This window comes from Hydra vulgaris, chromosome 03 (genome assembly GCF_038396675.1).
Source record: "Hydra vulgaris chromosome 03, alternate assembly HydraT2T_AEP".
Classification (NCBI taxonomy): Eukaryota; Metazoa; Cnidaria; class Hydrozoa; order Anthoathecata; family Hydridae; genus Hydra; species Hydra vulgaris.
In genome coordinates this window covers 20,793,015-20,865,103 of record NC_088922.1, presented here as the reverse complement: position 1 = coordinate 20,865,103, position 72,089 = coordinate 20,793,015, and the positions used below count along the sequence as shown (strand labels likewise).

Here is a 72,089-nt window from a genome sequence, read left to right as displayed (position 1 = left end):
ACTATATAATAATTTTTACTTACTTTGCTTGGTTAATTCAAAGAAAAATTTAAGTATTGAACTTGAATGTAAGAAATTTATATAGCTAATATAATACTTGGAATTCCAAGTATAAAACTTTAGCCGTGTGTTTTAATGATGTATTTTTGACATATGAACTATTGGTATCTAGGAAAAGTAGGCTTATTGGGGAACCAAGTTACTTTACTTTTGATATAAGATGCTTAAAGAACGAAATAATTAATGCCTTATCAATCTATTTTCATAAAGTTAAAAATTTTTTTGCCTATTGTGCACCCCTTTTAATCTTGCGCCTGGGTAAAAAGTACCCAGTGACTTCCCCATTGCAGCTGCTATGCATATATATATATATATATATATATATATATATATATATATATATATATATATATATATATATATTATATATATATATCATATATATATATATATATATATATATATATATATTATATTATATATTATATATATATATATATATATATATATATATATATATATATATATCAGGGGTGTACCCTCATGGTCATCCGGTGGCACAGGATAACTCGTTTTCTCAAAGGGCAACTGAAATTAAAAAAAGCTTGTCAGTAGCCCGGCAGGCACGGTGATTGAATACTTATTAAAACTTGGGATTTTATTATGCGCCTGCGTTAGCTGCAAATATATAAATATCATTAATTTGATTAAATGTGTTAAGCTTTCATTATACAGTGCTTACCAATTTGCCCGTTAGCTTTTGTTTTTTAGTTATTGGTAAACTTGATCTTGTAACATAAAGCAAAACCGATCACAAATAAACTTGATTGAATATTGTAATTAGTAGAATTTGAAGTAGTAAAATTGCTTTACTGGGTTCAACAAAGCTTTGTTTTTAACGAAATTAACACATTTTATTCATTTATATTTTAGAAGAACTAAAATTTTTGTAAGATTTTGGTAAGTTGTTAACAATACTCCTTCTTTTTATCTTTTCAAAAAAAATAGTCCCTATTACCAGTCATTTTTTTATAAGAAAATATAATGTTTTTGAATAGGGTAGGTTTCACAAAAAAAACTCCGTAAAATATGGCGAGCAATCACCAACAAAAACTATCCAGAGTATGTACAATATGTGGAAACCTTTTAGGAAAAGATAATTTAAAAACTGACAGTAACATAAATCGAATTTATAAAGCTTTTAGAATAAATGTATCAGAAGATTCTCAGTGTAGTCATCCTGAGAAAATGTGCATGAAGTGTTATACTTCTCTAAGAAACATCGAAAATAGAGGCAGTAAAGTTTTCAAAGCTTCAAAAATTTGGCTAAAATGTCCAACTGTCGAATACAAATGTGTTTTTGGTATTTCCAGGTCGAAAACCTCTATCTAATGTTGGGCGACCAGGAAAGGTTAAAAAATGGACAAAATTTCATATAAAATCATTTCTTGATTGACTGCCTATACAAGAAGATAGAGATATTTTAACAGAACTAAACTATGAACTAAATCCACATATAGTTTTATGCCTTTTTAAGATTTGTGGGGAAGTTATGAATCAGCCTGTCATGCTAAAGAACTGTCAACACTCATTCTGTAGCTTGTGCATTTTATCAAATGTTAAAGATAAATTAGAAAATGATTCAAATTGTCCATTATGTAAAACTAACATCACAATTAACAGCCTATCATATTCTGTCCATATATCTGAAATTATAAAACATTTATCTATTATATGCAAGATTTGTGACAAAAAAGTATTTATAAAAGACAGAAATTTTGAAAATCACGACTGCAGAAAAATATCAAATAACACCATTACGACCAATTAGTTAGTATATACAGATTTTACCAAATCACTGACACAAGTGAAATCCCACGAAAATTCATTGAAGCTGTTTTACATATCATTGACAAAAAGTTGAATCAGTTCAAAACATCTACAATAGAATTTTCATTAGGTAGGCCTAGGGTAAGAAATATGCTTTAACTTTATAGCAAGTTAAATAGTGTTTACTCTTCTATTACGCTAGATATAATTGTAATTATTAGAATTGTAGTAGTATTTAAACTTTATTATATCATTTTAATGCAGTCTATATTTTAAACAAGAGTTAATCAGTTTGATTTAGTTTTTTTAATATTAAATATAACTTATAAAAAAATATTTAAAATATTATTTTATTTTCTATTTGAAGTAATGTTTTGTTTGATTTACAGTCACTTTGTTTTGTTTCTGCTCCCAAAGCTTATAAAGATAGCGCAAACTGTAGTAATAGCTCTCTAAGTAAAAGACAGAAATATTTCCTGAGAAATAGTTCTCAGGACTCTAGAATATGTCAAACAGCTGTAATGTTAAAGTCATATGTTAATGATGAAGCAAATAAAATTTTAAATAAAGCCAATATTGGAAGAATGGATTTAAATGCAGAAGAAATGGTTGCTTTAAAAGCTGATATGGGTATTCCTTGGAATAAATTGAAAACTATGGCTAGGTAAATATAAATATGGAACTTAAAATACTTTTTTAATTTCGTTTTTTATTTGAGAACTTGTAGTTCATTTTTACAATTGTTTATAATTGCAAAATTTATTGCTTGTATATTAATATTGTAGGTGGTTAAATTCGAAAAATATTAAAACTGCTTCAAACAACAAACAAAGAGTTGTTGCAAAGGAATGGGCTGGAAATGATTTAGTTATTTTAGATGGACCATTTACATTTCAAAATGAAAATAATAATCTGTTTTTGAAATTAAACTAGCTCCTTGGGCATATATCAATGACCTACCACAAAATATATATTTAAACAACTTTATAATGTATTCTACACAATAGAGTGCTCATATATAGCACTATATATGTATTCTACATATATAGGGCTATATATATACCTCATTTTTCCTAATTCCGAGGGTTATATATATATATATATATATATATATATATATATATATATATATATATATATATATATTTATATATATATATATATATATATATATACAAATTTAAATGTTAATATTTCAAGGTTTAACTTACTTAAACATGGTGGGATTATAAAGGATGAAATACATATAAAAATTGGTGGTGATCATGGAGGTGGTTCTTTTAAAATGAGTTACCAACTCAAAATCAAATAGTTTTGTGTTTAGTACTTTTGAAGCAAAAGACTATTGTGTCAACCTGAAATTTGGACTGTCTAGATATACACAGCAAGTTGATGAGATGCAAAAAATGGTTTGGAAGTAAGTTAATATATCACAGCAGTCACGGTTAATATTTGTTCTGAACAATAAAATATAATTTTTCAGAACAATTCAAATTACTTTTTTTTTCTTTAGTTTTCACACATGTTTGGGTGGGTACTTTGTAATTAGTTTTAGGATGTTATTAATGTATCAAAGCTGTAAAATATTTATTCTCCACAAAGTCTTGGATAAAAAATCTTTTTTGTTTAAAAATCACCATCGTCATATTTTTATGTTTGGAGATTACGATTTTCTGTGCAGTGTATATGGAATCACAGGAGCTAGTGGTAAGTTTTTTTTATACTATGAAATAAATAAATAATTATCCTAACAAATCTATATCTGCAAGTGAATAATTATTTTTTTAATCAGTTGTACAACACATTATTTATTCCTTTTTTTCTTCATTTCACAGGTCGGCACTGCTGCCTCTGATATAACAAAGGAAGAGATCAAAATGACTCTTGAAAATCGAAAACATAATGTTTCACATAGTACACTTTATTCTTTAAGAGATAACTTTGAGTCTTTTCAGAGTTATGGAGGAGTTTTAAAGATTGCGAAGCTTTTCAACGATGTTATTGATCAATCTTTGTTTAATATTCCTCTGGATCAAGTAAATTAGTTCTTTTTATTTAAATAATGGTGTTATACTATAAAATTATTACAATTGTTTTTATTAACTTTAACAGGTTGCAGTGCCTGCATTACATATATCTACTTGAAATTTTTTATTATGTTAGAAGACAAGTGTCATTTAATTGATATAAAACTTGCTGGAGAACTTGCATTAAGTAATAAAACTATTGATAAATCAGAATTTGACAAGTTTATTTCCATGCATGGCCAATCAAGTCTTTTGAATAGCGTTATTACAGATTGTCTTGAAGAAATTGCTCTTTTGCAAGACACAGTTGGAATACAAGTTTTGCGTGATCCAGAAAGAGCAGAAGATATTTTGAAAACATGTAAACCAAGAGTTCTATATTATTAATTGAGAACAAACGAAAAGGTATTGTTTTTCAGTAAAAAATATTAATCATTAAATTTACTATTAATCAAAATTTATAGATAAAACTTGCTTTAAAACTATAATATAATTAAAAGATTAAATATCTGTAAATTTTGTGTACCTAAATTAATTATTATTAGTCAATAGAACTACAAAGATATTATTAGTCAATAGAACTACAAATACATTATTTATACATATTATTAGTCAATAGAACTACAAAGTTTACACAAATGTAACGAACTAGATAAAGTGTCAGGACCATGCATTCAAAAACTAGATGAAATATTGAAAGAAAATAAAGTTTAAAGGCAAGCCTTATCATAGGAAATGTTTTGTAGGAAACCATGTTCACAAAATTCTTAAGGTAGTTGTTTTAATACTATATATATATATATATATATATATATATACATATATATATATATATATATTATATTATATATATATATATATATATTATATATATATATATATATATATATATATATATATATATATATATATATATATATATATATATATATATATATGAAGACCTCAGTGGAAAAACTGGCGTTGTCACATTTAAAAAGTATTGAGAAAGTATTTATTGATCATTAATAAAAGTCTTTATTTAAAGCAAATGAAGCTAAGCAATTTAAAAAAATTTATATTATAATTATTTTATTTAAAATTTATTCAAAAACAAAACATTTTGTAATTTTTTATACAAAAATTTTTTTTTCTTTTTTAAATAAAGACATTTATTAATGATCAACAAATACTTTCTCAATACTTTTTAAATGTGACAACGCCGGTTTTTCCACTGAGGTCTTCATATATATATATATATATATATATATATATATATATATATATATATATATATATATATATATATATATATATATATATATATATATATATATATATATATATATATATATATATATATATATATATATATATATATATATATATATATTATATTATATATATATATATATATAATATATATATATATATATAGAGAGAGAGAGAGAGAGAGAGAGAGAGAGAGATAGATAGATAGATAGATAGATAGATAGACAGGTATATATATATATATATATATATATATATATATATATATATATATATATATATATATATATATATATATATATATATAAATAGATATATATATATATATATATGCATATATTTGTATATAAATTTTATTATATATATTCAAAAAATGTATTGCATAAAATATTATATTTAAAGCTCAATGTTTATAATGCCTTGATTTATGAATTAATTAATTGATTTGACTTTTTTTGATATTTTTTTATTTATAGTATCAACCATTGCTTGACTTAAAATGCAATTCGATTCCACAGCTAGTTGTAGAACTTGGATTTATAGATTACCGGTGTTCACTTACTATCTATCGATGTGAGCCAGAAATTTAAAAAGTTATTTTCATATTATTCTAGGTGTCATAATATTATGAATAGTTCACACTATTTCAAAGATAATGATATTCAGGAGCTTAGTAAATATTTAACTAACTTTTTCGATTTTACTCTTGTAAATTTTTCTCTTGATTGTAAATTATAATACCTAAACTACCCCTTGTTATTTTTACAGTATGATATTATCGAGTATTATTTTTCTTTCTGTATTGTATAATGGAAAATCTCGTCAATTTTTAGATTTAGCAATCAAAAAACTCATGGAATTTTATAGATTTACATGGCCAGATGCTTCTGTGACACCTAAAATGCATTTGCTTGAAAACCATGTATATCAGTTTATTGAAAAATGGAGATTAGGAATCGGTGTGTTTTGTGAACATGGTGGTGAAAGTTTATACGCCAAATTCAACAGTCTTAATAGATTATTCTAGCATATGAAGGGTTGTAGTCGGCTAGAAAGCACTGTTAAAGAACATTTTTTAAGAAATCACTCTAAAGCAAAAGATATAAAGCCAATTGTAAAAAAAAGAAAAATGAGTTAATAAAATTTTACAAATATTTTTGTAAAAGAATTTTAAAATTAGTTGAAAATTTATTATAAATTTTAAAAGTTTAAAAGAAAAAGAAAATCCTAATTTAAGTTTCATTTTCAAATTGACCTTATTGATTTTAACCCTTGAGCATAAATAAGCTAACCTTACGTTTTTTTCAGTCAAAAAAATAAAATAATTTTTGCCTAACGTTATATAAATTCTCGAATCTCGAATTAAAAAAATGACTGGTGAAAATGATTAACATAAAATTTTTCCTTACAGTATCGACAATAAGAATATGTTTTAATTTTTATCCAAAAAATTTTCAGTCGCAAGATATTCTTTAAATAATTAAGGGGATGCTGTTTTTTTTTTCATGTAAAAACTTAATTATTTTAAGCAAAAAAATGTCTCACTTTACGACTTATTATTATTATTCTTTTTAATTTAATAAAGCTTATCAATTATATAATTTAAAAGCTTATTTCATTTTTTTGATTGCGAAGACTAAATAGACATTTAGAAAGGAAATCAATCACTAAAGTTTTTAGTTTTTACGGAAAAACTGCTCCGCCATTTTTTATATAGTGTAACTTAGTGAAAATAGTGAGCGCATGCTCACAATAACATCCTATGCTTAAATCACCGTGCAGGATGACCAGACAGTTTGTTACTTATAAAAGTGTGTTTATTAATAAAACTATATCTTGATCTATTAAAATTTTATTCCTTGCAATTATTTAAAAGAAATCTTTAAAAAGTATTTAAAGTAGTTCAAGGGTTAAATTAAGCAATCGCGAGATGAAAAATCTGGAAAAATATCTGGTCTTCAAAATTTCAGTTTATGCAAAACCATGTAATTTGCTTTTTAAGTGTCGAATCAACTTAAATTTGTTAGCAAAAAAGTTATAAAAAGTAAAACAATAAACTTATGACTACAAAAGTAATAACACTCTAGTAACTAACTGTATTATAAAAGTAATAACACTAAAATAGTGTGATTACTTTTAAAACGCACTTATAACTTTTTTTTGTTCAATCAACATAAGTAATCCCAAATTTTAATTGATGTAGGAAAGCATCTAGAAAAATAGAGTGGATATTCAAATAACATTTAAAACTTATTAAAGAACTTAAACAATTTTATAAAATTTTAGTAAAAAGTAAAAAGTAAAAATTGTAAAAAGTTTAGCATTATGAAAAACGTTACTAATAGTCCGCAAAAACGCGCGTTAACTTTAAAATCAACTAATAAAAACTTTTTATTAGTAAATTTTAAAAATAATGTGCTTTTTTTTGGAATGTTTTTCATAATGCTAAACTTTTTATAAAGTATATTTTTATAAAGTTGTTTAAGTGTATTTGTAAAAGTTCCTGAATCTTTTAATAATATTTAAATATTCATTTTATTTTTTCTAGATGCTTATCTACTTTGATTAAAGTTTGGAGTTACAAATGTTGTTTGAACCAAGAATGAACTTAAAAAGTTATAAGTGCCTTATGAAAGTAATAACACTATTATAGTTTTATTACTTTTATAATGCAGTTAGTGACTAGAGTGTTATTACTTTTGTAGTCGTAAGTTTGTTGTTTTGTTTTGTTTTTTAAAGCTTTTTCGAGAGCACACTTTTAATAATTTGTTATAATTCCTAAATAAAAATTTCAAAAACTTTCAAAAATAGTTTTACCCGAAACAAAAAAAAACAAAAACTTTTACATCGGATTACTGATTACCATAGTAGACAACTTAAACAAGAAATAAAAGCTCTTTCAGTTGCCTGCAGTGCGTCTGGGAAAAAATCAGAGGCTACACCGCTATATATATATATATATATATATATATATATATATATATATATATATATATATATATATATATATATATATATATATATATATATATATATATATATAGAATCCTTAGACGTTGTCCGAAAGTTTTTTCCATATTTTGTTGACAAAAAGTAAAAATTAAAATGCAAGACCGGATTTTTTTTTTTTAATAATGATAGACTGCCTGCCCCAACCAAACCCTCAGTCGATGTAGCAGCACTCCCTTGCGGGTCAGGCTATTTGTCAGTCGATGTAGCAGCACTTCCTTGCGAGTCAGGCTAATTGTCAGTCGATGTAGCAGCACAAAATAAAAATAAAAACATTGTTTATATTGTTAAAAACATTCAGAATGTTTTAAAAACATTCAGAATGTTTTAAAAACATTCAGAATGCTTTTAAAAACATTCTGGTCAATTAAATTTGCGTTTTTGTGGTTTTTTTATATAACAATTAATTTGTAATTAAATTAATGGTTTTGACTTTCGTCCAACACGAAAATGTTGGACGAAAGTCAAAAGTAATTAAAAGTGACGTATGTGTTGGCGTAAGAATCACTTTTTTCCTTCCGCTCTTCCCAAAGCCAACAAACTATAGATCTATAGATACATATATATATATATATATATATATATATTTATATATATATTTATATATATGTATCTATAGATCTGCAGTTTGTTGGCTTTGGGAAGAGCGGAAGGAAAAAAGTGATTCTTACGATAACACATACGTCACTTTTAATTACTTTTGACTTTCGTCCAACATTTTCGTGTTGGACGAAAGTCAAAACCATTAACTTAATTACAAATTAATTGTTATATAAAAAAAACACAAAAACGCAAATTTAATTGACCAGAATGTTTTTAAAACATTCTGAATGTTTTTAAAAATATAAACAATGTTTTTATTTTTATTTTTTTTAATAAAATGTTTTTATTTTTATTTTTTTTAATAAAATGTTTTTATTTTTATTTTTTTTACTGTAAATCATGCGCGGAGTGTTGCTACATCGACTATCTTATAGCCTGACTCGCAAGGGAGTGTTGCTACATCGACTATCTTATAGCCTGACTCGCAAGGGAGTGCTGCTACATCGACTGAAAAATAGCCTGACTCGCAAAGGAGTGCTGCTACATCGACTGACAAATAGCCTGACTTGAAAGGGAGTGCTGCTACATCGACTGACAAATAGCCTGACCCGCAAGGGAGTGCTGCTACATCGACTGAGGGTTTGGTTGGGGCAGGCAGTCTATCATTATTGAAAAAAAAAAATTCCGGTCTTGCATTTTAATTTTTATTTTTTGTCAACAAAATATGGAAAAAACTTTCGGACAACATCTAAGGGTTCATATATACATATATATATATATATATATATATATATATTTATATAACACAGAGATGTTGTCAGACAGTTTTTTCGATATTGTGTTGAAAAAAAGTAAAAATTAAAATGCAAGACCGGAATTTGTTTTTTTTAATAATGATAGACTGCCTGCCCCAACCAAACCCTCAGTCGATGTAGCAGCACTCCCTTGCGGGTCAGGCTATTTGTCAGTCGATGTAGCAGCACTCCCTTGCGAGTCAGGCTATTTGTCAGTCGATGTAGCAGCACTCCCTTGCGAGTCAGGCTATTTGTCAGTCGATGTAGCAGCACTCCCTTGCGAGTCAGGCTATAAGATAGTCGATGTAGCAACACTCCGCGCATGATTTACAGTAAAAAAAATAAAAATAAAAACATTTTATTAAAAAAAATAAAAATAAAAACATTTTATTAAAAAAAATAAAAATAAAAACATTGTTTATATTGTTAAAAACATTCAAAATGTTATAAAAACATTCAAAATGTTTTTAAAAACATTCTGGTCAATTAAATTTGCGTTTTTGTGGTTTTTTTATATAACGATTAATTTGTAATTAAGTTAATGGTTTTGACTTTCGTCCAACACGGAAATGTTGGACGAAAGTCAAAAGTAATTAAAAGTGACGTATGTGTTGGCGTAAGAATCACTTTTTTCCTTCCGCTCTTCCCAAAGCCAACAAACTATAGAACTATATATATATATATATATATATATATATATATATATATATATATATATATATATATATATATATATATATATATATAGCTTGATGGCTTTCCGAAGAGCCATAGGAAAAAAATAAAAATTACGCCAATTTTACGTTTTTTTTAATAATGATAGACTGCCGCCCCAACACCTCCGTGTAGGACTGTGCAACACTCCGCGCCTGAATTACAGTAAAAAAAATAAAAATAAAAACATTTTATTAAAAAAAATAAAAACATTTTATTAAAAAAAATAAAAACATTTTATTAAAAAAAATAAAAACATTTTATTAAAAAAATAAAAATAAAAACATTGTTTATATTGTTAAAAACATTCAGAATGTTTTAACATTCTGGTCAATTAAATTTGCGTTTTTGTGTTTTTTTTACTATAAATTAGGCGCGGAGTGTTGCTACGTCGATTATTTAATAGCCTGACTCGCTAGGGAGTGCTGCTACATCGACTTACAAATAGCCTGACTCGCAAAGGAGTGCTGCTACATCGACTGACAAATAGCCTGACTCGTAAGGGAGTGCTGCTACATCGACTGACAAATAGCCTGACCCGCAAGGGAGTGCTGCTACTTCGACTGAGGGTTTCCTTGCGGCGGGCAGTCTATCATTCTTAAAGCCAACAAACTATCCGGTACTTGCATTTATATATTTTTATTTTTTGTCATACATATATATGGATATATACTTTCGGACATACATCTATATATATATATATATATATATATATATATATATATATATATATATATATAGATATATATATATATATATATATATATATATATATATATATATATATATATATATATATATATATATATATATATATATATATATATATATATATATTATATATATATATATATATATATATATATACTAGGTCTACAAGTATGAAATGAGCGGTTTTTTTTCACAAAAAACACTATTTTATAACAGAAAAGTAAAAAGTATTTTATTCAAAGTATTTGCCATTGCTTTCTACACATTTTGACCACCTTTCTGGCATTTTGTGGATACCACGCCAATAAAACTGATCGTTTTTTGAGGCAACCCATTCAGAGATTCAATTTTTCGACTTCTGAACGCTACCGACAACAAATGGTAGTCGGAAGGAGCCAAGTCTGGTAAATATGGCAGGTGAGGTAACTCTTCCCAGCCAACTGATATTATCGTTTACTTGACCACTTTTGCTGTCTGGCTTAGAGCATTATCATGCAACAAAATTGCCTTTCCGTGTCTTCTGTCCCATTCTGGTCATTTTTTGATCAATGCATGGTTCAAATTGATCATTTGTTGTTGGTAGCGTTGCGTATGAACAGTTTCGCCAGGTTTTAGAAGTTCATGATTTACCACTCCCTTCTGGTCCCACCAAACACAGAGCATTGTCTTTTTTCCAAACTAATCAGGCATTGCAGTCGATGTTGATGCTTCTCCTGGATTTACCCATGATACCTTTTGGGATTCTTAAAATAAATCCATTTTCCATCACCAGTCACAATTCGATGCAATACTGACTTCCTTTTGTGTTGTAACAGCAATATTTCACATGTGGTTTTTTGCTCTTCCATCTGCCTGTCAATTAATTCATGTGGCACCCGTTTCCCGCACTTTTGAATCTTTCCCATAGCTTTTAAATGGTCAGAAATTGCTGGTTGTGAAACATTTAACATTTCTGCCATTAGTATTTGACTTAAAGTGTCATCTTCATCCAGTATTGCTAGCAATTTTCTTCAAACTTTTTTGGTGGTCTTCCACATTCTTCATTTCGCACGTCAAAATCATTATCTCTGAGCTGTTAAAACCACATTTTGCATGTTGCTTCCGATAGAGCATGATCATCATAAGCTTTGACAAGCATTCAATGAGATTTTGCAGCACTTTTCTTCAAATGAAAACAAAAAATTAGTGCTTTTCGCAATTCATCATTCTGGTACAAAATTTGACATTTTTACACGATTAAAAAAGATGATGTTGTTTATATAATGTCTTGATGTTTACTAAATATGTTTGACAGATGTCATAGCAACAAAATTAAAAAACAAATGTTCTCTATCGATACATTTGTAACTCGACACTCACTTCATGTTTATAGAACCTTATGTATATATATATATATATATGTATATATGTATATAAATATATATATATATATATATATATATATATATATATATATATATATATATATATATATATATATAACTTAAACATAATGATTAATTTAAACATAATGATTATAAGAGTGAAAATCTAAATGTTCTGAAAAACTGGAAAAAAAATCAGCTTTTTTATTTTTATAGTTTAAAGTTATTATTTTTTAAAATTTTCCCTATTTTTATTTAATGAAATTTTTCAGTAAAAGTCATATGAAAATCATAAATAAAGGTTTTTACCATGCTCTTTGGTATTTATTTTCATAATATAAAAAATTTAAAATTGTTAAATAATGTTATTTTTGTTAATATAGAGCAAAGTTTAACTCCATGTCTTTTGTACATTTTTAATATAAGCTTAAAAGGCAAATATTAAAACTGGAATGTTTACAGAAATATAAAGTTCTACCCAAATATTTAAAAGGAATATCTTATAGTTACATAACAACATAGTTACATAGCAACATATACCAAATTTAGATTATATAAAATATATTAAAAATTTATTTTTATTATGATTTATTTTTAAAAAAGGTCAACCACATCACAAAATTTTTAAAATGGTATATAAGTAGTATTTGCAGGCAGTAATGACTTTCTGAAGCCTAGAATTTTCTTAAATAGTTTATAAAATGTATTCAGTTTTTAAACTATATATATATTCTTTTGAATATATATATATATATATATATATATATATATATATATATATATATATATATATATATATATATATATATATATATATATATATATACATATTCTTAAATGTTTTTAAAAGCATTTTTAATATATTTAAAAACATTCAAATAAAAAATTTATATATTTGGTTATGACATTTTTGTGACCCCGTGTTCCATAAATCGATAAATATTTATACAAAAGTAATTAAAAAAACATTAATTTGATTTTCTTGTTGAAAAAGGTCACCCACAAACCAAAAACTTGAGTTTACTATATATGTATTAAAAAATTTCAAACAATTTTATGAGCCTTAGTTTTTAATTCTAAAAATTTTTTATTGGAAATTTAATATGTAGTTTTTAAGCATTAAGCATTTTATTGTTACATTATATCACCCTAAATTACAAATGAAAATAAAATTACAAATTGAAATAACAATTCTGAAAGTATGAAAAGCTACTGAATATAAAAAAAAAATGTTGTGTACTATTCAGCCTCATTAAAGTGTGAAAAACAATTCTTACACTTTTTTAGACAAAATAAATCTAAGCTAACTTTAAAAACATTTAGAATGTTTTTAAAAACATTATAAATGTTTTTAAAAATATTCAAAATGTTTTTATTGGTATGTTTTTAATAAAAGCATTCTGATTGTTTTCATATTTATTTTTTAACTGTCAAACATGCGTGGAGTGTTTTAAAAGTGTCTTACATGTACTAAGCTGACTAGTTAGCTAAATACGTTTTTTGTTTTTAAGAATATCTTAGAATGGAAATTTTGGAGTTACTGTCTATTTTATAAGTAGGGCAGTGTTGCTATATTGACTATTTTATAGTCTGCTGCTACAAAGAAGTGCAGCTATATTGACCATCTTAAAGCCTGCTGCTACAAAGGAGTGTTGCTGCATCGATTATCTTATAGCCTGCTGCAACAAGAAAAAGCTACTACATCGATTGAGGGTTTGTTTTCCAAGAAAGTCTATCAAATAATTATGAATAAAAAATTCTCATAATTTTTTGGTCTTTTAAATAATTTTTTTTTTAAAAAAACATTTACATTTTAAATGTAACATTTTATTGGAAAACTTGAAAAATAAATAAATTTATATATATATATATATATATATATATATATATATATATATATATATATATATATATATATATATATATATATATATATATATGTATATATATATATATATATATATATATATATATATATATATATATATATATATATATATATATATATATATATATATATATATATATGTAGATCACACGGGTAAAACCACAGATGTCACATTTTTCTTATTTTGAGAAAAATGAAATTTAGTGTTTAGTGACATTAGATATCTGATTATTGATAATATATTTAATTAAAAGTATATTTTTTTGACATTTTGGTCCTAATACAATATATAAATGCAGTTTTTGTGCTAAATACAAGGATTATTTATTCACTGTGTTCTTTTGAAAACAAGACACTCATTTTGGCCATTTGTGATTTTTCCATTGTAAATTCATCAACTCATAAACCACATTAGCATGTAACCCTTTAGAGTTTTTTTTTTTTTAAAGTAGATGGTAACACATTGTAATATACAACCACAATGTACTATGTGTGTGATGGGATAATGAAGCCATCCCCCCCTCCTCCCTCTTTTCAAACAAATAACTATATGAATGTTTTTTTTTAGTATTATATAAAATACCATATCAACCTTATCTCTTCCCCAACCTCATCTATTTACCATAGATGATTCCATGATGTCTGTGTTCCATCACTCTATATCAAGTTTGTATAAACCATACAAAACTAATTGTGAACACTTCGACCTTTGATCTAAACATATGGGGTGTTACACAAATAAAATTAAACATTTTTAACTTTCCATATAATTAAATTTTAACTAGCCTTTAATATTTCAATTTCTCTAAGTGAACATAAATGAACAAATTACCAAGAAGTTTGGCTTTGAAACTCTGCAAATTTCAAATGTTTTTCATGTGTCATGTTTATATATAATATTGAAATGTTACAGTTTTTTGTGAGATTGTCTAGTGTTTCTGAAAGAAACTTTTGATTTGCAATGGCCATGTTTCTGTCACATTCGATAGGTGTCACGCCTATACAGAATGTAACAGAGTTCTAATTAGTAGTGAAATAGTAATGGTGTCAAGTTTTTCAGTTTTATGAACTAGATAATAAAATCAATCTAGAACATATAAATTGCAAATCAGTTTGATATCTTTTACATTTAATTAAAAATCATGCTGTGTAGAATCATCATCAGACCATTTGTTCCCAACAGTCAAAATCAGTTTATCGAATCATTTTTTTACTTTGTAAGGATACAAAAGGTACACTTTATGAATAAAAACAAAAGATGAAATAGTTCAAGCGAAAATTTTTGTCATTATAAAAAAAAAAATTTATTATTTATATATATATATATAATATATATATATATATAAATAATATTATTTATGTATATTATTTATATATATATATATAATATATATATATATAAATATTTATTATTTATATATATATATATATATATATATTTATATATATATATATGTATTTATATATATATATGTATATAAATATATATATATATATATATATATATATATATATATATATATATATATATATATATATATATATATATATATACATATATATATATATATATATAAAATTAGCAAAATCTCTTTATCGACCTCGTCACTTTCTTACTTCGGATTTTATACTCTATCTCTGTAAATCTCAAATTTGGCATTGTATGGAATACTGTTGCCATATCTGGGGTGGTTCTTCTAATGATGCCCTTTCTCATTTCGACAAGGTGCAAAAACGCATTGTAAACCTAGTTGGACCTGCTTTTGCAGCCAACCTCTAACCATTATCACATCTTTGTAGATTTGCTTCTCTTTCTCTTTTCTACAAATACTATAATGGGCACTGCTCTAAAGAGCTAGCGTCTCTTGTGCCATCTACTAAAATTCATTCTCGTGTTACTCGTAATTCAATTAAGTCTCATCCTTTTTCTGTGACTGTTCCTAAGTGCTCCAAAAACGCTTATTCTTCTAGCTTTTTTCCTCGAACATCAGTACTTTGGAATTCGCTTCCTTTATCTTGCTTTCCTAATTCATATAATTTGCAATCCCTTAAGTCGTCCGTCAATCGTTATCTTGCTCTACAATCTTCATCTTTTCTCTTTTAGTTACTTCCAACTTTAATTAGTGGCTGCTTGCAGCCTTGTTGGAAGCGAAGATGTTTAAAAAAATATATATATATATATTAGGGGTAGTCATTTTGAGGGAATTTTTGAAAACGAAGTACATACCCAGCTAAAGTTGGAGCAAATATGCTAAAACTTAGTCAAAAATTTTTTTAGGTCAATTGGGTGACTTTTAAATGCCCCTCAAGACTAAAGTTGATTAGAAATTGTACTTCAATAAAGGAAAAATAGGGTGTGTTTAGGGTGTTTGAGGGGGACTTAAATGAAAAAATTATCTCCATTTTTTTTTTTTTCTTTGTAATTTTTATCTATATTTTCATTTTAAAAGGGTATGTCATCATGTTTTTTTCATATTCTTGGTTAAAACAATATATACGAAATGAAAAAATGAAAATATTATGTTACGCAAGGTTATGAAAATAGGCAACAATAAAAAAATTCTTATAAAATAATGCAGAAGAAAATGTGCTGAAGATCTTGCACTGTATTTTTAAGTCACCAAGAGTTTTTATAAAAAATTGAAATTGCGTTACATTATTTTATTTTTGTAAATAACTTTCGTATTTACATGATTGTTTTTAATCGAATTACAATATAAAGTAAATTGTATTGAAGTTTTTAACTAATTACAAACCGTTAAATCTATTTAGATTGAATACAAAAATGGAAAAAAAAATTGTAAAAGATATTGGAAATAGAAGGTTTCTCAGATCAAGCAAAAGCAAACTTTTTTTCATAAATGAGGCTAAACCAGCTATTACATGTACATATCTAATTTAAAAAAATTGTTTTGAAATTTAAATTTTTTGATAAAAATTAAAATATTGATTTTTTTTTCCTTAAGGTCTTCAACTCCCTACTGGAATGGATATTCTTCTACACATTGCCTACAGAAGATCACTACTTCCTCATAATGTCAAGAAGTCAACAATTTTATCATGCCCTCCTAACAAAATTCAGGGTTACAAGAGATGTGAAGTAGATGATCGTGAATGCATTTTAGGCTTAATTAAAAGAACATAGCTTAAAGCGGGATTTCAAGTAATGTCAGATAAAAATATTATCAAGAACCTAATGAAGATGGACAATAGGTATTTAGATTTGAGTAGAAATAAATACAGAGGAACAACTAGAGACAAGGTTATTTGAACTCGCGATGATTTAAAACTCGTCTGCGAGTTCATAGTATGTTTTTACACAAGGTGGTACCTTCAAGCACATAAAGCGATTCAATCTCCTGCGTCTGATCTTGATGCAATCTTTCAGAGGAATGAGTATAAGAAAGTTTGCTCCAATCCGGTAGTAGACGCTGTGTTAGCATCTCTTTATAAGCATACATGGTATCTTGATTCAACAATTATTCAATGGTATCTTGATTCAACAATTATACTCTTTTAGATAAAAATATTTCTATGGATAAAAAAACAGCCATTGCAGATGCTTTGCATTCCTTCCAAATGCTTGATCAAGATTTTTTTAAACATAGAAGCAAAAAACGAATAGACGAGATCAATATCATAAATAATATGAAGGTACCAACTATCTCTCTTTTGGTTAATGAGTTTTCATATTTAATTTTTTTAATGATAGAGTTGGATAATCAGAGAGTGAAAGACTGGTTGTCATTTCCACCCCAATATTGGCACACCCAGTCTTCGTTTAAGAATTTTGAAAACTTTGGCAAAATGTTAATTGTTGTCAATGATCATTCTGAACGAGCAATCGGAATGATGCAGCAGTTTGTGCAAAGATACGAAAATGAAGATGACAAGCAGAACAGACTTTTAACCGTCGACAAAGTAAGGTCAACTTTCAAGGTTTTTGGTGTGGGAAAAAGTAATATTAAAAAAAAAATCAGAAAGCCTGATGTCACACTCTAAACTAAAAAAAAGGAAATTGTAGACTTAGGAAATTGTTGTTCATTTTAAAATACTTATTTCAGTTAATGCATAATTTTTGTCTTGATAGTATTTGTAAAGATTTTTATTAAATAGTAAATTACTTGTTTAGTTCAAAATAGTTTGTTTTTTTGGTTGATAACATAATTTGTTGATTTCATAACCACTTGCGTAACTTAAACTTTTCATTTTTTGATTTCTTAAATATTGTTTTAACCGAGAATATGTAAAAAAAATGATGACATACCCTTTTAAAATGAAAATATAGATAACAAATAACAAACAAAAAAAAATAAATTTGGAAATAATTTTTTCATTTAAATCCCCCTCATTAAAACACCCTAAACACACCCTATTTTTCCTTTTTTGAAGAAAAATTTCTTAACAACTTTAGTCTTGAGGAGGACTTAAAAGTCACCCGATTGACCTAAACAAAATTTTGACTAAGTTTTAGCATATTTGCTCCAACTTTAGCTGGGTATGTACTTCGTTTTCAAAAATTCCCTCAAAATGACTACCCCTAATATATATATATATATATATATATATATATATATATATATATATATATATATATATATATATATATATATATATATATATATATATATATATATATATAATATAATATATATGGTTGTTTTTTAAATGTTTTTCTGTGAACATAATGTTGTTTACTTCATCCGACGTAATTTTCTTAAGGATAAAAGTAAGTCATGTGACTTACGTGTTTATTATTATTGGTTTAGTTATAAATAATTTGGGCAAGTATGTTTTTTATACTGTTGTCCAATGTTTACGTGGTAAACATTGGACAACAGTATTTTTTAAATGAACATAGAACCTTAAAACATAGTTTTTTTGTTATAAACTTTCAAATTAAAATAGCTTAGTACTAAAATATCATAAAAATAATTAAAACTTGAAATTTTTAAAATGTTGACATCTGTGGGTTTACCCGTGTGGTCTTCATATATATATATAAATATATATATATATATATATATATATATATATATATATATATATATATATATATATATATATATATATATATATAAATATATGTTTATATATATATGTATATATATATGTATATATATATATATATATATATATATATATATATATATATATATATTATATATATATATATATATATATATATATATATATATATATATATATATGTATATATATATATACACACAGATTTTAAATTTATATATATAAGCAAGTTACGATTTTAAAAAGGATATATATAAAAACTATGATTTTAAAAAGGAGATATATATATATCCACATACATATAAATTTTAAACCTTTCCATCTGGGTTAGGGTTACTTATTTATATATATTTATATAAATTTGAAATCTAAGTATTTTTTATAGACATTTTTGTGAGGAACTTAGTGTTGTCTTATCAATAGAGTATCATCATGTACCTAATTTTAAAGGATTATTATTAAAACCATTGGCTGTGTTGTTTGATCTGGCTTCAAGAGGTTCACTTAGTAATTATTTAGATAGATATAGGCAAAGGAAATTGAATTACTAGTGTATGCAGTTAAAGAAACCCTTTATCAGGTTTTTATATAACATAAATTTTATTGTTTTGATCTCTAGTTATTTTATTATTATGTCAAGCAACTTTAGGTTTGTTTTTTAGTTTCATGTTTCATAATTCTTGTGTTTAAGATCAGTGGTGCTTTGAATTATCTTCAGTCTCAAAGTATCTTAAGCTGTGATTTAAAAAGTGATAATGTATTAGTTCATGAATTTCCTGAACCAGATTGCAGTCTGTATTCAAAAGTTCGATTACTATTAGCAGGTTATGGAAGTAGTAAAAAAATGTTGAACAAAAATACAGAATTATATAGGAATTCAATTTTCAGGGTACATGATGCTGATGAAAATATAAAAGTAACTTTGTTTTTAACTTTCAAATCTATTGATTGTTGTGATATATATAAATATATATATATATATATATATATATATATATATATATATATATATATATATATATATATATATATATATATATATATATATATATATATATATATATATATATTTAAACAACTTTAAAAAGTATTCTACACAATAGAGTGCTCAATGTTCTTAAAAGAACAGAGCAATTATATTAGTAGTAGAAAATCACTTAACAAAAACTTTTTCCATTTAACACTGTGTTTCATCAACAAAGATTCATCAGAAATGGATGATCAAATTAATAAAACTTCAATTTATACCAAAATTAAATTACAGGAAGTTGCAAATGTCTTAACTACTGCAAATTTTCACACATTTGTGGAATTTGCTGACACTATTATAAAAAGAATTCTTTAGAAACGATTACTTATGCTATTTTTTTAAAATATTTTTTTAAAAAGGGTAGTTAATGTAAATATTATTTGAACTCATTTATTTTTATAGTTTTTTAGGAGAAACTTATCTTCGTGCCTACATTTAGAAATTAATTCCGATCTTTTGTTTAATAAGCATTCTTGATTTGCATGTGTAATTATTTCAAATTTTTCTTGTAGGCAAAGTATGCATTTTTTGGAAATATTGTTATATGCAGGCGCTGTTTTAAGGATAGACCAATTCAGTATAAAATCATCAACATTTTTTTCTTTTTATTTCCATATATATTTTGACAGCATGGTGTCTTTTGAATACTTTTTATTCTTGAAAGATTGCTTATGATTGGCAAAGCGTTTTTTCCATTCACCCTCTGTTATGCCAAAATTGTTATGCCACATTGTTTATCAAAAAATGTGGTATATAAATGTGTTGTTTCCTCTAAGAATGTATCTGATAAACAATATATTGGCATAACAGAGGGTGAATGGAAAAAACGTTTTGCCAATCATAAGCAATCTTTCAATTTTATACTGAATTGGTCTATCCTTAAAACAGCGCCTGCATATAACAATATTTCCAAAAAATGCATACTTTGCCTGCAAGAAAAATTTGAAATAATTACACATGCAAATCAAGAATGCTTATTAAACAAAAGATCGGAATTAATTTCTAAATGTAGGCACGAAAATAAGTTTCTCCTAAAAAACTATAAAAATAAATGAGTTCAAATAATATTTACATTAACTACCCTTTTTAAAAAAAATTTTAAAAAAATAGCATAAGTAATCATTTCTAAAGAATTCTTTTTATAATAGTGTCAGTAAATTCCACAAATGTGTAAAAATTTACAGTAGTTAAGACATTTGCAACTTCCTGTAATTTAATTTTGGTATAAATTGAAGTTTTATTAATTTGATCATCCATTTCTGATGAATCTTTGTTGATGAAACACAGTGTTAAATGGAAAAAGTTTTTGTTAAGTGATTTTCTACTACTAATATATATATATATATATATATATATATATATATATATATATATATATATATATATATATAAATATATATATATATATATATATATATGTATATATATCTTACAATGCTGATTTAGGTGAGCAGTGTGACGCCATACTGAAATAGCCTGGGACTTAATTCATTTTACCTTATTTAACCTAGCTCCTTCATGGGTAGCCAGGCACCTCCAAAAATTACCAGGTACCTTGCATAACAAAAATATATATATATATAAATATATAAAACAAAGAATAATGAATAAATACCAAACCCTTAGTCAATGCAGCATTCATAGTTATATATATATATATATATATATATATATATATATATATACATATATATATATATATATATATATATATATATATATATATATATATATATATTATATATATATATATATATATATATATATATATATATATAAATTAGTAAAAACACTTATCTAATTTTTTTCTTCAACAAGTTGTTTCGTCATCAGTAGGTTTATCAGAAAGCTTCCTGATGAATCTGCTGATGGTGAAACAGGTTTAAGAAAAAAAAATGTTGACGAAAAAAATTAGATATGTGTTTTTACTAATTTATCATTGCTCTTTTCTTTGAGAACATTAAGCACTCCATTTGTAGAATACACTAATTTATATATGTATTTATGCATATATATGACTGGTTTCGATTTTATCTTTCAGATCAAAAACAACCCAACAACCCAACCAACTCTGTTCACTTCTCATCTGTTCATCTGTTTGCTGATGATGAAAATCTCTTGCACATCAACAAATCGTATCATTCTTTATCTGAAAATATAAATTCAGACCTAAAAGGTATAGTTCACTAGTTAAATGTTAAACTAATATGTCTTAACACTGAAAAACCAGAATTATTTTTTTTTCCATGTCTGAGAAAAAAATATTTCTTTGAAAGTACTGACATCATAATCAAGATTAGTAATAAACGGTTATATACTTCGCGAGTTATGAAATATCTTGGTGTGTTAACTGACTGCAATCTTTCATGGAATTTTCACATTGATTAACTAAGCAAGAATCTTGAGCCAACCATATGCTTTCAATAATTCCTCTTTATGTCAATTAAGTTACATTTCAAATTATTTACTATAGCATTATTCTCATCACATCTCAGCTATTGTGGTTTAGGAAACTCATTAACAAGTTGCTATCGTCTCACCATTATTCCATTAGATTAATAAACTTATAACTAGTTAAATCATTCCAACCAATTAAATCAATCATCAAAGTCCTTCAAAAAACTCAACATTCCACTATTTCCATCTCTAGTAAAGTATGCAAGCCTTCTTTTTGTTTTGAATCCTTAAATAAAAATTTTACATCTTTCTTTACAAACTTGTTCACAGAAAGTAGAGTAGTACATTCCTACTCTACTAGAAATATATATAATGGTAAACCATTTTTTAAAGCACAGAAGTATGGTAAACATTCTATTGCTTATCAGTGTGACTGTTAATGGAACAGGAGCCTTGTATGCAATTTAAATGAGTCCAAAAAACTACATTCTGAAACATCCTTTCTCTATCTTAAACAAAACAAATTTAACAATTTTCTGAAAAACATTTTATTCTAGCTTTTGACATTGTTATCTTTACTATTAAAATATTCTTATAATTATCTTTTTGTTATTACTACAAATATCACTAGTACCTTTTGTTTGTTTATTTTTCGTCTTTTTTTAAAGGGATTCCAAAGTGCAGAGACAAATTGTGTTTATTTTAAAGAGAATCATAAAAAAAAGTGTTTACGCAGAATTTTTTTAAGCAAAACAAAATAATAAATGCATACCAAGAAAAACAAACTTTGTTGTTTTACTCGAAGCTCGCTGTCTCCACAGCAGCAATTCTCTCCAAGTCTTTAAAATATATGCCGCAATCTACAAACTTTATAATTTATTCAAGTGTGTTTAACTCCGAAGAGTTTTAGTAAATGACGTCATTGTAGAATTTTTTTTTGAATCAATATTATTTGTTATTGTTTTATTTGTTTTTTAAAATAGCATTTTTTATCAATTGTATGACTTTCCTATAAATTTTATTAGAAGCTAAACACAAGAATGTTTTTTTATAGAGCGCGAGAACCAACTAAAATTAAGTTTTTTATATTACACTCTTAAATAAAATAAATATATAAAAAAGTCTTAGATCACCTTATTATATATAGTGAATTTTATTTCTTTTTATGTAAATAATGGGAACTTTTTTTTAGTTTATCTAAGCCATTTATAGCTATTACGTTTTTGTTCTCCAATCAAAATGACAGTTTAAAAAGTTTTGAATTTTTAGTTAATAAATAATTTTGGTAAACGACATTATTTGCTGGAGATAATAGCCAAAATCTTTGATTTATAGTTTGAAAATATTAAAGTATATCAATTAAGTGGAATTTGATAAATTTTGATGATTTGAATAAAAATATTAGGGTAATTTTGTAATTTGCATTTGGATTTTGATAACTAAACAATTAAAATGTCGGCAACTCCTTACCAATTTGAACCTCTTAAAAAAAAGACAAAAAAAGCCTGAATGGATAAAAAAAATGAAATAGTTGAAAATCGTATCAGCTATGAAAATTTGAATTTTGATATTGCTAAATTATCAAAGTTTAAGTGTTGGTGCTGAACAATGGTGAAATTATGGATATTGTAAAACTATGCCACTTGAAAAAGAATGTCTTTGTTGCGTTGAAATAAAGGAAATAAATATCACTTCAGGTATTATAAATTATTTGACATTCTTTAAAATATAAACTGATGAGCGCAGTATTAAAAATAGTAATAATAACAAACATTAACTTTTTTGCCTCTAAAGAATGTTTATCAAGCATCTTCGATTCTAGGTTTTGCGATTGTCGGAATTCGACGTCGTTATTTTCAAAAAAAAAAAACTCTTTTGTACATAATTTAAAGTAAAAAAAATCATCAATGCATAACAGAGCATGAAACAGACAGTTTTTTATTAATTAAAGCAATAAATAATGTTTTATGGCAATAAATGAAGACAGATGGTGATTAAAATTGTTATTGTGTTGAAGCGCACGTTAAAAAATATTATATTTAATATTTTCTAATTTATACGTCGTATTTGGAAAGTATTTTACATTTCTCTTATCAAAAAACTAGCAAAATTGACATTGATTTAAAAATTGACTCAATAATACTACACTTTTTTTGCAATCTTTGGCAGTAATTATTATACTTTAAAAATAAAATAAAATAAGCAATACATGTTTTATAGAATAAATTTTATTAAATAAATCTCGCTTGATTAAATAAGTATTTCGAGAATATATGTAACCGGATGAAAAGTTTAGCAAATAAGGGGACGTCCATAATGTACAGGCGCCTAAATTTCGAACCTCCTTCCCCTCCCCCCTCCCTCTTCCCTCCCCATTCCACATTTTGCATTTTTTTTTCATATTGTTGATATTTTTTACATTTACCCCCACCCAAACATATGTACTTTATAAACAATCTCTAAATGCTGTTAATTAAACTTTTATAAGGTTAAAAAATGAAAAAAATTTTTAACAGAACTTTCATATGGATAATAATAATTTAATAACAATAAATATAACACAAAATTAGTTTACAGCAATAAACAAGCTTAGAATGTCTGAAATATTTTATTATTATTTTTAATGCGAACTTTGTAAAAATAACAAAAAAAAATAAAAAATAAAAATTCTATAGTAATTTATGATTAAAAAAAAACACCTTTATATAATGATTAGTAACTAAACAAGTTCTTTAATAATCTATAATGAAATAAAAATCTATAATTTGCTAAAAAAAAAAATTTAAAAAAAAAAAAGATAACGATTGATAGACAACTTAAAGGATTGCAAATTATATGAATCAGGGAAGCAAGATGAAGGAAGCGAGTTCCAAAGAGCTGATGTTTGAGGAAAAAACTAGACGAATAAGAGTTTTTGGAGCACCTTTATATAATGATTAGTAACTAAACAAGTACTTTAATAATCTATAATGAAATAAAAATCTATAATTTGCTGACAAAAAAAAATTTTAAGATTTCTTATCGAAATTCTACAATTACTATAATTCTTTGGAGTTAAAGACGCTTGAATAAATTATAAAGATTGCGGCATATATTTTAAAGACTCCAAGAGAATTGCTACTGTGGAGACGGCAAGCTTCGAGTAAAACAACAAAGTTTGTTTTTGTTGGTATACATTTATTATTTTGTTAAATAAAATTTTTTTTTTTAAACTTCTTTGCTTCCAACAAGTCTGCAAGCAACCACTAATTAAAGTTGGAAGTTACTGGAAGAGAAAAGATGAAGATTGCAGAGCAAGATAACGATTGATAGACGACTTAAAGGATTGCAAATTATATGAATCAGGGAAGCAAGATGAAGGAAGCGAGTTCCAAAGAGCTGATGTTTCAGGAAAAAAACTAGACGAATAAGAGTTTTTGGAGCACTTAAAAACAGTCACAGAAAAAGGATGAGACTGTGTTGATGCACCTTGTCTAAAAGAGAGAGGCATCATTAGAAGATCCGCCCCAGATATGGCAACAGTATTCCATACAAGGCCGGATTTCAGATTTATAGAGATAGAGAATAGAATCCGAAGTAAGAAAGTGTCAAGCTCGATAAAGAGATGCAACCTTAGCAGATTCTAATTTTGCAATGGATTTGATATATGGTTTCCAAGAAAGATCAGAAGTAAGAGTTAATCCTAGAAAATGAAGAGTAGATGACTCATCAATTACATCAATGTTCATAAATATAGTAAGATCTAAATTATTGCGATAATGATTGGCTGAAAAAAGTTGAGTTTTATCTGTATTGAAGTTCACCAGCCACTGTGAGCCCCATGCTGTAGCAAAAATGAGATCCTTTTCAAGCTCAAATGCCCCTTCCAAGCAATCAGAGAGTGTTGGCTTCTTATCACGACAGGAATAAATGGTAGTATCATCACTAAACAATGCCACCTTAGATGTGAGAATATCAAGAAGTTCGTTAATGTAAACTAAAAAGAGTTTAGGGCCAAGAATTGAACCTTGAGGAACCCCTGAAGTTACAGAATAAGAAGAAGAGTGCTGCCCATCGAGGACGACTTTTATACTAAAATTGGAAAGGAAAGATTCAATAATCTTAAAGATGTTGCCAGATACACCATAAGAAGAAAGCTTATGGAGAAGACCAACAGTAAACAACCGGGGCTATGGCCGGGGCCAGGTTTAATAACACATAACTGCGACCGGGGATGAGGGTGTGATCAGTGCTGAATTAATATTTATAGATCCTATAAAAATTTTATTTTTAATTGAAATTTATGATATGAGTTATAATTAAAAACAATACTTTTATAGGATCTATCAATATAAATGCAACCCTGGTCATAAACCCGGCCGGGGCTGCATTAAAATTGATAGGTCCTATAAAATATTGTTTTTAAATAAAATTCATATCATAAATTTTAATTAAAGATAACATTTTTATAGGATCTATCAATATTAATGCAGCCCTGATCGTAAACCTGGCCCTGGTCATGGCTATGTGTTATCAAACTTTGCCCCGGCCCTTAACCTCTCCACCTTTATCTGATGCATGATAAAACCTATCGGTTATTACTGTTAGCAAATCAGCTGTAGAAAGAGAAGATCGAAATCCATATTGATGATCAGAAAGTAAGTTATTAGATTCAAAATGACAGATTAACTGTTTGTTAATTAAAGATTCAAAAACCTTGCTTATGATAGGAAGAAGACTAATGGGGTTGTAGTTAGACAAATCAGATCGCTCTCCAGATTTTTTGAAGATAGGAATAACAGATGTCGCTTTCCAGCAGGCTGGAAAACAGGACTCTGATAAGCACTTGTTGAATAGTTTTGAGAGTATACACGACAGCTCCGGAGAACACTTCTGCAAGACTATAACAGGTATGATGTCCGGGCCACAGGCTGTAGAAGAGTCTAAGCAGAAAATCACTTTAAATACAGAAGCTGGAGTGATACGAATGTCAAGTAATGGATCAACGTGTTTGTTGGCATTATCAGGTAGAACGCAACTAATGGAATCAAAAGATGATATTGATGAAAAGTTCTTAGCAACAATTCAGCTTTGTCTTTAGGTGAGGTGACAAAGTCTGAACCATACAAGAGTGGTGGAATTAAAGATTTGCCCTTATTATTAATACTACTAAAGATTCTCCTAAAGTCACGAGAGCCTAATTTTTGAGATGAGATACGAGATTTCATGACCTGAGAATAGCGGGCTTTGATGTTAGAGAAAACCTTTTTACAATGGTTTCTAGTAGTAATAAACAGACATCTGTTTTCAGGGGAATTGTTTTGCTGATAGATATGGAAGTAACGGTTTCGATTGGCAATCGCAGCAGCACAGTGTGAGGAAAACCATGGAGGCAAGTGAGGCTTGACCTGGAATCGTCGAGAGGGAACAAAAGATTCCATGCCAGCTTGAATCCACGAAGTTATACTAGTAGCACATTTGTTGACAGGAAGATAAAAAATTTCTATCCGAGGGCCATCACGAAGAAAATCACGGAAAAAGTCCCAGTCAGCTTTAAGGTAATTTTAAGAGGTACGATAATAGGGGAATTCAGGTGATGAAGAAGTAAGAGGTATTAGTTTTAGAGAGATCGAACTGTAATCAGAAGCACCTAAGGTTGAGTTTGTAGAAACTGAGCACTGACTAAGATCAGAAACAAGGTATAAGTTGAGTAGAGAAGATAAATGATTTGGGTTGTCTCTTAAGCAAGTTGGAAAGTTGACTATTTGAGTTGGAGATTGAGAAAGGCAAAAGTTGTGGGCTTTAATGCCTGCAGAATCACTGACACTACAGCCAAGCCATTCAGAGTGGTGAGCATTAAATTCACCGGCAACAAAAACTTTAGCTGATGGATAAAAAGAGAGGGCTTGGTTAATATGATAAGAAATAACATCAAAAAGAGTGCAGTCTTGAAATGAAGGAGAGCGATATTGAACAAAGAGAAAGGCGATAGAGTGAAGAGGTGCTAAATGAAAGCACATGAAAGAATAGTCTGTGGATTCAAACTTAGTTTCATGACAAATGGGTGAATTTTTACGAATGTAAATGTCCAAGCTAAGCATGTGACTATTGGAGTCTTTACGAATTAAAGAAAGATAACAATCAACATTTAAGATCACAAAATGAGAAAGCTGAACTCAAATTAGTCTCAAAAAGAGCAATTAGGTCTTGTGAACTTTGCAATTCTGTACAAAATTTTTTTTTTATCCTTTTCTTCAAAATAAACACAACTTGTCTTGGCACTTTTGGATCCCTTTAACATAACCTCCAAATTATGATTTCAATATGTTTATAATTAATGTATGTTCTATGTGCTTTTACCTATGTGTTTATGGTCCATTTGTTTCAATGTATGTATTCACTTATTATTACTTATATTTAAAAATTGGTGTCAATCCTTTGATTAGATTTCTGTATGAGTGACACCATTTTAATAAATTCATTAATTTATTATTAAAAATAGTTTTATGCTTAAAACTGCCATTAAAATATTTATTATTAATATAATTTTTTCACTGTAATTATTGTAAACATATTACCATAATTTGTATTAATTTTGTTATCTTGTATTATTTTTGTTATATTTTTGTTAGTATTACTGTTATTATTATTTTTATTATTATTAACACTATTGTAAAAATGATTTAATAAAATTAAATAGCTTCTTGTTGTTGTCTCTCTTTTATATATATATATATATATATATATATATATATATATATATATATATATATTTATATATATATATATATATATATATATATATATATATATATATATATATATATATATATATATATATAAAACAAACATATATATATATATATATATAAAACATATATATATATATATATATATCACAAATATATATATTTAACAACAAATATTGAAAAACACAAAGAGTCAAATTAACATTAAATTTCTTGTGAAATATACTTTCAATAGAAAACTAGTTCAGAAACAGATGTTGTAAGTCAGAAAGAACTTAACAATCCTGTAAACTATTAGCATAAATTGTTGTGAGGTATAGTAGATGTAACTATAACGCTTGCTATAAATAATTTACTTTTCCGAGCCCATAGGATTACGGACAATGCGAAGCCTCACTAAATACATGGATCCATACATTCAAAACAATCTAATTAATTCGGTTGCTGAGGAAATTAATGTCCATATACAAAGGGAATTAGAAAAGGCTGCTTTTTTAACAACAGATACAACGCAAAGCCCTATTAAAATTGCAAAACCAACAGAGTTGCAAATAAAGGAAACTTTTTGTGGATTTATTCAGGTTATTGATCAAACATCACAAGGATTAGAAACAATAGTCTTGAAAGTTATAGAAAATTTTCCTGGTATATCAAAAGTACGTGGTCAAGGTTACGACGGGGCTGCACATATGAGTAGTAGCTATTTAGGGTTGCAAGCAAGAATTAGACAACGAAACTCCGCTACCAGATCTGTGCGCTGCTGCTCTCATAATCTGAGTTTGGTGATCAACGAGAGTGTAACCAATGTACAGTAAATTGGATAATTTTATGAACAGTTGTAAAAAATTTACTTTTTTTTTCAGTTCCGTTAAATGTTGGGCAATGTTAATGGAAACGAATCAAACTAACTTAGCAAAAACATTAAAAAGAGTTTGTCCGACATGATAGTCGTCCCGCACTCAGGCTTTTGATGCCCCACATTCTCGTCTATTTGATGTAATTAAAATATTGACATTTTTTTTAAATTGAAAAAATCATAATGAGCAATGTGAAGCTAATAATTTGGGCAATTTTTTGAACAATTTTCAACAGTTATTTCAATAATGGTACAAAGTATTTTACTAGAACCCCTAAATATAGTCTCGAAAATGATGCAAGACCCTTGTGAAGGTATAGAGAAATCCGTTGAGATGCTTTCATCACTCCTAACCCAATTCCAGACTTTAAACAATAACTGGGAGTTTGTTATAAGTGATTTTATTGCGTTATCAGCTATGTGGAATATTGAATCATCTTTTCCTCAAAAAAGATGATTCAATTCAAAAGTTCTTTGTTGAATTAAAAATTGATAAGCGCATTGAAAAAAGTGAACAACGTTTCAAACTGAGGTGTATTACAAAGTAATGGACATAATTATTAATCAATTAATTATCAGATTTGAATCCATTCGATAATTATGTACACTTTTTCGCCTAAAGATCTTGTGGCGTCATCTGATACATGTATTCTTGAAGAATCCGAGGTGTTACAATTGGAATACCTCTCCAACATTTCACCTAGTTTTGGGCCTCAACTGCTTCGATGTAAAGTTTGTTTCTATGATCAATTGAAAGAATTTGCTTCAATATGCCAAATTGTTTAACTACTTTGAAAACTTCGATCTGCTGCAGCATAACGAAGTTTTTTAATACTGAACTTAACATAAACACATTTAAGAAGCAGCATATCACAACACCGTCTAACCCAGCTAGCACACATACATCCCAGCTAGAACACATACATTGATAAAACGTTAGAACAATGTTGTGCGTTGCGTTGGCCCAACATCGACTGCCAACGCTGTTTTTATATCATTTTGGTTACAAATGCGACGTCGCCAACAACAAAAAAACAACTTTGGTTTAATGTTGTATTTTAAGTCGGCATTGCGTAATGTTTTACTTTGATTCAACGTTGTACTTTACGTTGGCACAACGTTGTATTTTACGTGGGCAAAGCGTTCTGTTTTACGCTGGTAAAACGTTGTATTTTACGTTAGTAAAACGTTGTATTTTAAGTTGATTCAACGTTATATTTTACGTTTTCTCAACTTTATATTTACCTTTTATCGGAACCGAATTTTTTTTTTTTTCATGTTATGCATTTAAACATAAAATATTATGTATTTATACGCGTGTATAATCGTATATGTATGTATAAATGCATTTATATATACGCATTTCCGCCATTTTGATGCTGAATTAACAATTTTTACTACATATAATTATACTTATTATGTTGCATCTGATTAAAGAGACATTATTTATGTTTGCTTTGCTTGTGACTTGATATTTCATTACATAAAAAAGAGAAAAATATATAAGCAAATATATTTCCATGATGAACTGAAATATCTAAATGAAAAATAATTCTCATAAATTATACAAATGTATATTTGTATATCCGCCTTTTCTCTATGCAAACGTAACGTTAATCCACTGTATAAAATCCAACGTTGTTCCAATTTATGTATATACATCAAATCAACGACGGGTGAATAACATTGGATCAACGTTGGGTTTAGATCGTAAAAAAAATCAACTTTTTGCGATGATTTTACATACATTAATTCAGCGTTGGTTTATACACATTAAATCAACGTCGGTTTAATAACATTGGATCAACGTTGGGTTTACATTGTAAAAACAATCAATTTTTTGCGATGTTTTTACCTACGTTGAACCAATGTAAATGAGCCAGCTGTTTTTAGTTCCATCGGTATTAATTTCATCATTAAACAAATGACATTGGATCAACGTTGGTTTTGCATTGGAAAAAACAGCCGACGTTTACGATGGTTTTACATACGTTGGCCCAACGTAAGTGTGCTAGCTGGGAAGGTCTTTGGCCACTATATCGATTGAGAAAGCAATAGCTTGTCAACTTGATTTAGATAAAGTTGATCAATTTGTAAAGAAAAAGGAAAGAAAAAAACAATTTTAAACTATGTGCTAGATATAAGAAATGTCTATAAGTTTTAAATAACTTTAATTTTAAATAAATTGTTATTTCTATAAAAATATATTTTGGACAATGAAATATATCTTTTCTTGTCCAAATTAGAAGAATGTAAACATATACAGAAACACCAATAAGATGATCAAACGCATGGCTATTTCAAAAGAAAGACGTGAAATGTTTGATGATATTTTGAATCAGAATTGCTAACCTAAATCTTTACTTTATTTCTGTTGGATTATTAGCATCAGGATTGCCATCTGTTCCCATTTTGGTATCTTCAAATTGGACATTAGGAACTTATGAGGTTTTTCTATTCTATATTGCATATAACCTCTGTGATTTAAACACAATTTTTTTAATAACTTTTTTCAAATAACTCTGTTGGCGCACTAATTTCAATTGCACGTAGCGCTAAATATGTAGCTACGCCACTGGTTGTACTACTTTTGTAAATAATGCTTATTAAATTGTGAAATAGTTAGTCATTAAAAACATTTAATATTGAAGACATAATTATTTTTATAACGATTTAGTTTTTAACTTTTTAAATAAATTTAAGTAAATAGAATTTAGAACGAACAATTGACTTTCGAAAGTAAAATGATATTTTGTTGAAAAAATTCACGATTACGTTTGATAATTAAAATAAAGAAATACATTTTTTCAAATGCAATTCAAAGGTAATTGACGAAATAAAATAGCAACTATAATTTTAACTTTTTGCTAAGTGAAAGTCCTTAAAAACTATTTGGACTTACTTTATTGTTTACAAAGGCAAATACTCCATTAAACTTAATGGAGCATTTGTCAAACTAGTTTTTTAAACTATAATAACAAAAAAAAAAGTCTTTAAAAAAATATATTTTTTTAATTTTGTTTTAACATATTCGAATAAATTACTATTTTATATTAAAATTAATGGAAAATAATAACTTATCTCTTGAATTATTTATTGACTTATAAAAAGCATTTAAAACAATTCGGAGTAATAAATAAAATCTATGGTCCGATAAAAAGCGACCTCACCGAAAAAAAAACAATTTGTTATTAATACGCAGAGTTGTTACCTTGTTAACAACTCTGTGTATTAATAACAAATTGTTTTTTTTTCGGTGAGGTCGCTTTTTATCCGAAAATAGCAAGGCCATGGTTAAGGCAACATGCTCCAAGACCAAGGCCAAAAGTTTCATGCCAAAGGACAAGGTTAATACCAAGAGTTCCAAGACCAAGATCAAGGACAAAATTTTCATGTCAGTAAAAAACGACGTTTTTCTTTACTGACTTAAAACTTTTGTCCTTGACCTTTTGTCCTTTTGTCCTTGACCTATTTTTTACTGAAGAAGTCAGTAAAAAGTATATCTGGAGATAATATGAAAGCTAAAAATTAAAATACAAATACATAATATAAAATATATAAAATTCTTAATTAGTTATAAATACATAAGGGGCTGTCCATTAATTACGTCAACATAATAGGGGGGAGGGGATCTAAACTTTTTTTGACATTTGTTGACAAGGGGAGGGGGTAGGTCAAGTAAAGTTGACGTCAATAATTTTTTATTTTTTTAATTCTATTATTCCCACAACAAAAAATTAGGCTGCGTTTGTAGCGTAGTTTCACATGTTAAAGAAGATTTTGAAGATCTTGTAAAAAGTTCCAATAGTTGCGATTTCTTTATTATAATAAGAATATCTGAAAACGTCGAACATAACGTTCCGAAAATTTTGAAACCCACTTTTATTCTTTACGTTAACTACAATGTTTTCTTTTACATAAATCAGAACTCCTCCGACTCGTTTATTAGCTAGTCTCTTCAACAATTTCTCTTAAAACCTGGAAGATGGAAAACATTTTTATCTGAAAGGTCATTCAAAGAAATACAAGTTTCAGTGTATGCAAATTATATATCAAAGGTTTAAAATTCAAAGCAGCAACAAATGTTAAAATGTTACAAGTTGTGAAACAACAAACACAAAACATTCAACAAGACGAGATAGAAATCGGTTTTGAAGCTGGTCCATCTAATACTACATGTAATGAAAAATCCGTAAAAATCTGTAAAATAAAAAGCACAAGATGAATTACAGAGTCAGATATATCTGACTCTGTAATTCATCTTATTTGTAAATCGCTTATGAAGATGCTTAAGCATCTTCATAAGCGATTTGGTTGGCTTGTATAAGCGAAAAGAATGTGGTGTTATAAATTCAGATCAGGAAAAGCAACTAAAAGAAAAGAAATCTAAAGTTGATTAGCTTGAAAAAAAACTCAAAAGAAAAAAATATGAACAAGAAAAGCAAAAGATATTCCGAAAAAAGAAAAAAGAAACTTTAGCGGAAATTTGTGCTAAAAATCCTGACATCAGCAGTAAATTAAAGATCCGACAGACAGCTGGGCGACCAACAATTGACGAAGATCAACGGCTACTTTTAAAGACCATCGTTGACATTCGATTGTATGGGTCTGTTGCTCATGGAAAAAGACAAAGTGATGTGTATCGTAGTGTTAGAAATCTTGATGAATTGACAGAACAATTAAATATTAACGGTTTTCAAGTAAGTAGAAGTGCTGTTTATACTTGGCTCCTGTCAAAACGAAGTTTATCATCGGAATGCAAACGACATGTAACAACTGGACTAGTGAAATTAATTCGAGCACAAAATAATTTACACTCGAAACACATTGATGGTCAACTTCGTACAGCTACTATGAATCACCTAGAGGAAGTGGCCAGAGTCCCCATAGGATTGACAGCAGCTAACAAGCAAGCTCCACTTTTAATGCACGTCGACTACCACTTTACATTGCCCGATCACAACTGGGTTGTAGCATCAAGGAACAAACTCATACCACCTGTTCATGCTGGCATTGAAATCCAAAAAGACGGTTTAGGTAAATCAGAAGCTGTATTATATTCAGGCCCAACTTAGATAGCCATCAGATCAGGAAAGCATTGCTCATCATTACCTTAAAGTCATAGACTAGATTATGAAAGGCTTCTTGAATTGGAGGAGTTTGATGTTGTTACAAAAAATCCAAGCAGTAAGTTGATCAAAATGATTCTTATTATGTCTGTGGATGGTGGACCTGATGAAAATCCAAGGTATCAAATATTTATTGATGTTGCTGTCCATCATTTTGTAAAGCAAAACATTGATGCAATGTTTGTAGCAACAAATGCGCCTGGTAGAAGTGCATTTAATCGAGAAGAAAGAAGAATGGCTCCTCTTAGTCGAGAACTGTCCGGACTAATTTTTTCGCATGAACATTTTGGGAGCCACCTTGACACACAAGGTAGAACAGTTGACGAAGGATTGGAAAAGTTAAACTTCAAATATGCTGGGCAAACATTGTCAGAAGTATGGAAGCAAGTAAGTATAGATAATTTTCTAACAGTGGCAGAGTATATTGTGCCTAAAAAGTCTGAACTTGAAGTTGAAAATTTAATAATCAAAGATCAAGTTTGGTTCCATGTAAAAACAAGTCACTATTTTCTACAAATTATCAAATGCTGTGATTTAACTTGTTGCCAACTGATTAGAAGCTCGTATTTTGAAATTATTGCTAATAGATTTATCCCCCCACCAATTCCAGTCTGTCAAACTAATGAGGGTCTTAAAGCACCAGATATATCTGATATAAACTTACATAAAATTACATCTCTTTTCTGTAGTCTGTTTATCAAAGTTGAAAATATACTACCTCGATCAGCAAAAGCTTTCAAAATACTTCCATATGATATATATTGTCCATCTATTCAGTTGCCATTGTTTGAAAAGGATCCGTAAAATCTGTCACGTTTATATTGCTTTGCAAGCCATATTAAAGAAGCACATTCAACAACACCAAAAATGTATGTCTGGGTCCAGTCAAATACTAGATGCACCTCAACAACAAAGAATTTGTCCAATGCGAGTGGCTGCCAAAAGACAGAGTGAACTCATGGCAGTTATTGCTTATGGAAAGATGCTAAGTGTAGAATGGCTAGATGAAGAAAATGTTAACTTGTCTGGTGTTTTGGTTCCCCAAGTAATTATTCAAGCAGACCCTAAGATGTAGAGGCTACGATTTAAGACTTGGGTTTATTTGTAAAAGTATGTTAGAAAATTAAAGAAATTTTTCTTAAAGTTGTAAACTACTAATGTAACTACTACTCAAAATTTTTTTTTTTTCTTAAGGAGGGTAGGGGGGGTTAATTAAATATTGACGTAATTTTATGGCGGGGATATTGAAAGTTTGACAAGTTGTTGACAAGGGGGAGGGGGAGGTAAAAATTGTCAAAAATTTGTTGACGTAATTAATGGACAGCCCCTAACAGTTCTTTATTTTTATGTACTTACAATTAATTAAGAATCAATTCTTTATTTTTATGTACTCCCACTTTTTTCCTAAAAAACCTTTTTTTATGAGAAATTTCTAGATTCACATGACTTTTTTTAAAAATAAACAATTGTGACCCCCCTTCCCACTTTTAAGGCCGTGTCGTCGGCCCTGCGTGTGTTTAAATCATTTTTAAATTTTAAAATGTTTTAACTAATAAAAAATGTTAAAACAAATCATGTGGCTTATTATATGGATGTATTAATTTCCCGTTAACCAATCGTGTCATTGATTGTTGTTTTAAAATGGCCAGTCAAAAATGGACATTTAAACCGTGACATTAAACACAAATTTAAGTTCTAATGCTTTCAAGTAAACAAAAATAACTCTTGTAAAAAAATCAACTGTAATACAATTTTTAAAATAAAAACACATAAGAAAGTTCTGAAATTATTAAGAAAAGGTGGAAGACCAAGGCCAAAACGTTCAAGGCCTCGGCCAAAATGTTCAAGACCAAGGCCAAAGTCAACAGTTTCAAGGCCAGTTTTGAGACCAAGGCCAACGCCGTAATTTATTGTGACGGATATCCCCCCTTCCTCCACATATATACACACTAGAATCTAAAAGTCCTGAAAAATCTTAGAAATGAAGACCTTTTTTTCTTTTTTTAGGAGACCCAAATGTAATACATAATATAAAAATTAAACCTAAAAATCACCTAAAAATCCGTTCCATTTTTGTTTGGAAAAAAAATTCATAAAAAACATTTATTTTGGCTTCCTTTAAAGATACCATTTTTGTGTAATATGTGAGCATGCTCATTTTCATCACGGTTTAAATAGTAATTTTTGATTTGGTAGCCTTCTAATTAATATAATCAAAACCCTTTAAACTGAAATTTAAAGACGCAGTTAAAATTTTAAAAATCGAAAAACTTTTTTGAACTTAATAAACTAAAAAACAACTTCTTGGAAATAATTAAAAGTTGGAATTAAAATATTATTGAGTAAAAGCTGGTAAAATAAAATGGAGGATAGAATGAAATAGTTATGTCAATGTTTATTTATTTGCTCTTAATTATTTATTGAATTAATTGCAAATACTTTTTGATATTTTGTAGAAAACCTTCTTCTGAAATGATATAGAACTTGAGTACAGGCAAAATAATTTTTTTTTAAAAGTGTTAAATTTTTGGAAACTTAGTAGGGTAGATGAGGTATTATAGTATTATAGGCAATTAGGCTTTTTTTTTTTTTTTTTGCAAAAAACTTAAAAAAACAAGTTTTTAAATTTTTTAAAAAAAATTGCTTTACTTAAAAAAATTTAAAAAAAAAAAAAATTATTGTACGTTAAAACATTATAACGAATGGCACTTGCAGAAATTGAAAAAATGCTACAGGAATAGATTGGGCAAATTGACCAATTAATAGCCACATCTTTTTTAAAAGGCACTATGCAGACAGTAATTTTGTCAGATTAAATTTTTCTTTGCTATATTTAATAATGGACATTCTTTCAATTTATTTTGATTAATTGTAACCAAAATATTAAAAAAAAAAACAATACAAACAATTCATTCCGGGTTGACTAAATAAGAGCCAGTTGGCTTTTTATTAGAAACTTAGATTCCACTAACTTTGCCACAGGTTAAAATGTTGTGAAATTAATTTAATTTTCATAAGATTTAAATAAAATTAAAAAATGATTTTAAAATAAAAAAATGAACTAGTTAAATATTGATTATTAACTGTTACACATCAAATTTTATAAATTTATTAAACGGTATAATTACTCAATAAAAGCTAGCTTAGACATAATTACCCCCTCCAACAATGGCAAAATAACTTAAAAAGAAAATAAATTATTTGTAAAACTGTATCTATAAAATTGTATATTGATTCAAAGAAATTTTATCAATCAAAACTCAAGAAATACATAAAAAAGTATTAACAAAATTTGATAAAAAATATTAACTTGTTCACTTATTTTTTTATTAATCAATATGTTTTGATTGCTTTTTTATTTTCCTATCCTGTTGCAGTCTTAATCTCTTTTCCTTTGCCTCAAGTTGCTTCAGTTTTTTTAGTTTTGCAGCCTCAATCTTTTCCTCTTTGTTTTTTAGATCATTTAACTTGGCTTGCATAGCTACAGGAGAAGTTAGAACAAAATACTTTTGTTTAGTATTTCTTTGTTTTTTGACTTATCGACAACAAAATTTGAGTAAGAGTGAACATCATGATCATTGTCAATGGTACTTTTCAATGAACTTGTTTTAATAGATATTGGACTAGAACAATCAACACTAGTATTTGGTATAGAGAGTGAATATCAGTTTCTATTGATAAAGGAATTGTTTCAGCAGTGTCTATTAATGAGAGATCAAAAGAAACATTACTGATTGCATTCTGGTTTAAACGAAAGTCTTTGTATGCTAAATATAAATTGTCAGAAATATCAAAACCATTTTGATAACAGAAATTAAAAGCATTCAAACGTTCTGGAGTTAAACAACTATTCCATAACATTAATGCTGTATCATTATCCAGTTGATCTGCATTCAGAATCTCTGATCCAGGCAAGATACCTATAGTTTCAGTTGTATCAACATCATCAATAAAAGTACAATTTAAATTGGGATCCACCTGTTTTTCAAAATTTTTGGAATATAGGGAAATAAACCACATGATTGAAAACCAAAAATAATGTTAGCAGCAGTAAATGCTGTTCAAGAAAGCTTGGGATCCAAGCTTTCTTGAACACTCCACAGAAGTTTGACTTATTGATTGTAACAGAGTATGTATTCATTAAATCACTACAACAAGTGTTGTAATAAGTCTTTATGGGACCAAATACAGTACGGTCTAATGGCTGCAACCAGTGAGAGCAATGCGCTAGCATCCAGTCTTCTCCGTTTGAAATTTGTCGCCAGCGCACGAAAAAGCGCTGGCCGGACAGTCATAATTTGTCTCGCGCGCGCGATTTCAAAAAATTTTATATTATAATTAGATTATAATTTATTTACAAATATAAGTTGCCCCTCATGCAAATCTGCATTATCTATTCATATTTGGAGGTTCTACCATTAATTCACTCGAAATTTTGTACTTTGTAATTAATTTTACCAATTTTGTTTACAGATCTTTTTTATTGTGAAAACATCGATTGTTTCTCAATAAAAAAGTATTAATTTTTTATTTTTCTTATTAAAACAAAATTAAATTTGAAAAAATATTATTCTTAATTAAGAACCTCTATATATTTTGAGAATACTTTAATTAAAAAGTAGTGTTGAATTTTTTTTTAGACCTCATCATCTGAGTCTTCATTTTCTCCTGTCTCCGAATCGCTACCATCTACATCAATTGGGACTGAAAGCGATTTGTTAATTGAACTAGAAATATGTTTATCAATCTTTAATTTTCGACGAGTTTCAAGATATATATTTAGTGCTCGTTTTTTTATTGCCTCTCTCTTTCAATCTCTGTCCATAACTTATCGTTACAGCCAATGCACATCAACATTGTCATTGTGTCATGTTTAATCTTCTGTCAGATAATATAAGCCTCAATATGGTAAACATGCGCTCCACTGCAGAATTTGAACCAGCAATTGAAAGCACCACCTCAGCAATAAGTGAGAGGTTAAAGAATTCTTTTTTTTTAAATCTCAAAATATACATCGAAACTTTTGAAACGCATTTTTCTTTTTCTTCAGAAAAATCATAAGCAAATTGACATTTTACAAAACATCTAAATCTTTTCCATTCATTTATAACTTTTGACTTGTCGAATCCAGCATAAATAACGGGTACTTTAAAATGATTATACAGGTAATCAATCATGTCATTGCCATAAGTTAGGCTTTCATTAATTACCCAGTTTCTTGGGTCCATCCAAACCATGTTTGCAAATACAGGAAAGTTAAAACATTCAAATCGAGTCTTCAAAGTTTCTAGCAATATAGAAGTAACTCTTTTTTTTTCGTTGGAGGCTTCCTCTACTGATGACATGGTTAGAAAAGTAAAATTTTCGTGAATAACTACTATTTGCTCACGGTTAGCGGGTAATTTAGGCATATGACCATACTTATAGAAATAAAAAATAAGTTTATTTGGTTCTGCTGCATCAATTTTAAGGCGAGCTAAATAACTGTCTTCAACTCGTCCGGCTTTCTTGCTCTTTCTAAAAGGTCGCCTAATTCCATTAGAGTTCAATCCAGTAAGGGTTTGACATCAAAATCTAGCATCGTCTTCAAAAACTTTAGTGAGAGGAGAAACCTTTTCAAGGACATATAAAAAGACGCAAGCTTTACAAAGCACTCTATAAGATTTAAGTTGTTTTAAAATCCCCTTAATTTTATTTTTGGTTTCTTTTTTACCCTTTTTAGATGACATATTATTTTCAAGTGCCATGATAACAGCTGGCCACATATTTATGAGGCTGGAAATAGATGCTCGACTGTGCGGTATAAACCTTGTACCTTTCAACTTTTTTTTATTTAAGCACTTCAGCAGCTTTTGTAATTTCGCTTTTTACAACTCCTGAAGACTTGCATAGGGAAAAAATGTTTTCATAAAGTCTATCCACATCTTTAAAAGACAATTCAAAGAATGCATCTTTAACTGCTAATTCTACTAGATGGTTGATGCAATGTATTGGTACCAACCAAGGGCGATCACCATTTCTGCAAATTTTTTGTGAAGACCTTCTTTGTGGCCCGTGTTAACATTAGCACCATCGGCTGTGCAACTAATCAATTTTTCACAAAATGCGGCACATGGTAAAGGCCCGTCTTCGTCAAATATGCTGTCGATGCCAAGTTTTAAGGAAGCAGCATCTGTTCCCCCATAATCGTTACAGTCTATCAAATGTGCAAACATAGTTACTGTGACCTAAAAAGTAAAAATATTTTTTTTAAAGCTTTTAAACATTATTTTAAAATGGATTTGTTCAAAAATAAAAGTTATATTTAAAATAAACACCCTTTCAATGTAGTTTTGAGCAGTACCAGTTCCTTATCTACTCCTGTCTTGCGAGCTTGCGAACCATCCGATAGTATTGAGTAAAAATGACTTTGATTTAAAATCAAGTTGCTTTTTTCGAGAACTGCTGAGTAAATAGAACTGATAAATTTCTTTGCAGCTCGACCATCGCTAGTCCCTAAATTATTCCAGATCGGAATTATTACCATTTTAGATGAGATAACTCTTTCAAATTTATTTTTATTATTTATTAAATTACTGAGACAAAAAGAATTTTATAATTGCCAATAACTTTATACATACATAATATTATCGTCAATAAAAATTTACAAAAAAAAAAAATACAAATTTTCATTAGTTACGAACTTTCTTTACGAATTTAAATTAGTTAAATTAGTTTACGAATTTAAATTAGTTACGAACATACCTGATATTAATGGTATATCGTTTTCTTTTTGGATTTTTACAAGTACTGAAAAGCAATTGAGGCTTATTGTAGGATTGACGGCCAATTTATATGCTGTATTAATAAACTTTTGATATGCATCATGACTGGCGTTCTCTATGTTACAGGAAATAGAAGTTAGTGCAGGAACATTTTGTACATTTTTAATACGATCTTCTTTCGGCTTTCGTTTTTCAATTTCTGCCGCGTTCTGGTGTGTTTTGCTTGCAAGATGGCGTTGAATCTACAAAAAGGAGATAAGAAATTATTGCTAAGCAGAAACTTTAACATGTATTTAAGGATTATCAAAGCCTAGGGTAAATGTGTTAATAGTAAAAGCATGTGAATTATACCATATGTTTAGTTATAAAGTTGGTTCCATTTGTAAAATTATCAGAAGAAAGTTTTGTCGCTCCTCTTATTTCGCGTGGTTTTATAGATCTACTTGAGTGATTAGCACAAATTTTTCAACAAATGAAATTAATGTAATCGACTCCGTCTTCATTAACAATTTTCCAGCCAAAAATATCTTTGAAATCCCACTTATTAAATACGCTTAGCTTAATCTTTGTATTTCCTTTTGCTGCCATTTTAGTTTTTCCTTTTTTAAAGCGAGTTTATACATTATAGTGTTCTCTTTTTCTAATAGTTTACACGCGTTAGTTAAATCTTCTGATTGGTTTAAAGGAATGTCAAAAATATCTTTTATTACGATAATTACTAAAATTCCAAAATGGAAAACGCTATAAGATGACATTGCACTATTAATTTGAATAGTTCTACTTAGCAAAAACTTATGCAAAAAAAATATTTATCAGATACGTAAATAAATCATAAAAGTATTTGACAAAGAAAAGATTTGTTGCAATATAAAAACACGCCTGAAAAATATTGGCGAGCACTAAAAAAAGCGCTGACCAAAGTATTGGCGGGCGTGTGGGCGAGCGCAAAAATGCATGAGCGCGATAGCGCTCGCTAAACGGAGAAGACTGAAAGCCATTTTAATAAATAATCTTTACTTGCTTATTTTTTGTGCATATCATTAATAAATAAAATTAATATTAAAAAAGAATTTTATGAGAAAAAATTTAGATAAAATCAATTTTAACCAATGGATAGTTTGCTTTCTTTCGGGGCAGACTACTTCTACTATTTCAAGGTATATGAATGAAAAAAAAATACCTTATATAGCTGAATTTGGGAATAGTCGAAGAAAATATTCTTATGAAGAAGCTAGAAAAGTAATAAAACATTTTGTTGCAGATCAGCTAGGAGTAAGCAAAAAGGTTCAAGTTTTTTTTAATTTTAAAGGTGGTACTGGTAAAACAAGCCTTTGTCACCAAATAGATGTACATCTTTCATTACTTGGTTTTAAGGTTTTAGAGATTGATTGTGATCCTCAGTCACATTTATCTTCATCCTTAGGCTTTAATGAATATTCAAAGGATTTAACCTTATTTGATGATTTAATTTGCTAATTAACTCAGTTTCTATTCAAAATACAATACAAGAGGTTTATCCTGGATTAGATGCTATTCCACATAATTTATCTATGACAAAAGTTGAGATTCCACTTGCACAAAGATCAAATCGAGAAAGATTATTAGATAAAACTTTAGAGCCTTTGACTAAAATTTATGATTACGTATTATTAGATACCAATCCAACTATCAGTAATTTAAACCATAGTGCAACGTACTCAGCAGATAGATTAAATAAAGTGTGTGAAACACAGCCTTATAGCTTAAAAGGTTTATCTATGCTTGTTCAAGAAATTGAAAATTTTTCTGATGAAATTGAACAAGATGAAGATTTATGTATAATACAAAGTAAATATGATTCGAAAACAGTAACTTCTCAAGAAGCACTGGTTTCTTTACGTCATGATTATAAAGAAGCTGTAATGGAATCTCTTGTAAGAAAATGTGAAGATATTAATATATCAGCTCAAAGAAAAATCCCAATTCATGAATTTTGTTCAATAAATTCAATGGCATTAGAAGACATAAAAAATCTAGCTAATGAAATATTGCAAAAATCCACAGTTAAATTAGAGCAAAATGTAAAGTAGCTATAAATGAGAATTGAAAATGCTAAAATACGCACTCCTTCTAATATTGAAGTAAAAAGCGAAGAAAAGTCACGCCCTAGTATATTTACTGATAAATATAGTGGTGAATACTATAATATCAATGTCGATAAATTAGTACCATTTCATAAACAAGCTAGACAAAATTTTTATGAAGATGCTTTGCAGCAAATGGCTGAGACGATAAAGTCTCATGGAGTTAGGCAACCTCTAACGATAATTCCTAAAGAAGATAATGATGGAACATACGAAATAGTAAGTGAAGAAAGAAGACTAAAGGCAGCCATTATGGCTGGTTAAAAAACCGTTCCTTGCATTATTATACATGATAAAAAAGCAGCTGTTGAAATAGCATTGATTGAAAATGTACAACGTAAGGATTTACATCCTCTCGAATTAGCTCAAGCCTATCAACAAATATTAGACGAAGAAATTTGTGCAAATCCAAATGACATTGCTAAGAAATTAGGCTTATCAAGATCATCTGTTTCAGAAACAATGAAATTGCTAATCTTGCCAGAAAATGTAAGAGATCTTATTTTAAAAGAAAATATTATTAATAGAGATTTGATCAGGGAAGTTTTAGAAGAATCTGATTCATCACAAAATGCTTGGTTTATTAGAAAATGCCAACTCCCCTGCTAAAGGAGCTTCCAAAAGAGTTAAAAAAAAAGTTTCATTGAAAGTTGTTCTGAGTAACGGTCAAATCTGTATTGATACAAATGCATTAAGTAAACTTTCAGAAGAAGATAAGAAAACATTAAAACAAGAATTATAGAGTATATTACAATAGATGTTCGCGGTCGCGAACATCTAACATAAACTTTTATTCCCTACTCATCCAAAATATAATAATTGTTCGCGGTCGCGAACATTTTTATTTTTTTTGAACAATAAATGTAAACTAATTTATAATTAGTTATTCGTGTTAGAATTGTCATTTGAGTTTTTATATACGACTTGTTTTGTAATTAAATGATAATTTTTACTTTTTACTACTAATATGTATATGCGCAAGTTATTATAAAAATCTATTTTATGAATTACACATTTAATGTATATATTCGAAAATCAAATAAATATCTTTTTCTGTAAAAAATAATGTGCGCGATCGTGAACAGTTTTTACACATTTATTTATATTATTTACAAACCTAATAAAATGTTAAAATAACTACCAAGTTATTCCACGTTTTTATTTTTATCAAATATTTAACTTCCTGATTGTTTTTATCTTCTAATGGTTGTTTTACATTTAATTATAACGCTAATGATTTACAAAACTAACTCTTAATAGCGTCACACTTCTAATTTGCTAAAATGTTATCAATCACTATAATTTATCAAAAATGCCTAATTAATGGTCAATTACGTTTTAGAAAAAATCAGAATTAATTAAACTAGCATTAGGTGAATATTTTTTCATTAGCAATAATATTGGTTCAACCAGGCTATTCAAGTGCTTACTGCCAAGCCTAAGATTGATGTTATCGCACACTTTGGAATTAAAAATAAAAATTTATAATGTTTAGGATAAACCTATAGGAGAAGGATTAAAATACTGTTGCGTAAAACCTATACGAAATAAGCCAGAAGATTACTAATTGAATATGGTTATATGTATAATCTTTATCATAATTATTTACCTCTAATAACAAACATGCTTACATATATGCTTGTGTATCAAACAACTTAAACCATGTCGAGTTTTTAATGATATGCCACTAAGGTTTTGTGTAATAGGAAGCGATAGTTATTGGCAATTATTTTAAGGAAGTGGTAATTAAATTGTGAAATATGAATTTATAAAAAAGTAGTAACATCGCACATACATTTTAAAATATTTAAGGGCATTATTTTATTAGATTAATAGGCTAATTCAAGGCGAGGTGGGGACTAAATTTAGCATTGCATGTAGATATTGGCATAATACCTATTTTATCTTATCAAAAACTATTATTTTTGTAATTTTATTTTTTTACATAAAGATTATTGAGATTGTTGATATAATAACAACCCAAGGTTGCTATCATAATAATCCTTCTTGTCCATAAGACGCTTAATTAAACCTCATTAAAAAGACTTAGAAAGTCATAAAAAAATCTAACATAAATTTACTAAAGGATTATTTTCAATTACTGGTTATTAAATAATTTATTAAACACCCACCATTAAAAACGATGCTTAAGAAAAATTTGTGCTATGTATATGGCATTTTTATTTTTAACATAGTGTCCAATGAAAAGCTTAGCGCAAATTAATCAAAAATTTTATTAGTACTTACGTTAAAGTAATTGATGGCATTTAATTGATCATTTTTCTAAAATCCAAAAACTTTTTAATAAAAAAGCCATTAACACATTTAATAGTACATACACTCAAATTGTCGTAATAACCGTATTATAATCGCATTTATTAGGGTCAAATAAAAGATCAACTAATATTTCCATTAATTGTGCTACTCTATAAAATAATATTTTATCTAAGAAATAATAATACTTTATGGAGTAGCACAATTAATGGAAGTAACTATATAATTTTAAAATCCTTTTGTAGTGGCTTGCGTCCATAAATCAGGAGCATTAATTACATGTAAATGATAATAATAATTCGCCTAAATGGCTATATCTTCATGGAAACTAAAGACAATATTTAACATAATTTTTGTACTATCTCGTTGTTAACAACTCAATTATTCATTGAGCTTATTTATTACCTTATCTGATAAAGAATATTTCATTAATTCTTGATCAAAGCTTTTTATTTCAAGGTTATGTAATCTTGCTTTAGAATCGATTAAACAATCTACGATATGGAGGTTAGTTTGGGTATATATGGAAAGACTTTTAAGTAACACTTCTTTTTCATTATTATAAATACCTTTATTAGTTAACATTCCACTTAAAGCTTCTTTAATTTTGTACTTGGGTATTTCATAAATTTTAGATAATACCAAAACAACTTCTGTAAAAACTGTTTGTTCAAGATAAATTTTTATTTTGCCAAGTTTCAGTAAATCAAAAAAATCTTTTGCTAATTTATAATGTTTAGGGTGATCATTAATTAAATATCTAATTATTAAATTGGTATCAATAATTTTTATATCCATTTTATCCTTCTATAAACCTTTGTTTAGTAACTTGATTCCAAGCCTGTGCTCTAATATCATTAAAATTATTTAATAAATTTTTTTTAGCAAAATCTGTTAAACTACCACCTACATCTTTTACTGGAATCATTCTTACATCATTATTATTTACTATTTCTAGTTTAATTATTTTGCTTTCTAAATGTTATTCGAATTCTTTAGGTATGGCAATCTGATTCTTACCAGATATTGTAATAGATTTTACTAACTTAATATTTCTTATTTAATTATTATACCTAATTTTATAATATACTATAACTTATATATATACAATAAATAAATTAAATATTATTATATAAATAAGTAAGATATAGAGCTAGTTAAATTTTTATTAAATAATTTAGAATTTAGAATGGTTTGTATTATTGAGATTAATAGTATTAATTTATACAATAAATCTGAATGTTTTTGTTGCATGGTAAGTCAAGTACATAGTATATTTTTATAATTAAGAAATCAAATAGCAATTTAGATTACTGTATATTTTGCATACTTTGAAATAATTTTAAAAATTTATTGTAATTTAGCACTTTTTTGAAAATTTACTATTTCAAGTTTATATCCATATAGCTATGGTAACTAAAAATTGACAATAATAGAGCTAATGAATACTATTTTATCTCATAAGCAATTACTAAATTAATATTTTTATTATAATTTATTTAAAAATCTAAAGAAAATGCAGGTCATTTATTAGCTGTAAATGATTATATTAAAAGGTTCAAATGCATAAATGATCCAAAGAATTTAACAAAATAGAGAAGAATAAAAATGAGTAAATCTAAATATAATGTTCCAGGTGATGGAAATTGTTTATCTAATTCTGTGATTATTACATATTTAGATGCTCATGATGGTAATTATCCTCAAACTTCTGATGAAGAATTGAAAAATTATTCTACAAAATTTTTAACGGTAGATCAATCAGCTGTAGAAGTTAGTTATAAAAGAAAAAAAAGAAGAGTCTAGTATTGATGAAGAATTGCGCAAAAAACTTGAATCTTTATCTTTACAAGATCAAGGAGATATAGCCAATATCAAGGAGATATAGCCAATAATCCATATTTCAATAATCCATAAGATCAAGGAGATATAGCCAATATCAAGGAGATATAGCCAATAATCCATATTTCAATAATCCATAAGATCAAGGAGATATAGCCAATAATCCATATTATTTTCCGATATGTGAATATAAGACTAGGTTTGAACATACCAGTGCTTTTAATATGAAAAGTAAGGAGTATTGGGGCACTTACTTTCGTTCAACAAGTCGTGGTGGAAATGCAGATAGATTATCAAAACTAAATGATAAAGCTTATAGGAGTTTTCATATTTATGCTAAAGGAACCGCAGCTAAAACTGGTGTTTTTCATAGCCCTTTTGATAATAAAGAATATGCTGAAATTTTATATAGTAGTACGCCAAAAGATATAACACCTAAGAAGGATAAAGTTGTTTTAAGCTACGAGCCTGACAAACAATATCTTTACAATGAAGTACTTCTGTATAAAGGAAAAATTTGTCAAGAGGTAATAAGAAATTTTAATTCGCAAACTGAAGATCCTAAGTCAAAATTACCAGGCATAATCCCTTATTATAAGAATGATTACTCTTATATTATAGTCAGTATAACAACTCCAAAACTTAAAAACATTAAAAGTAAAACAGAAAAAGGTGGGTTATATAAATTAATTACTGCATATTTTGTTGCAATTACTAATCAAATAGCTTGGGAAAAAAGTGTGCCGATAGAGTTAGTTCTACGATCTAGCTTTGGGCATAACCTACCAAGTGTTGGTGATACAGGAGATTGCTTTAGAATCAACGTAGGTCTTGTGCCAAGAATATATACAGTGGTTTTAGCTAAAGGATTAGTAAGTTTATGGGATAAATTTTTATCGCCTTTACTTGAATCAGGCCATAGCTTCAAATTAGGTATAGAATCAATAAAGCTAAAATTTATAAATGCAGAAATTGATAGTTATAATGATGCAAAAAAAAAAATGACTATGAAAAACGGCAAAAACAAAAAAAAGCTATAAAACCAAAAGAAGTTGAAAGCTGGAAATGTGAAACCTTATATTAAAAGAGCTAGATCAACAAAAACCAGATATGGCAGCGCCTATACGCATATTATTGAGCAGACTAAACTATAAAACAGTTGTAACTCTAGAAATCAAAGACGCTGATCTTGAGGGTGGATTTATTACATTTATAAAAAATGACAAATGGGTAGAGAATGTTCAAATCAAGAGAGATAAAGAATTTTGACAGATAGTAGGAGATATTAGGCTAGCACTAGCATCAAATAAAAAATTAGACAAGAGGTTATCATCTGCTATTGAGACTAGAACACTACTAGGTTTGTATCAAAAACTTGCAGAAAAAAATTTAGAATTTATTAAAAATAACGGTTATCAAGAAATTGAAGATGAAGTTGGTAGTGACAGTGATTGCGAAGGCGAATTGAATGATGAAGTCCATTCTACAGTTTTCTCAAGAAAAATTATATTGGTAACTGGAATGAGAGCTATAAATTTAGCTACCTATGTTGCATTATATCAAATCACAAAATATACTGAAGCGAGCTCCTATAAACTTCTTTCCGATTCTATGTACTACGAAGCTGAAGAAGCTGTGGGCTCAGTTTTAAATGCATTTAGTGAATTCTTTGAAGTAGCTACTAGTAAAAAATCTGAAGATACAAAAGTTGCTGAAGTTCTCTTTTTTGATCTAAGACATTGTGATTCCACTAATCAAGATTCGGGTCAGTCATTAGAAGAAATTATGGGTGTAAAGCAATTTCCTGTAATTATTTTGGATTATACCAGTGCTACTACAGCTAAGATTCGTGCGGGTATTGAAGTTTGTTTTAGACATACCGACTTAATTCTGCTTGTAAATAGCGGTCTGAAAAATGATCAAGCAGGTGCAGACATGAATCCATACGAAACTTTGAGAATAATAACGCTAGACAATAAAGACTTAATAGTAGAATTATATAATTTAGCAAATGGCGCTTTAAAATGTGCTGAAGTTCCTGAAACACTACCTGTGGTTGCACACCAAATTAGGAAGTCTTATAAAGATGCCGGTTTAACAGTAACAAGTGCAGCAATTTATGCAAATATAAGAAAAGCTGCTATCGGCCACAGTGCCGTAAGCTTAGGTGAGATTGAGCATGCAGTTTTCGATTACTGGAACTTTATTGGATATGTTTATGAAATGGAAACATTAAAATTATTAGGTTTTAGTAGACAGGAAATTATAGATCTATATCACCAAAGCAAAAATAAATTTTTGCTATTAGGCTCGTCAAAAGTGACTGGAAGCACAGAATTAGTCGAATTAATAGATGATGAAGATAATGAAAGTTTAAATTTAGATGAAGTGCAAAAATTAAAAGCGTTGATTTATTTGCTTCCTAAAGAATTAGAAACGTTACTAACAAAAGAAAGAGATAATATTAGAAATATTCTTTTATGGGACGATAAAAAATGAAAATATTAAGCAGTTCGGATATAGAAGATATAATTGATTCTGACCAGAGTTTTGGTGGTATAGAAGAATGCTATGATGAAGATTCTGATATTACAGAAGATCTTATTAAAAACGGACGAAATTTAAAGGGCAGTTTTAAAGATCGTTTTGAAAGATATCAAACTAAAAAAAGAGAAATAAAAAGAGAGCAGAAAGAAAAACTTAGAAATGGAGAAGCTTATTTTGATGACCATGATATTTTAGCATCAATGGAAGCAGAAGATATAGAAGATCGATGTTCTGAAGGGTGGAACGCTAATAGTGAAATGTCATCAGAGACTGAATACGATAGTGATGATGGGAGATATAGTATCTTAAGAAATTCAGATGATAGTGATGAAGCAGATGGATCAGATGAGGGAAATTCAGATGATGAATATGAAGGTTTTGGATTAAGTTCTAACAATTTTGTTGGTATGAATCAAAGATCTATAGAATTAAATTTGCAATTGCTAGATTCTTCTGTGCCTCAAAGAGTTATAGGAATAAAAGAATTTATGCGTTCTGTGCAGCCTTAAATAAAATATTTAATAATAGATTCAGAACGAGCTAATGTAGAAGCAGCAGCACAATTAGATGTGATAATAAACTTACCTAATGTTTTAGTGATGTATACTGGATCTCATCCATGTATGTATGTATATTGGATCTTATCTGTGTAGGTCTAATGCTGCATTTATATATGTACAAGGGGTAAATTAAGTGGTTGCAAAATTCGGGTAAAATTTCTAGTATTTACATTTTTTGTTTCTTGAAAAACTGTTAACAGTTTTTATTGATCTTAGAAATTAAATATAACTAATTTCACTGAGACTCTTGTAACTTACATGTTTAATCTGGTATGAAAAAGCTGTTAATCTAGCTAGATTAACAGCTGTAATAACCTTTATTAAGTATTTATATTTACCTAGCTAGGTAAATACAAACACAGGAAAAAAAAATCAGAAATACAGGATTCAAACACCTAATGTTATATGAAAAAATTTAAAGAAATATAAATATGTTAAATAAAGTACATTAAATATCAACTACATCAAGGCTACATCAAACCACCAACTTCATTACGCTACCAACTTCTAAAGTGTTTACAATTATACTTTAAAGCATTATTATTAGCGGTACAGCAACTTTAACTTTATTATAATTTTCACTAGATGATTTTAAAATTTATGTGTATTTTTTGAAAAGTGGAAACTAGAAACATGAAACTTTACAATTAAGAGTGGAAAAAGTTAAATTGCGATCACTCTTTTTATATTCTTTTCTATAATAAAATATAGAAATGTTTTAAAGAAAATATTTTATTTCATAATTAAACTTTTTTTTTCCGTGGATAGTGAATAGAATTTATGTTTTATCATATATATAAAAATATAATTTAAAAAATATTTATAAAAAATATTTACTTCAAAACATTCCTACTAGGTTAATCAGTGCCGTGGCAAGAGGGTATGCCAAGCCTCCTCCAACATCCTCCCACCCTCAAAAAAACAAAAACAGCCCTGTCATTAGGTCCCTAAAATTATAAAAAAAAAATATTCCAATGATAGAAAAAAAAAGATTTATTAAAAAAATAATATATAATATTGTATATAACGCTTGTAATGAATACCAGAAAATTCCAGCATGGTATTATTTGTTATTGTCAGTGGAGTTTTATAATAATTAGTCTGAAAAATTGACGGTAGTAAAGGGTTAAAGTATTGCTAAACTATGGCATTGAGACTTTAATAGTTTTAATTTGCAAAATGATGTTCCAATTTTCAACCATGTTGAGCAAATTGAAATGGCCTAAAAACTTGGAAGAAATTTCAATATATTTTTAATTGAAAGGAGAGTTGATAAAGTGAACTAAATGTTAAAAAATATGGAATCATTATTCTTATCTAAAACTAAAGATAACCATTGTAAACTAAGTACTGTTTTGAAATGGGAAAATGAATTTAATTTAAAGTTTGAGTATATTTAGGGGAACAATGTTGTAAGGTTACACTTCTTGCTTTGCAAACAATATGAATCTCCAATCATAAACATTAAAAAAATTTCGTGGATTTGTCCTGGAACGCCATCAATTAATAAAGGCAGTGTAAGAAGCCATTGTAATAATAAACAACATAAGAAAGCACATCTCATCGATTATTGGAGTAAATAGGGTGCTGAAGGTTATAAAGAATATATTAACAAAAACACTGATATTGGGAAAGGGCTGCAAGAAATTACTAAAAAAGATCGTGACTCACTTAAGAAGAAATTAAATGCAGCTTACTACTTGGCTAAAAAAGAATGCCCATTTTCCGATATCCCTGATTTGCTAGGGCTAATTAAAAAAAACGTTGTTGATCTTGGTAATATTTATTATTATTATTATTATTTATTCAACCAAAAATTGAAAAATTACAAATTTTATATAATTTAACAAAATTAGGTTAGGTGTCACTCATATAGTCAAAAACTAGTCATTGGAGTGACACCTAAATAAAAAATTAAAAGCAATAATAATAAATAAAAGCATGCGTAAATTAAATTAATTTAAAAAAAAAATAAGTCAAAAAATAATAAATAATAAGACAAAATAATATGAAAACACTCAATAACAGCAACAAACAAAAATGAAAATAATTAGCAAAACAACACGAACAAAAACAAACTTTACGCAAAAGAAAAGGCGATACACAAAAATTTATGTTATTTTTGGCGAAAAAAAGGTGTAGAAAATGTGGTAAAATAGAAAAACAGAGAACAACAACAAAAATAATTAGCTAAAAACACACAAACAATAACAAACTTTACACAAAAACAAAAAGGCAAACACATAAACTACAAAACAATATGCAAAAATAAAAACTTCTACGAAATAAAATAAGATAAAAAAATAATAATCTCGTGTTTAACCTTTTGTTATTTTTGCCGGAAAAAAAAAGTGTAGAAAAACTGGTTATATTTACGTTTTAATTAGTTTTTTCTATTATTATTTCGAACTTTTTTCTTGTAAATTGATACTTTGCTTTTTATTGAGTTTCTTTGTTTTGTTTTTGTTTTATTAAATCTGTTTGTTCTTTTATTCATTTTCGTGTTTTATTTTTCTTCAATCTTATAATTCATTTATTTCTTTTAATAGTTTTCTTATTTTACTTAATTTTTAACTAATCTTTTTTATTCTTCAAAAAATTTTCCTTCGCATTTCCTTTTCTCTTTTTTCCTTTTCAATAAACGCGTTTTTCTTTTTTAAATAAACGCTTCCGTCATTTGCGATGTCATTGCATTGAAATGACATTGCAAAAGATTTAAAAATTGTTATTATTTTCAAAACAACAGATTTTGAAATACTTTATCTTCTTCTGATTTTACATTGCTTTATTAAATATTTAGAGGCTTTAGAGGGTCCTTTCTTTAATTTCATTTAGAGCTTTCTCTAATTTCAATTAAAATACTTTTACCCTTATCTATGTTAGTTCGATAAAAACATTTCTTGTTGATTTATAGAATGAATTAAATATTAAAGTTTAAATCATAATTTTAAATAAAAATAAAAATAATAGTAATAATATGGTTTTATAATGAGATTTTATATCATAATTAGTTACTGACAAAATTCTTTTTCGTCACTGAAAGCAACTAACAAAAATAAATACAACATTTACGTTGTTTGATAAAAACGAACAGTTTAATAAATTTATGAACAATTTATGAACAATGAAAAAATGAACAGTTTAATAAATTTATGTTTACCAGCACAACAAAAAACGCATTTGAATATATAGTCCAAAATAAAATCCGAAAACTAAAAAGCTTTTTACGTTTTATTTTTTAAAACACGAAGTTATTTTCTTAACAATCTTACCTAATAAAACTAAATATAATAAGTAACACTAAATAATATAAGCTTAAAAAAATTCAATACATAAGAAAAGGGTTTTATATCATGAATCCTATATAATAATATTTTATAGGATTAATATTATATAGATATTAATATAGGAAACTAATTTTCAGAAACTACTTTTATATAAAAATTACATTTGAGATAAAAACTTGATAAAGTAGAAAGTTTATAAGTTTTTATAGAAGTTTTTATAGAAGTTTTTATAGAACAATTTTACATTAGTATGATATCTAAAGCATTTTCATAAGTTTTTCTTAGTTAAAAGTTAGAAACTGAATTCTAATCAGTTATCCAGAAAAAGAGCAACGTATTTTAAAATCTGTCTAAAATTATCTTTATTTATTGGGAACTTTTGACTTGCATTTTTTAACTTTTATTTCACACATTGGCTTCAGGATTTTGCCTTTTTTTACAAATGGCAGACTCTATTTATAAACAAAAAATAGCGGTTTTATTTATTATCAATAGAGTATAAATAAGTTGGTATGGTTTTTTTCACATTAAGTTCCAATCTATGTTATCTAGCAGGCAAAAAATATTAGCAACAAAATATTTCAATTAGTTATTCAACTAATCAAGCCGCTGATATTTTTACATTGGTCAAATTGCTTAAGATTATTTCAGAAATTATTTTATAGAGATATTATTCAATTTTTATTTTTTGTCAAGATATTATTCAATTTTAAATGATGACGGTTGTGATATTACAACTCTGGAACCAGAATTAATATATGTATTGTTTTTGTTTGAGGACAGTCCATACATTAAACTTTTATTGGTCGAAAACCTTGGCAATCATAATGTCTGTGGTTTACAAATCTGCCTTGAACAATCATTTGCAAGAGTTAGAATAACTGACATGACTAAAAAACTATTAGGGTTAAATGCAGACGGAGCAAGCATAAATCATGGTGTTCACTCTGGTTTTGGAGCTTTAACTAAAAAAAAAATCTCCATGGCTTCAAGTAATACGTTGTTTCAACCGTCGTCTAGAGCTTGCATTACAAGCTGGTTTTGAAAGGTACACTGAATTTGCAAAATGTGAGTAATTTGTGCAAAACGTAAATAATTGCATTTGCAAAATGTGAATAATTGCATTTGCAAAATGTGAATTCTTAGTAAAGTTACATTGTTTTTATAAACAGTCGCTGAAATGTTTATGAGAATTAAAACTTATATCAGAAGCTTGGAAAAAATCTGTTCCTTAACCAACAAAATCATAGGTACTGGATACACTTGCTGGATCAAAAATGGAATGCAATATGAAAATATCAAATATGAAAATAGCTTTATATAATAATGGTGCATATATTTCTTTTATAGAGTCTCATAGCCAAACAGAATCTCTGCCGTTAAAAAAAGCTGAGTTAAAGAGATTTTCAAAAATTTAGAAAAATCATCTCTTTTAATATATTTATCTGTTTATCTAGATGTTCTTGCACTGTTGAGACGCTTGAGTATTGGCTTCCAGCAAGATTTACATGATCCAATAAAAGCTGTCCGGAGGGTGCAACAATTTGATTGGACAATGGAAAACCTTAAAACTCTCTTGAATAGTTCGTTGCACAATATTTCAACCAAGCAAATTATTTTAACAATCTTAAAAAAATTAATTGAAAGTTTAGTCAAAAAAGATGGCGATTTATCAAAACATTATTTTACGAAATTTTAATAAAACAAATGCATCAGTGCAACACATTTATACTGATATAATGAATAGTTTAACAAATAGTATGGATTTGCGTTTTAAAGATATTAATGTATCTCCTTTATTTTGTAATTTAGTTTTTCTGTTAGACATCTTTTTGGCTTACAAACCCTGTGATTACATTTGGTGATAAAGAAATAGCAGAAGCAGTTCTCATTTTAAAAATCTTTTAAAAAATGGGGGATGTGACACAGATAAAATTTTCATTGGGTGGATTGATTTAAAAAATTAAATTTTTTCAATGTTAAAGAATTCGTTTGGTGAATATTATTTGAAAATGCGGAAAAAAACATTTACAATTATAGATATAATTATTGCTGAATACAGAAATGTATTAGACAAATTTGAGTTGTTCTTACTTAGTCCGTTTACAAATGCCTAAAAGAGAACGTATGTTTTCCCACATTAACAAAGTAAAATCGAATTGGAAAAACAAACTTAATTTCCTATTTGTAAAAGAAGTTCAAAACAATTTTTCGATTGTCTTGAATTTCTTTTACAAATTGTAGAAGGATGCAGCTTCGAGAAATTTGATTCAAACCCTCCTTTGGTATAAAGATAAAATAAGAAAGGTTTTCTGTTCTGCCTGGAGTGGTGAGTACTGTACAGAGATGCAACCTTAGCTGTTGTATTTTGCAATAGGTTTGATATATGGTTTCCAAGTAAAAGTTAAACCTAGAAGACAAAAGGCAGATGATTCATTGAGTTCATTACTGCTTATAAATATAGGAAGATCAAAAGACTGATGTCATAACGATTAACAGAAAAAAATTGAGCTTTATATGAGTTAAAATTCAACAGCCAATGAGAGCCCTTGCAGTAATAAAAATTAGATCCTTTTCAAGCATTAATGCCCCCTCCAAGTAATCAGAGAGTGTTGGCTTCTTATCAAGACAATAATAAATGGTAGTATCATCTGCGCGCAATGCCATCTTAGATGAGATAATTTCAGGAAGATTGTTTATGTAAACCAAAAAAAGTATATGGCTAAGAACCTTGAGGAACCCCTGAAATTAGAATAAAAAGGACAACTTTTGTAGAATGATTGGTAAAGAAGGATTCAATAATCTTAAAGATGTTACCTGATACACGGTAAGAAAAGAACTTATGGAGAGGACCAGCATGCTAAACTTTATAACAAAATCTGAACAATGCAATAGAGGTGAAATAACAGATTTGACTATAGTATAGACACTGTTAAAAGTTGTCCAGAAGTCTCTAGAGCCTAATTTTAGAGATAAAATACAAGATTTTGTGATATGAAAATAGTGGGCTTTGGTATTAGAAAAAATCTTTTTTTATTGGTTTCTAGCAATTGTAAATAGATGTTTGTTTTCTAAAGAATTGTTTTGGCGATAGATACAAAAGTAATGGCACATTTTCCAGCAGGAAGATGATAGATTTTTACCCAAGGACCATCTCAAAGAAAATCACAGAAAGAGTCCCAGTCAGCTTTAAGGTAGTTGCAAGGCGTACAATGATAGAGGGATTCTGATAATAAAAAAGAATAAGATAATAGTTTTAAAGAGCTCAAACTTTGGCTTTGTGTGTCATTAGAAGCACCTAAGGGTGAATGTAAAGAAACTGAGCACTGACTAAAATCAGAAACGAGACAAAAGTTGAGTAGAGAAGATAAATGATTTGAATTGTCTGGAAAGCGAATTGGAAAGTTGATTACTTGTGATTACCTAGTTTCACGACAAATGAGTTTCTGACATATGAGTGAACTCTTGTGAATTTTGCAAGATACAAGACTCAACAAAAGTAAAGTTACTTTAAAGACCATTTTAGTGAATGATAGTGAATGATGATTAAAGAAGATTACAGTACTTGGTTACATATATATCGCATATATATATATATATATATTTATATATATATATATATATATATATATATATATATATATATATATATATATATATATATATATATGTATATAAATAAATATATATATATATATATATATATATATATATATATATATATATATATATATATATATATATATATATATAAATTATGTTAGTGTATTCTACAAAGAGAGTGCTCAATGTTCTTAAAGAACAGAGCAATAATAAATTAGTAAAAACACTTATCTAATTTTTCCTTTCTTCTACACAGTGTTTCTCCATCAGTAGGTTCATCAGGAAGAATCTTGAATGAATCTACCGATGGAGAAACACTGTGTAGAAGAAAGAAAAAAATAGATAAGTGTATGATATATAATAAATAAGATAAATGTATATATATATATAAATATATAAATAGATAAATAAATAAAATATATTTCAGACAACAGGCATGTACAAATTAGGTGCCAGGTCCGTAGTTTTTTGAATGAAAAGTATTATTTCAAACTTTGAATAACTGAATGCATAGAGTGATTCACCAAGGTACAAGCCATCAACTGTTTACGAAAAGCATGTCTATAATTTAAGATAATTGTATGAAAAGATGGTAATCTGAACTCTAAAAGCATGTAAGATATACTATCATATTTGTTGTATCCGAAAAACATTCTAGCACATTTGTTGTAGCAATACTGAAGGCGTGCCATTGAAAGCGTCTAATTAAGATATTTGTACGTGTGTAAAGCCCCTTCACCTTTTTGATTATATCAAGATCATTGGTAAGGTCATTTTTAATTTTATGACGTGTGTAAAGGCCCTTCACTTCTTTGATTATCTCAAGATCATCGGTAATGTCATTTTTAATTATATGACCAAGGTATTTAAAAGATTCAACAAAAGCAATTTCACATCCTGACACACATAATTCTGGGAAGAAGTTTGATATAACTTTTGATTTTTTAGTTGGATTAAACACCATACATACAGTTTTCTTGGTATTGAAGGACATGTTAATTAAGGAAGATTCCTTATTTGTAAAGCTAATTAGTTTTTGAAGAAAAAACCAAGAAGGTGCAATTAGAACCATATCATCAGCATAGGCCAACACATTTATGAATTTACCACCTATATTACATCCAATACGAAGGTATGATATTGATGAAATCAAATCTTGTATGTAAAAGTTAAATAGAAGTGGTGACAATATACTACCTTGACGAACCCCATTCCCAATTCCAAAACTGTTTGATTTTGTTTTCTGCCATCGAACAGACATTTGTTGATTACTAAACCAAAATGCAACCAAACAAACAAGTTTTTTGGGCAGACCAGTATCTAATAATTTTTTGAACAACAGCCAGTAATTGACACTGTCAAATGCTTTATTAAAGTCTTTGAAGCAAGCAAATACATGGCTTCCTCTAGATGTGTAGTACTGCACAGTCTTTTTAAAATAGTTTGAGCATGATGTTGTTGAGTGAATTTGTTTAAAGCTAAATTGGTAATTATCATTTTTATTAATGTTGTACAAATTGATTTTCTGCAATAAAAGACTCTCAAAAATTTTTGACATAGCAGAGGACACAGCTCTATAGTTGTTCACATCTGTTAAGTCAGCCATTTTAGATTTTACTAATGGAATAATCATGGCCTCTCATAACGTGGGTGGTAAATTACCAAATTTAATGCATAAATTAAAAAAATACTAATAAAAAACTGCAATCTACTTCCACCATACATAAAAGATTCCATACAAAGGTTATCAGGTCCAGCTGCTTTTCCTAGTTTCTGAGTTTTTACTGCAGTGGATATGTCAACGCAACTCACAATAATATCAAAGTTTTCAGTGGAAAATTCAATTTTCTTTATGAAACTGAGGTAATATTTTTCCACATATTAGCAATAAGACAATCACCTGTGGCACCTCCAACACTAGCAACAAAGTTCGCTGCATTACTGTTACTGATCTTTCGCACATTATTCCAGAACTTTCTCGAGTCTGTGTTGTCCATACTTTTTGCACATAAATCGGCTTGAATTTGTTCATTATGATTTCTACGATATCTAAGAGCTAATTTAAAAGTAGCACGAGAGCGCTTCATGTTTTCAAAAATGTCACCCTGTTTCTTCTTTCCTTGAAAAATCCATTTCTTGAAGGCATCTCTTGCAATGTCGTGTTTATCTTTAACATAGTCATTCCAACCTGGAGTAATATATTCATGGTTTTTATGTTTAAAATTACAATGAGGTTTGGTATCAGATACAGAAGATTGCAAATTATTTATGATGCTGTTATAGAATAAATCAATACCGTGAGTTGTATTGTAGCCATTTGGATTATTTTCAGTAAGTGAATAGAGGGGTACATGTAAGGATTTTAATAAAGAATCTACTTTTTCTGCATAACGTGTTAAGGTAGCTTTGTCACAAACTTGCCAGTTAGAAGATCTATTTGTCATATTAAAATAAGATTTGTTATTATATATTTTGGATGAGTTTGCTAATGAGCAAGAGATCATAAACGCTAATGGTTTATGGTCTGATGCAATAACATTGTTTAAAACCGAAATAGATATAATTAGATTATCAATAATTGGACTGCATAGAATGTGGTCCAACCACGAATTTTAGTTTTAGTTAATAGCATAAGTTATTCTTTTAATAAAAAGCAATTTGTATTAGGAATTTTTATAGACCTATCCAAAGCATTTGACACAATTAATCATGATATCTTACTAAAAAAAATGGAAAAATACGGAATAAAAAATACTAGCCTAGATTGGTTTGAAAGTTCTCTGTGCAACAGACAACAATGTGTTATTTCGAACGATAATAAATATTCTAATTTACTGAAAATAACGATCTTCCACAATCACTAAAAAAACTTGATGCAATAATGTTTGCTGATGACACAAATTTATTTTATTCATCAGCATCAATTGAAAATCTCTTTGAATCTGCAAATGATGACCTTGAGAGTCTAAACATTTGGTTTAAAGTAAATAATCTATCTTTAAATCAAGAAAAAACAAAATACATCTTGTTTCATTCCAACCAGCAAAAAAACAAAATACCAAGCATGCTACCATTACTAAAAATTAATAACATAAACATCGAAAGAACTGAAACTATTAAATTTCTTGGGATAATTATTGACGAAACGATTTCTTGGAAACCCCATATAAAAACATTAAATACAAAAATATCAAAAAGTATCGGCATACTTTACAAAGTCAAAACTATACTTTCCCAGGAGAATCTGAAAGTTCTCTACTTTTCTTATAGACAAAGTTATCTAACATATGCTAATATTGCCTGGGGAAGTACAAATAAATCTAAATTAAGTTCTCTATATACACACCAAAAACACGCATCAAGATTGATTTATAATAAAAATAAGTTCACTCATGCCGATCCTTTACTTAAAAACTTGAATGCTTTAAATATCTATCAAATTAACATATACCAAAATGTTTTATTTATGCTCAAATATAAGCTAGGACTTGTCCCAACTCATTTTACTAATAACTTTTTTCAAACTAACGCTAACAGATATATCACACGAGGAACCGGAAACTTTACATTGCCCATAAAAAAAACAAAATTTTCGAGATTTTCAATTGTATACCGTGGCCCCTATTTATACAACAAAACAATACCTCAAAATATAGAACTTACTAAATTGTATAATCTTATTGCCCTGAAGAAAAACTAAAAGATCTCATAATTAACAAAACCATTTGTTAATTATTACTCATAATTAACAAAACCATTATTGATATGTATTAAATATAAAAGAACAATTAATATAATAAAATGTAAAAAGAACAATTTAAGCTATAAAAATAAATAAAAAAGAAATAAAACATAAAATATAAAAACATAAAAAAATAAAAATTGTTAGCAACTATACATAGTAAAATATTACTGAACAGTAGACCTCAAAAAATTAATGTGTATCTTTACTCTTTAAATTTTTAGTTTATTTTGTATTTTAAAGGTTCTCGATAAAAAGACTTTTCTTAGTCTTCTGCGAGTTTCCTTACAACTACATAGTACTGCTAATATATGTTGATATATATTTTCAACAAATAACATATATTTTCAACGACAATGACAAGCAATTCCCTAGTAGCCCTGTGGTGCGACGGACTTGCGTATATTTTTTAAACGCATGGGTTAATAGCCAGCAATTTATATTATAAACCACGAATTTATTATTTTAACTCGCATGAGTTAAAATGTCAATCGCGCATGCGTAAAACAGCATTGTTAACGCTCTTTAGATATTGTAAATATTTGTGGTGGACATGTATATAAACTGGAGGCATGTAAATATTATTTGTTTTTGAAATATATAATAATGATTGTTGTAAAAAAAAAATATATATATCACCATATATGTCACTGATATATGTACAGATATTGTCAAGGCGATTTATATCAGATTTAATCAATTTATTTTCTAAAGCAAGATTAGAAAATTCTTCATAGAATCTTGACTCATTATAACAATTAAAATCGCCAGCAATAACTATGTTCACATCCAGTATAAGTGATTTTATTTTTGAGCATATATCCATATAATATGAAGACAATGTTCGTCATTATAATTCGTTGGCATGTACACACTTATTAGCAAAATTTGCCCTATATTGGCAGATACTTTTAAACAATTGATTCTGGATTCTAAAGATTTAATGATTGTAATATTATTTGCCAAATTTTTTCGATAAAGAATAGCGGTCCCTGAAAAAGGGTCTACCAATTAATACATCAGATGATTTGTTTACTGCTGATATACCACTACCATAAAAGTCAGGATGTACATTGTTTAATTATTCAAGCTCATTAGGTAATAACCAATGCTCTTGTAATAAAACAAAATCGTATGTAAGACACAATTCTTTAATTGCAAAAATACTGTTTTTAAAAGAACGACAGTTAAATGTAAAAAAAGATATGCTGTTGCTATTCGCCATTTTTGGGTTTAAAATATCTTCGTGCCAGTAGACCCATAGGCCAAGCTTCAGTAGACATTAAACAAACAACTTTATTTTTTAACTGGAAGGAATCTACCGATACAGATATATAATACGAGGAATAACCACTAAATTTGGATTTTAATTTTTCACACTTTACAGAATCATCATTATCAATTTTTAAAATTTCATAAGTGTAATCGATTACCTCATTTTCTGTTGTAGAAGGATCTAATTATGAGACAAATATATCAATACTACGCTAGGGCAGTTTATCTAAAGAGATTGATTTAAGTCTATTGTTGGAGTCTGATGTACCTAAAATGTGTTTTTTTGTATGGACAACTTTTTTGGTTACAGGTAGATTATGTACGCCCTTCTTAACAATATCTGACATCAGTGGTTGCCCTGTAAATTTAATAGGTTTATCACTAGTAGAAGAAGGGCTCAGTATTATCAATTACATCAAGGCAATTAGAACTGCTAGGATCATTTTGGAATTTAGTACTAGAAAGTTCTTTATTGCTCATTGGACTCATTAAATGTCTCATTTCATTCTGAAATATTGTAAATTGTTTTACTTCAGATCGGAGATAGGTAACCTCCTGAAGCAAAGCATTAATATCAATGTGCTCCGTACTAACAGGAGGAAGACGAGATAAATTAATCAATCAATCAATAATTTATTTCTGAAATAAGATTTTACATTCAAGGATGTTTACAATTAGTAAATTTACTAATATAAAGTAAACACCTGCTAATGTTAATAATATCTAATTCAAATAAATATAATGTTAATTTTTATAATATATAATAAAAATAATAAACTTTATAACAAAAAAATAACGGTATTAATAATAAATTTATAACATAAAAATAATGGTGTTAATAATACTACTAATAATAATAACAATAATAATAATAATAGAAACAATATTAATATTAGTAGTAATAGTTAAAAGTAGTTAATAATAGTAATGTAAATGTTTATAAAAATAACAATAAGCAATAGTAATGACAACAAAATATATAATAAAAATTAAAAAAAAAAAAAAAATACTAAAAACAACAAAAATTGATTATAGAAATTATAAACATTAACTATATTTTTTTAATAAAAAGTAAAATAATCTAGTTTTAAAGGTTGAGTATGAATTGAGAGTTTTTAGTTCATAAGGAAGGTTGTTCTAAGTTTTAATGCTTTGATATTTTATAGATTTATGCCCGTATTTATGAGAGCAGTGTTTAGAGACAGACAGGTTTAAATTGATAGCATAAAAATTTGGTAATTTATTTATTGGGTCTAGAAGCAACTTTAGCATATCCTCAAGAGTTTTTTTGCATTTATCATTCCCACTTCTTTTTATCAGGCGCTTCTGGAAGTAGTTTAATAATTATGGCTTCAGCATCAAATATTTCCTCTTCCTTGTAAAAGTCACATATAATTTGAACATTGTCGTCAAAACTACCTGCGTATAAATATATATATAAAACTATATGCGTATAAATGTATATATATGGATGCATGTGTATATATATGTATGCGGTATATGGATGCATGTGTATATATGTATCCGGTATATATGTTGATCTGATTTATTTTTCAAGAAACATAGTAACTCATTTCGCACAGCAATCATTGAATTGGTGTTAGTATCATCTGCATTTGCCATAGTTGTACAAATTTTGGTATATATGTAATATATATATGTATGCGGTATATATGTAATATATATATATATATTATATATATATATATATATATATATATATATATATATATATATATATATATATATATATATATATATATATATATATATATATATATATATATATATATATATATGTATATATGTATATATGTATATATGTATATATGTATATATGTATATATGCGTATATATGTATATTTATGGATGCATGTGTATATATATGTATGCGGTATATATGTAATATATGTATATATATATTAGGCAGGTCCATTTTTAGGGGTCGGAAAAACTATAACTTTGCCACTTTATTTTCCCATTCTACGTTGATATACAAGGCTATTCCAAAAAAAGTTTTAAAAATATTTCAATTTTCCTGACCTCCCTGAGGGTTTGAATATTTTAAAAAAAGTCATTTTTGACCAATTATTCGTTAAATTGCTGTCTTAATTGGATCAAAGACCAACAAAACTAGTAATTTTTTTTTTGGGTGAGTTGGCTCTACTATTAGGAAGGTTCGTATAAAATTTGAGCTCGAAATATTTAAAATTTCTCGAGATAACACATTTTGAAATATGACCTGGTTTCTTTTAAAGACCTGGTTTTTACTATGTTTTTAATTGTATATTTATCTAAATACTCTTAAATATTCATTAAAAAACTTAATAAAATTTGCATTTAATAAGTTTGTTAAATAAGTAATCCAAATATTGTACTTAATAAAGATAAAAAATAAAAGTAAACTGTTAAAAATGTAAAATACTTTGACTAAAGGTTTTACAAACACGTTTTGTAAATAATATACATAAAAATTCAGTTAAATTTTTCTTATAAAAACTTTTCTTACAATTTATTAAGTATTTCTTTGGACCAGTTAAATTTATAAAATGGAAAATTAACTCTGTGTTCCTTCAAAACCAGTAAAATATCTTGTAACTTTTCCTCTTTAATTGTTGAATCGATAAAGTCTTTTACCAATTTAATAGCTCTTTCACAACAGTCATTGACACAGACTAATCTCTTTATAAACCTTTGCATATTTTTATAATCAGAATCATGAGTCCACAAATCAGGTGGACTCTCTAACCACTTTGATAAGTAAGGAACTATTTTAAATATTAGCCAAGAATTTTGACCAACGTAATCATTAAGTTCTGAATTTTCATTTATTTCTACAGGCTTAAACTTTTTAAGTTTAAAGACTTCAGGTAAATTTGTTTTTAATAACTGCTGAGCAACTTTTTCTTTAACTTTATTGTCAAGACTTTTATCAAATAAACAAAAAACAACTGTTTCTTCAGAAAGATAATGACTGTGTCTAAGATAGCTTGAAATAAAAGCTTGAGGGACATCAGCATCAAAATCTTTCATTTTTATCATCTCTTTAACCGTACACAAATCATTATGAGCAGCAGAAGCAATTTGACTTGATTGAAGAAAGTTTTTTGCATAAACTGAAGCTACATATATTGCAGCCTTTGAAAATACTATTTCTTCCTCAAGGGTTAAAAACTTTATGATTGGTTGAGTAAGCTTCATTGCCAAAATGTATAAAGCATCTGCCATAAATCTAGCTTCATGTTCAGCAGCTGGTTTGTGTATAATAAATCCAGGAACTGCCTCCCTTCCTTCCAGAAAAACAATGACATATTGACACAGATGTTTATAATCATTTCTGGGGAAAGTATGAAGTTCCAAAGCTTTCTTGCAAAAAGATAAACTTTTTTTAGCCATATCTTCTAATGGAGTTCCACTAACTTTGCACCACGGAAACTTTGATAATTGATCCATATTTTTTTGAACATTTTCATAATTCATTGGCCAAGCAGCTTTGAATCTTGTGTAAATAGATTTTGATGGACCTTTGCTTTCTGTTTTAGTGATTGCATTTATTGCATGTAAAATATGTCGTTCTTGAGAATGTTTTCTACAAAGAAGCCTTAACAGAGGTCGATTTAAAAGTTCTCCTAAAATACTTATACAACCCTTATTACAACCAGTGTTACATGCTGTTGTGTCAGCACAAATTCCAATTATAAAGCTTTCAATTCCAAACTTTTTTATAACATTAAAACATGCCAATGCTTGATCATATCCTTTTCCTGATTGACATTCAACTATGCCTAGCAGCTCATCCTGTTGCTTTCCATTTGTATTTAAATCCCAGTCTGGACTTGTAACAACAATAGCTAGACGTTCATTTACTTCAGAAATATAGTTTTCATTTAAAGCTGTAACTTTTTTTGTATCAATGTGCAAAATTAAATTACTATTTTTACATTTTTCTTTTATTTTTTCTTTAATTAGTTCTGATTCACTTAAATATAAATCTTTTCTTATTTTTTCTACTTTTGTCTTTGAAAGTTTTACTTCATTAAGATTGATATTTCCAGATCTTAAAAATAATGCTAATAATCCTGTCTGTACTCCAACAGAAATTCCAAAACGCCCACAAAATATTGACGTTTTTTTGATAAGTTCATCAATATCTACTGTTACTGTCACTTTATTTCGTTTTATGTTAGTTGATTGTTTTTCAATTATCATTGATTGTTTATCATTATCAAAATTTTCTAAAAAAAATAACTCTTGATTTCCATTAATACAATTGCTATTTGATGAAAATTGTTTTAACTTCGAGTTTTTTGTGGTAGATTCCTCCAATTGCTCAAACTCCTTTGCTTTCCTTTTGCGAAACTCTCTGTTGGAATAAACTTTTTGATATATTTTGTCTATTTTGTCAATTACCATTGTTCTTGCAGTTTTTTGGTCTTCATAAAACAAAATATCGCATTCTTTTGCATCTTTTGATCGAATTCTATCTTTTTCAATTATTTCATAAAGTTTTGGGTGCCCTATGTCAAACAATTCTTTTTCTAATGCATAAAAACTATTTTCATGTAGCTTTTGTGTTTCCGTTTTTTTTGAACGATATGATACCAGTTTCTTGTGATGATATATTAATTTGGAAACATTTTCCCTAAAATAAATTAACAAATTTTTATTTGTCATTTAGCTTAAATTTTTATATCAATAATTATCAATAATTATGTAATAAACTATAAATATTATTTAAATCGATAGCTACCTAATACTTCTACAACTAATGTGTGGTATACCACCCATAAGCCACGGTTTTCTAAGAGCAGAAACAACGCATTTGGGCTGACATGTTTTATCATTACAAAGCAGCTCGTGATTTATATCAAGAGGGCAAAATATAATTTCGGTGTGTTTTTTATTTTTATTGAAATTTAGTAATCTGCAGCAGTGATAAAAATATCTTAAAACGTCGCCTTTCGTAGGCAAACTTCTGCAATCAATTTCGTGGGTTTGTCCTAATAAATATATTTCAGTATTTGAACGTGTTGATATTGCCATTTTAAATTTAAAAAGTTACAAACGCAGCGCAGTTCCCCTAGGGAGGTCAGGAAATTTGAAATTTTTCAAAATTTTTTTCAGAGAAAGTCTTGTATACCAACGTAGAATGGGAAAATAAAGTGGCAAAGTTATAGTTTTTTCGACCCCTAAAAACGGACCTGCCTAGTGTACATATATATATATATATATATATATATATATATATATATATATATATATATATATATATATATATATATATATATATATATATATATATATATATATATATATATATATATATATATATATATATATATATCTATATCTATATATATATATATATATATATATATATATATATATATATATATATATCTATATCTATATATATATATATATATATATATATATATATATATATATATATATATATATATATATATATATATATATATATATTTATATATATATATATTTATATATATATATATTTATATATGAGTTCTTTCAAACCTTTTTTGTGCTGCAAAACTTTTTTGAACCTTTTATTCAAATATAAATTCTCATTTTTGAAAGTTTCTTTCTTACTTTTTTTTTTTAACGGCGAAGTACTTATTATAGGGTTTTTTAAAATTTCTTCTGTTTGTATAGATGAGACCATTATATTTTGCTTACCAAATAATAGATATTTAGCAAGATGCTTGTACCAAAATTCTTTTAAATTCTTTAAGATATTTTGATAAAATTCGTTGCTAAATAATATATTTTCTATATAGTGTCCATGATCTGTATATACAAAATACCAACAATTTTTTAGAGAAGTAATACCAAGTTGACCTTGTATTTGAAAATAATGGGGATGATTTAACTTTAACTTTACTTCCCCGTTATTTAAAGTTTCAAGCTGTTTTAGGTTGGATTTACTTGGTGCACTGTCACGAATTGAATAAGGGCATTTTATTTCAACTAAAGCTTTTCCACAACACAAGCATTCTATAAATAAATCAGGAGAAGCTGATATGTATGGATGCTCTTTATCTATTATTGTTCCACTCTCAAATGATTTAACCTTTTTATGGCCCATGTTTTTTAAAGCTGTTATAACAGCCACTTTTGCATGGAACTCCATACCAATTCCATGACGTGTTAAAAATGTGTCTATTTTCTCTTCACTTAATATTGATTCAACAAGTTTTAAAGAACATTTATTTGGATTTTGTTTTAGAGTTTCCATTTTGGTATAAATCTTGCTAAATTTTGAAGCAGTTATTCTACCTTCTCTTTGTATAAACCAATCATTTGACTTTGATTGGTCTTTTGTTTCCTGTTCTATATTTTTTATTTCAAGTTCATTTAATGTTAATGTGTTTGTAAAGTTACTAATGTTTTCTGATTGAGATAGATTGTTATTGATTTCAAATTTTTGTGCTTTTTCTTTTACACCTTCCGGTAAAACAGTTGTATGCTTAGTTAGTGGTTCAGACTTCCGTTGTCCTTCCATCAATTCAACAAAACAGCTTTGACTTGCAACTGATTTTTGTTTTTCATATAGAAGACTACGTACTTTAATTCCATTATCCAAAAGTTTTTTTTTTGGGGGGTCGCAAATTCATAAGAGCAATAACCAGCATTTCCTGCTGCTAATCTTAATTCGTTATTTTTTTTTTTTTAGTGAAAACTATTAAAAGTCATTTCAGCTATAGGTTTGTGGATCAATTTTGTTTTGCAGCCTGCAGGAACATTCCATTTAGCCAAAACACTGGTTGACGATAGTTTTGTAGCTCCAGTCTGAACTGCTGCCTCTACTCTGAAAAGTAAACCAATAACATGATTACAACAACCTAACATTCCTGCAGTGCATGTGCAGTATGCAGAATACACATGTCCACCTTTTTAGAAAGGAATCGATCAATATCATTGAAATATACTGTTGGCCAATGTTTCAAACCCATCCCCTTATGTTCAGATAACCAACCTTGTTTTAAAGTAAAAGGGTCGGGTAAAACGTTACTAGCTATATTTAGTTTTTCTATATATTCTTTCATTTGAAGTTGATTTTGAAGTTCAGATTCTTTACTGACTGGAATCTTTTCTTTATTTGCTGAGAGAGCCATAAACAATATAATTTTGCAAAACGTAAGATTTAAATCAAACAATACCGAAAACTTGATAGATCTCAGTATCACTTGGTAAATCTGCTATGAAATCGCTGCTAAAATAATGTTTGTTTACATTTTTACTTCCATTTCTGCGCGCGCATAAATTTTATCTCGGAACTGTGAAAAGGTGTATTTTTTTATAGAAAATCTGTCAATAACATTATTAATACATAGAACAATTTCTTGATGAATATACATTAATGCAAAACCGTTAAGTCGATCTTCTGACATTGTTGTTCTTGAATAGCTTTTTAACAGACGCATAACAGAAAAACTCCTCTCACATTAAGAAGTCTAAAGCTATATTAATATTTTCAAATCCAGGAAATAATATTAATTTAAGAGTTATGGATATTATTAGGGATGCAAACATGATGCTTCTTAGCAGCTAATTTAAAAATTATATATATATCATTTCTGATGGTAAACAATTTATTTTTAAGAGCTGTAATAAGGTGCAAACCGTCTAAGACATCAATAGTTTTTGATTGCAGTAACAGAATAACAGGTAAAGTAAAATCAAAGACACGTGTTGCGAAAAATAAAGTAAAGATAAATTGAAAAGTACTAATGGAATTTTAAAAAGTAGAAGATTTATTTTGTGTATCTTTGTTAACAGAACTCTCAGGGAAAGCCATGATATATAAAGCATGGAAAATTGGTGAATAATGTTCAAGAAAAGTATTTAAACCATCTATGCGCTCAATCCATCTAGTTCTACAAACATCCTTTAACTTTTCTTATGCGTTTGAGGTTTAAGCTTTAAAATAAGCTTCTAAAAACTTTATCTATTTTTTGAATAATTAATTCTGAATAATTAGAATAACCTCTAAAACTAGTTGAACATTACACGATTCAAAAACAAATAAGTTCAGTCGATGGTTATGACAATGTGTATTCAGAGCCATAAATTTATGATTTGAACCTGAGCAGAAAGACCATTTATATACTCACACAAAGAACTGACTTCATTATATCCTTAACCCTTACAGTTTTTTATATCTAGAATAAAGTTGCTTACACAATTAACACAGATTAACTTATTGTATTAAAATAAAAAAAGATAATTATTTTTGAAGAAAACGTAAAGTGACTTACCTCAGAGCAATACAATGCTTTTTACTGTTTTTTAAATAAGATGGGATACAAACTTCTGCACATATATTTCTTCTTATTGTTCTATCATAGTGGCACAATAAGATGTTGATATCAGCTAAACGACTGAAAAGATTCTTATTAGTAATCATTTTTGTTATTGTTATTAATAAATTTATCCAAAAAAGTTTCATAAAACATATTTACAAGATCATCAGTTTACAAAATCCACAATCAAGATTGTCGGTTTTTAATCTTTTTATATCAATCGGGTTATAGACCATGCTTAGACATAAGAACTTGAAAACTCTTTATTTAGGTACGTGTGCAAAATTTTTAAACTATTCAAATATTTAATTATTATACATCATTGTAAAGAGCTTTAAATCAGTATTACAAATGGTGAAAATTTCATAAAAAACGAATGATTCTACTAAAAGTTATGCCCATTTAAGTTTCAAAAACTCATAATAAGGATTGCTTAAGAAAACTGC

General features: G+C 27.6%; 2 protein-coding genes across 2 annotated transcripts; both read left to right on the top strand.

Annotated features, from left to right (window-relative positions):
• Nucleotides 1-43,613: 43,613 nt before the first annotated feature.
• On the top strand, nucleotides 43,614-44,132 carry LOC136078549 (uncharacterized protein MT1749-like). Its single transcript, XM_065794326.1, has one exon. The coding sequence runs from the start codon at nucleotides 43,614-43,616 to the stop codon at nucleotides 44,130-44,132; it is 519 nt and encodes a 172-aa protein (XP_065650398.1).
• A 6-nt stretch (nucleotides 44,133-44,138) lies between these two features.
• On the top strand, nucleotides 44,139-45,753 carry LOC136078547 (probable chromosome-partitioning protein ParB). The gene is made up of 3 exons (XM_065794325.1): nucleotides 44,139-44,445; nucleotides 44,503-44,675; nucleotides 45,682-45,753. The coding sequence occupies exons 1-3, from the start codon at nucleotides 44,139-44,141 to the stop codon at nucleotides 45,751-45,753; spliced, it is 552 nt and encodes a 183-aa protein (XP_065650397.1).
• Nucleotides 45,754-72,089: the final 26,336 nt, after the last annotated feature.

Bases quoted from the DNA above. Each gene is read 5' to 3' on its own strand.
- LOC136078549 (XM_065794326.1), top strand. From the start codon at position 43,614: ATGACAAAAGTTGAGATTCCACTTGCACAAAGATCAAATCGAGAAAGA.
- LOC136078547 (XM_065794325.1), top strand. From the start codon at position 44,139: ATGAGAATTGAAAATGCTAAAATACGCACTCCTTCTAATATTGAAGTA. The intron at 44,446-44,502 runs GTTAAAAAACCG...CTGTTGAAATAG, and splicing joins AAAGGCAGCCATTATGGCTG to CATTGATTGAAAATGTACAA. The intron at 44,676-45,681 runs GTAAGAGATCTT...TATAATGTTTAG, and splicing joins TGCTAATCTTGCCAGAAAAT to GATAAACCTATAGGAGAAGG.